Here is a 72,089-nt window from a genome sequence, read left to right on the forward strand (position 1 = left end):
CTTATTTTTTATTCTTTCAACTAGTTCACCTTTACTGCTTTCTAGTTCACTCATAACATTTGAATTCACATGGATTTGGACTGAAGCTCCATTCTTTGTGTTTCAACTCCATCCAGGACTATAGGTAACGTCATGACACACAACGCTGCTCAGACAGAATGTTTCTATTATGTCCTAAAATCCACACTCAATGCAATGTATTGTCATATGTACATTCTCAACCTCTCTGTCCATCAGCACCACCTCATTGACCACCAAATTACAATTAGATTACCGACAGTGGGGAAACAGGCTCTTTGGCCAAACAAGTCCACACCACACCTCATAGGGAACAGTATGACGAGAAGCTGTCAATATCAGATAATCACCAAGAAAATAACAGGGAACTCAAAAGAGATTGGTTAACATCAAACAGTGATGAGAACGTGGATCTCAATACTGCAGGAATTATTAAAGTGAATAATGCAGAGAGGTTTGAAGAACTTGATCATTCACATTTGGCAAATAAAAGGAGCCTCAGCAAACAGACTACTATACTGAATCAACACATTAAAACTTTACTGTGGATAAAGGGAAATAAGTACAAACTGGGAAGATGCAGGATGTCAGCTGATGAAGAGCTTATGCTCGAAACGTTGACTCTCCTGCTCCTCAGATGCTGCCTGACTGGCTGTGCTTTTCCAGCACCACACTTTTTGACAAAGGCAAATTCAGTAAAATAGATTGTCTCACATACAATTCTAGCAACAAGAAGAGAACCCCAGCTTTCAGCTTTAATAGAGAGAGGAAAAGCAGCTTCCAGCTTCATGATTCTCCAACAGCAACTGCTACTGAAGGCTAAAACTAAACAAAAATCCTGATTCTGTTTGGAGCTTGACCCCACCCATTCAGGCTGCTTCTATTGTTCCAACTTTTTAAAAATCCCCAAAGCCCCACAAGCTGTTTACTTGAATACCTTTGGAGCAGACTGCAAGCACCTGTCCCAACCTTTCTTCATAAAAAGAAACACGGCCAAATACACGTAAAGCCATTGTATTGTCACAATGATCATAGTTTATTTTATTAGGAACAGAATTTATTCTTTCAAAGATTCATTCATTTAATAATCAACTTCCGAAATCCAAGATGGTGGTGACCCAGCAAGTCTGAGTCTATAACGCTCCTCCCAAGACTTGGGCAAAGTGGGCCACCCACCTCCACCACACTCATCAACTCATTTAAAATAGTTTTTACTTAATTAGTTGCTCTGTACTAAATTTAAACAGTCTAGTCTCCTGCAAAAATGACTAAGGGGAAAGGTGCACGCAGCTCTCAGCACACAGGAACCCCTCCCCCGTCCTCCCCCGCTGCAGCAGAGGCATCCGCAGCCACCCCAGGGGACTCACCTACGGTGGCGATTCCTTCATTGAAGAGTCCCAGAGCAGAAGGAACTCACTCTCGGCCGCGCTACAAAAGCACAACTGAGACATTGAGGAAATCGAGCACCGAATCAGAGGGGCGGAGCTAAAGGCCACGACCTCCGAGACTACCGCAGAATCAGGTCGTCGAAAAAATATTCGTTTGCTGGGCCTTCCCGAACGGAAAGAGTAAAGTCAGCTTACAGCGTTCCTCGAGCAGTGGCTTCCACAGCTGTTAAATCTGGAGGCTGGATCAGGCCAGGTAAGGGTGGAATGGGCCTACCGGGTTGCAATGTGTGGGCCCAGCTCGAACCAGCATCCCCGCCCAGTCCTGTTCCGGCTGCAGAGCTACAAGGAGCCCGTAGCCCAACACTTTAACTCCCCCTCCCACTCCACCAAGGACATGCAGGTCCTTGGACTCCTCCATCGCCAGACCATGGCAACACGACGGTTGGAGGAAGAGCGCCTCATCTTCTGCCTGGGAACCCTCCAACCACAAGGGATGAACTCAGATTTCTCCAGTTTCCTCATTTCCCCTTCCCCTCACCTTGTCTCAGTCAAATCCCTCGAACTCAGCACCGCCTTCCTAACCTGCAATCTTCTTCCTGACCTCTCCGCCCCCACCCCACTCCGGCCTATCACCCTCACCTTAACCTCCTTCCACCTATTGCATTTCCAAAGCCCCTCCCCCAAGTCCCTCCTCCCTACCTTTTATCTTAGCCTGCTGGACACACCTTCCTCATTCCTGAAGAAGGGCTTATGCCCGAAACGTCGATTCTCCTCTTCCTTGGATGCTGCCTGACCTGCTGCGCTTTTCCAGCAACACATTTTCAGCTCTGATCTCCAGCATCTGCAGCCCTCACTTTCTCCTCTATTATTTATTTAAGACTTAATTGTATATCAATGTTTATGCTTGGGTTTTTTTATTTGTAAACTTGTAAAAACATGTTAAATTTTCAATAAAAATATCTATAAAAAGAAATTAACTTCCAAAATGGGCCGGGGGTCAGGCTGGCAAATGTCTTGCAATAGGTGGCATGGTGGCTCAGTGGTACCAGGGACTTGGGTTCGATTCCAGCCTTGGCCCACTGTCTGTGTGGAATTTGCACATTTTCCTTGTGTCTACGTGGGTTTCCTTTGGCCACTCTGATTTACTCCCACAACCCAAGGGTAGGGGAATGGTTCTGGGTGGGTTACTCTTTGGAGGGCCGGTGTGGACTTATTGGGCTGAATGGCCTGCTTCCACACTGTAGGGATTCTATGAATAGTTTTGCCAAGTAAATCTTTTTAAAAATCTGTATATAGAACGGAGAGAGCAGAGTACTTTGAGAATAGAGAATTAAGAATAGCAATTGCATAACAGAGAGAGCAGACAACCCATTTAGCTTTTAAGTAATTATTAGACTGGGGTATTTATCTCTTTTGGAGTCAAGTAATAGCCATTAGACTTTATTCATTGCGTACACGTGAAATGACACGGCAGTATTTTAAAATCTTCAACGGAATTTTCTTTTGAATTTAAGTATGAAGGTGGCATAAGAATGGGAGGAGCTTAATACCTCTCCCACCCTTTTAGGCATTGAGTTCGAGATTCCCCCACCCTTTAAGAGAAAATCATTTTTCTCAAATTCCCTTGTAACCTTAAAACCAGTTACTGACCTCCCCCGCCCCCACACCCCAACTAAGGGGTAAGGTCTACTTATCTATTCTGACCACCTTCATAACTTTGTTCACTTCAATCAGCTCACCCTTAGCCTACTTTGTTGAAAGGAAAACGACGCTAGCCTTATCCAGTAACAAGAATAAGGCAAGTGTGAATGTAAACAGACAATGAACTCAAAGATCACTTTGGCAGGCATTGGGAGAGGTCGGCGGAACACGTTTCTGATGAAAATCGAAACTGAATGTAAGTTTCGTTTCTGTGTGAGAGCCAACTCACTTCCCGACAGTGTATTTTTGGGAGGGACAGTAGCAGTTGGGGGATTGCACACAAGGCTGGCGCCAGAGATTCGCATTAGGACAGAATGGAGCAGCAGCCCATCTATAACCCGGTATGTAGCTGCAAACTGCCCCAGGGCCCGCAATGCCCATCCAGCACTCGCAAATACCATTTGGCCCAAAGCGCCAGCTCTTCGCCGCTGATTGTTTCCTCCGAGTAACCGCAATGTTGTGTTAAATTCAGGAGTAAGAAGAGAATGAATTCACGGAGGGGGGGGGGGGGCGAGTGAAAGTGTGTGATAGACTGTGAGATAAAGAGAATGAGAGCGGGAGGGACAGAGTGAAGGAGAGTGGATGAGAGTGAGGGACTGAGGGAGAGACAGTGAGGAGGTGGAAGGTAGGAGGGAGAAGCAAGAAACTGATGGAGGAAGTAATGAGAGGGGAGGGCGTGATGGGGAAAGAACGACAGGGACTGAGAGTAAAGCAGGGACTGAGAGAGAGTGAAGGGGAGAGAGTGGGATGGCGAGAATGAGGGTGTGAGGGAGAGAAGGGAGAATGAGGGAGAGTGTGAGGAAGAGGTGGAGGGAGAAAGAGAGGGTGAGTGAAGGACAGTGAGTGAGGGTGTGAGAGAGGGAAAGAAGGGAGGAAGTGAGTGAGGGGATGGGGAAATGCTGTTGACCTGGTGATAGCAGAAGTTCCTCAGTTTTGTTCTTAACTTTGTTAAACATTGGGTCTCATAATTCGAGGACAGGGCGGACCGTTTGTCTGGCAGTGATACATCAATAAGATAAACTGCAGTAACTCAGCCAAGCTCCTTTCAACCCCACCCTCATAAACTCAGAAGGACAGAGATAGCAGATGGATCACCAACACTACAGGAGAGGTACAGGAAGCAGTGAGGGGGCGGCCTGAGACAAAATTCTGCAGCCACAGTACCATGGCGTAAGATAGAGTCTTGAGTACTCTACTTGTTCTATTTCAGATTATCCCTTTCGTTGGGACTATCCTTGGTGGACTACAAGATGGAAAGATGATTATCGTTCAAGGGCAGGTGCCAGGACATGCCAAGAGGTAAGACAGGCAGAAGTGGGTACTTCAGATGTTGGAGATTAGAGTCAAGATTAGAGTGGTGCTGGAAAAGCATAGCAAGGCAGCCCGCATCCGAGGAGCGGGAAAATCGATGTTTCGGGCAGGATTCCTGATGAAGGGCTTTTGCCTGAAACATCGATTTTCCTGCTCCTTGGATGCTGCCTGACCTGCTGTGCTTTTCCAGCGCCACTCTAACCAAGAGGTAAGACAACCAGGTCTCACTGTTTGTCCTGTTCTGTCTTTGTTCCCATCCTCAACTGTCATCACTCCAGCACTGGTAACTGAACCTGCAGCTCCTAATGCCTTGGAGGAGTCCTCTCCCCAAACCTGTCTTTACTTAAGATGCTTTACCACTTCAACCAAGCTTTCGGTTCTAGATCTGTAACATCTACTTTAAGGTCTTGGGACAGGGGCTCTGACTGAGTAATCATCAATTCTGCAAAGCACTTGGAATGGTTCACCACACCTGATTCCATTCTTTTCCATCTGATCGTAAGCAGAGAGTCACTTGCAATGGCTTATCTTCCTGCTCCTGCATTGTTGCCCCTGATGTTCCCCAAGACTATCCCTAGTCCACTTCTATTTCTCATCTACATGCTACTCCTTTGAGACGTGATCTGAAAGTGCAGAATTTATCTTCAGATGCAACCTGACAACTTAGCTCTGCCATCATCTCTCTGCCAACCATCACCCCCAACTATATTTAAATTCACTTAATTTCCCAGAATTGTCCCAAAACAGAAGGAAGCTATTTGGTCCATGGTGGTTGCACCATTTTTCTGACATCCAGTTCTGGATGAACAGATATTCTCTCCAAATAAATATAGGGACAAGCAAAAGCCACTACTTTTGGTTTCTGCAGCACTCATATTCCAAGCCACTAAATCTACCCTTCAACCTGGCAATGGTCTGAGGTTGAACCAGGTTGAACACACATTAACATTGTTTGATTGAGATAAGCTACTGACCATCATTAAGACCATCAATTTCCCTGTAACAACACTTGATTCAATCTCTGCTTCAGCTCATCTGCTGTCGAAACCCTCATTCATGCTTTTGTTATTTCCAGAGTCAACTACTCCAATGCACTCCTGACTGGCATCCTGCATTTTGAACTCTGTAAACCTGAGGTCATGTTGTTTCCCATGTCCTAACTCATGTTAAATCCTGTCTATCCATCACTCTATTGTCACTGTCCTACATTGGGTCCTGTTGAAAACCAATGTCAATTTTAAAAATCTGATCAGGACTATTAAATCTCTTTATTGCCTGACTCTTCTCTATCTCTAACATCTCTTTGAGTTCCACAAACTTCCAAGATCTCTGCTCTCCTCGAAACCTGGCCTCTTCAGCATTCCCGTTTTTAGTCATTGCACCATTGATGGCTGTGCCTTCAACTTGCAAGCTCTGAGTCTGTGGAATTGCTTCTTTAAGGCTCACTGTCTCTCCATTTGTGTCTTCCTTGAAGATGCCTCTTAAAACCAACTTCTTTGATCAATCTTTTGTTCATCTTCATTCCGATCTCCTATAGTGGTTCGTACTGCTGCTGCAAGGCATCAGTGTGATGTTTTATTGCACTTGAGTTGCTCAACAAATGTGACTCATGATGAATGACACATGTATTTGTTGATGTGCATTAATCCAACACTAGAGCAATCAATACTTCTTGCAACTCTGAAAGAATCTGAAATTCACTTTTGCATAAAGCTTACCACCTTCCACAAAATGGCTTCAACATGTCCCTCTTCCTCCTGAACTGAGCACCTCCCGCATCTTCCCCAGCTTGATAGTACCCTCAGCGGAGTCACCCCATTTCTTTGACTTCTGCCCTCACCTCCCAGAACAACAATAAGGTTGCCCTTGTCCACAGTTTCCATTCCACCAGCTTTCACATTCAAAACACCATCCTCCACCATTACCACCACCTCAAAAAGATACCACCACCAAATACATCTTCCTCTCTCCTCAGTGTTCCAGAAAGACTATTCCTCTATGAAACCCTGAGTCTGCTCTATCACTCCAAATGCTTCCATGACATCTTCTCATGCAATCACAGATGTAACAATTGCCCTTTTACCGCCCATCTTCTCACTGTCCAACGTCCCAAATACAGCTTCTAGGTGAATGTCCAGTGTTTCAGTTGTACATCTTTCAATCCAGTCTACTGTATTTACTGCTCACAATGCAGTCTCCTCTACATTGGTGAAACCAAACACATACTGGCTAGCAGTTTAGTGAAATACTTTTACTCTGCCCATAAGAATGACCCCCAACCTTTCATTTCCTTGCCATTTCAGTGCACCATCTTGCTCTCATGCTAATGTTTCTGACCTAGGCCGGCAGCAATGTTCCAGTGAAGTTCTGTGCAAGGTGGAAGAACAGCCCCTCATTTTTCATTTAGGTACTTTACAGGACTTTAGAACTCAACATTAAGTTCAACAACTTGACAGTATGAGCAGTGTTTTCCACTTTGATCAGGAGCCTCCCCAACATACCTAAGCATCTGCATTATGTCTTGTTTTTATCTTGTCGGCTTTGCTTTCAGCATCGCGGATCCATTTTCTCCTTCTCACTCCTATCATTAACACCTTTTTTACATCTCAATTGCTCTTTTACCATTTCATTTGTCGCTCATGTGGGACCTTACTGAAAGTCTTTTGAAAATCCAAGGCTGCCCCTGACCAATTGGTTACATCCTTGAAAGATTCTAGCGTATTTATGACTTCCTTTTTCTAATTCTATGCTATCTAATCTTGTACTATTTTCCAAGTGCTCTGATTTTAAATCTTTGTTAATTGACTCCATTATTTTCTCCACAACTGATGTCAGGCAAGCTGGTCTATGATTCATGCTCTCTGTTCACCACCCTTTTTAAATAGTGGGGTTACATTAGCTACCTTCTAATCCATAGGAACTGTTTCAGAGCCTATAGGCTCTTGAAAGCTTCCACAAATGCGTCCATTATTTCTAGTGGTGGTCCTTTAAGTCTTTAAACCCACCACTTCCGCAACACCATTTCCCTAATAAAACATTAGACCCTTTGTTCCCTAATTCTTTGGGATGTTATTTGTGTTCCCCTGTTTGAAAACAGAATTAAACTATGTATTTAATTGATCTGCCATCTAGTTGTTCCCCATTTTAACATCATCTATTTTTGATTGGAAAGGCTCTACATTTGTCTTCACTAAACTTTTTCTCTTCATGTTAGTTGAAGCGCTTACAATCAGTTATGATGTTCCCTGCAAGCTTACTCTTGTACTATTTTCCCTCTCTTAATTAATCCCTTTGACCTTCTCCTAATCCTCAAATCTCCTGCTTTTTTTGGGAGGAATTTCTACAACCTTCCTTGGAACTAATGATATCCTTCCTTTCCCTTGTTCGCCATGGTTGGGCCACCTTTCCCGTTATATTTTTGTGCCCATCAGGAAAGAATAACTTCTTTGTGGATGCTGTCTGAACCGCTGTGATCGCCAGCATTGGTTGCTTTCAGGAAAGAACAATTGCTGCAGTTCCTCCATATGCTGTTTAGATGTTGGCCATTGCCAATTGGTACATACTATCGTTAAAATAGTATGTACCAATTTAGCATAACCAGCTCATGCCTCATATTTTTGTAGTTGCTTTATTTAGATTAAGGACCCTAGTCTCAGAATTAACTATGCCACTCTCTATCTTAACGAAGAATTCTATCTATGTCTCCGTCCTCCAAAGAGGAGAAACTGAGGACTGTAGATGCTGGAGATCAGAGTGGAAAGTGTGGGGTGCTGAAAAAGCACAGCAGGTCAGGCAGCATCCGAGGAGCAGAAAATCGATGTTTCAGGCAAGAGTCCTTCATCTGGAAAACCTACCAAAATGTCGATTCTCCTGCTCCTCGGTTGCTGCCTGACCTGCTATGCTTTTCCAGCACCACATTCTCAACTTTGTCCACCAAGGAACCTCATAGAGTTAGATTGCTAATTATACCCTTCCAAGATGAGCTTATATCGGGCAAAAGCACCAATCGTCGATTCTCCTGCTCCTCGGATGCTACCTGACCTGATGTGCTTTTCCAGCACCACACTCTTGACTCTAACCTCCAGCATTTGCAGCCCTCACTTTAGTCTAATTGCCACGAGTGGCTCAGCAGTACCATTACTGAATGCGTTGATTGAGTCTTAAAGGACGTAGCTGCTTAACTGGGTCTGTGGCAGGTGGTAAGGAAACTGGAGAGAGAGAAAAACAAACCTGACCAACCTGACCACATCCTCACCAAGCTGCCTGCTGCAGATGTCTCTGTACAGATCACTGCACACGAAGTCTCAACTTTACATTGAGAGTTCTTTCCATCATGTTACTCGGCACTACCACTGTGTTCCATGGGATAAGACTTCAAACAAATCTAGCAACTCAAGACTGGGTACCTGTGAAGCCCTTTGGGCAATCAACAGTAACAGAATGGTACTCTAACATAAATCTGCAACTTCATGGCCTGGCATATCCTCCGCTCTATCATTACCATCAAGCCAGGGGATCAACCCTGGATGAATGAAGAGAAAGAATGACATGGCAGAAGCAGTGCTAGGATGAGCTAACAGTGAGATGTCAACCTGGTGAAACTACAACCAGGACTAATAAGCAGCAATAGACAGTCAAGACTAGATAATTCTTAAACCAACAGATCAGACCTAAGCTCTGTAGTCCTGCTATATCCAGTTGTGAATGGTGGTGGACAATTAAATAACGATGGGGAGCCCAGCACATCAGTGCAAAAAATATTTCTGAAGCATTTGTAACAATATCCAGCCAGATGTGTTGAGTGGATGATCTATCTTGGCCTCCTTCTATGATGGAAATGTGTTGCTGGAAAAGCGCAGCACGTCAGGCAGCATCTAGGGAACAGGAGAATCGACGTTTCGGGCATTAGCCCTTCTAATGCCCGAAACGTCGATTCTCCTGTTCCCTAGATGCTGCTTGACCTGCTGCGCTTTTCCAGCAACACATTTCCATCTCTGATCTCCAGCATCTGCAGACCTCACTTTCTCCTCCTTCTATGATCCCCAGACATTATACAATTCAGTTCACTCCATATGATGTGAATAAATGCTTGGAGGCACTGGAAACTGAAAAGACTGTGAGCCTTGACAATAGTCTGGTAGTAGTACTGAAGACTGTGCTTCAGAATTTGCTGCTCCCCCAGCCGACAGCTACAAGACTGACATCTACCCTACAATGTGGAAAATTGCCCAGGTATGTCCTGTGCACAAAATGCAGGGCAAATCTAACCTGGCCAGTTACTGCCCCATGAGCTCACCCCATCCTCCCCAACCCCTATCTGCTTAGAAAGTTACTGCTCACTGATACGCAGATCGGACTTAACCAGAGGCCATTGACTTCAGTTCAAGCATGGACAGAAGAGCTGAACTTGGGAGGTGAGTTGTGAATGACTGCCCTTGACATTAAGGCAGCATTTGCCTGAGTATGACATTAAATAGACCTTGCAAGCTAGAGTCAGTGGCAATCGCGATGTGGAGGGGAGACCTCTCTGCTGGTTGGAGTCGTTTCTGGCACAAAAGATTCATTTGTTCTTTTTGGAAGTCAGTCATCTCAAGTTCAGGTCAGCTCTGCAGGATTTCCTCACATTACAGTCCTAGGCTCAACCATTTACAGCTGCTTAATCAATGACCTTCCCTTTATCATAAGGTCAGGAGTGGGATGTTCACTGATGATTGTGCAATATTCACAAATGAAGCAGTCCATGGAAAAATACAACAAGTCCTGGACAACACTGAGGCTTGAGCAGACAAATGGCAGGCAATGACTATTTCCTATGAGAGAATTTAACCATTGCTCCTTGACATTTAATGGCATTACTATTACTGAATTCCTCCCTTATCAACATCCTGAGGGGGTTACCATTGACCAGAAATTGAACTTGACTAGCCATATTAATTCAATGGTTACAAGAGGAAATCATAGGCTGGGAGTCCTGCCATAAACAATTCATTCCCTGACTCCCAAAGCCTGACTCTCAGCTACAAATACTGCCCATTTGACTGGGTCAATGCAGCTCCAAAAACACTCAAGATACTTGAAACCACCCAAGATAAGCAGCCCACTTGATTGACACCACATCCACAAACGTTCACTCCCTCTACCACCAACACACATTAGCAGCAGTGTGTACCATCTATAAGATGCATGCAGAAATTCACCAATTACAGGCATTCTAAGGCCTGAGATCACTATCATCTAGAAGGACAAGAGCAGCAGAAATATGGGAATACTCCCATCTGCAGAAAGTTTCCCTCCAAGTCACTCACCATCCTCACTTGGAAATGTGTCATCATTTCTTCACTGTCACTGGGTCAAATTCCTGAAACTCCCTCCCTCATGATGTCATGTGTCCACTTGAACCAAGTGGACTGCAGTGGTTCAAGAAGACAGCTCACCACAGGATTCTTGAGGTCAACTCGGAATGGGCAATGATTGTTGACCTAGGCCAGCGAAGCCTGCATCCCATGAATTAATTTTAAGAAAAATATTCATTCAAACCTCAACCATAAACCCTGCCTCCATGTGTAAATCACACCTTTGGCCTCTATTTGGCCCTATTTTTATCACCCCTTGACTATTAAAATGTTGGTTTATGACATTGGTATTTTCTCTTATCTTGGTTGTTAATCTTTTCCCATAACCCAGCATTGGTACTCTGATTTGTTTCATCACCTCCCTCTTAACCTTCTTATCACTCTTGGCTCAACTGTATTTTTTACATGACGTGTATTCTTTAGCTTATTCTCTATCACTTCCTTTGTCCAGCGAGATCTAGTAAGTTTACCTACCTCTCCCTTTTGGGGAACTCTTTGAAGAATATACCTCTTTGACTGCCTGGTGGTCACTCATTCCCAAACTGCCTGCCTGCCCCCAACCCTGTGGTGTGACCAGTACTCTAACTACACGAACCACATAGTTCTCTATCTCATGGGTACACCACAATGACGCCAGCCACTGTTCGGTCTCCAAAGCCTGTTACTGGAGCTCTGAAATCTTTAGAGAGGAAAGGCAAGAAAATGGATTTGATGATGATAAGATCGGCCATAATCCCGTTCAATAGCAGAGCAGACTTGATAAGCCGTATGCCTACGTCTCCTCCTTTTCTTTGATCCACTCGTCTGATGTGCATCCTGGCTGTCCGGCATTTATCTTCTGCCCATAGTTACCCTTGAGGAAGTGGTGGTGAGCTACATTCTTGAATCACGGCAGTCCATGTGCAGGTAGACCAACAATGTCATTAAGGATGGAGTTCCAGGATTTTGTCCCCAGTGACACTGAAGTAACAGTGATATATTTCCAAATGAGGGTGGTGAGTTTCTTGGAGGGGATCTTGTAGTTGGGGTGTTATATTTGCTGCCCTCGTCTTTCATGGGTTTGGAAGGTGCTGTCTTAGGATCTGTGATGAATTTCTGCAGTTTATCTTGTAGATAGCTACTGAGTGCTAGGGACGGAGGGGCTTTTGTGAACGTATGTCAAATGAGCTGATTTGTCCTTGATGGTGTGCAGCTTCTTGAATGTTGTTGAAGCTGCACTCATCTAGGCAAGTAGGGAGTATTCCATCACACACCTTGTAGATGGTAGGCAGACAATGGGAGTCTGATGCAGGATTTGCTGCAGGATTCGCAGTCCCTGACCTACTATTGTAGCCTCTGTTTTTATATGGTTAGTCTAGTTCAATTTCTGGTCAATAGTAACTTCCAGGATGTTGATTGCGGGAAATTTAGAGATGATAATGCTATTGAGTGTCACAGGGTGGTAGTTAGATTCTCCCTTATTGGAGATGGCCATTGCCTTTCACTTGTGTGACAGAACCAGGAGCATTATCTAAGAATTAGGGTCAGGCCATTCAGGAGAGATGTTCAAAAGCTGTTCCACATGCGAAGAGTAGTGGTCTGGCCTTGTCCATTTCACATGGTAGATGTGTCTAAGACTAGAGGGCGATAGTTTAAGGTTAAGAGTAAGTGGGTTAAAGAAGATCTGAGGAAAACCTTTTCACCTAGAGGATGGTAGAAATATGGAACGTACTGCCTGAGATGGTAGTGGAGGCATCTACTCTCACATCATTCAAGATAGAGGTTCATAAAATCATGAGGGGCATGGATAGGATAAATAGGCAAAGTCTTTTCCCTGGGGTCGGGGAGTCCAGAACTAGAGGGCATAGGTTTAGGGTGAGAGGGGAAAGATATAAAAGGGACCTAAAGGGTAACGTTTTCACGCAGAGGGTGGTGCGTGTATGGAATGAGCTGCCAGAGGATGTGGTGGAGGCTAGTACAATTACAACATTTAAGAGGCATTTGGATGGGTAAATGAATAGGAAGGGTTTAGAGGGATATGGGCCGGGTGCTGGCAGTTGGTACTAGATTGGGTTGGGATATATGGTCGGCATGGACGGGTTGGACCGAAGGGTCTGTTTCCATGCTTTACATCTATATGATTCTATGCATCTGGATGAACACTTAAAATACTAGGGCATAACAGGTAAATGGGCAATCCAGTATAGTTTACCATTTGTTGGACAGCATAGACACAGTGGGCTGAAGGGCCTTTTTCTACTTTAGAAGACTCTATGATCCTCCCCCTGCCCCCAGCCACCACCACCGCTACTATCCCATCCTTGTCTTTTGATAATAATCAGTTTCAGGGACACCTTATGTGTAATGTGCTGTAGCAGTGACTGTCACCATTCCCAGAACACTGGGAACCACATTGGGAGCAGCATGACTGCATCTGCATCTGTCTTTTTGCCTCGTAGGTTTGCAGTGGATTTCCAGTGTGGCAGCATTGTGAAGCCACGTTCTGATATTGCCTTTCACTTCAACATACGTTATGATGAGGGGACTGTGGTTTGCAACACATTGGAGCGTGAGCGTTGGGGAACAGAAGAGAGGAAGCCTCAGATGCCTATCTCCACTGGCTCTTACTTTGAACTGATCTTCCACGTGCGTAGTTACTGTTTTCAGGTACGAGAAAAGACTTACTGACTCCATGGAAAGACGGTCCAATTATCTTACTTTATTCTGTAAGTGGCTGCCTGGCCAATATGACTGAAACTCAATATTGAGGTGACCAGAGGGCCAGATCCCAATTTGGACTCCTTGAAGCTGCTTTGTGTTCCAACATTATAGAGAATGCAATGCAAAGTTGCCAACCCTGTAGGAATGGCCTGGTCTAATCTCCTGGACAAAGGCAGTGAGCAAACCAATTAGAAAAAAAAGATGACAAGCAATAAAGTAATTGTATTTTATAAAACTTTTCTTTTGTGATGCTTATTTACTAATTTTAAAGGTAATTGGATTTTAGTAGGAGGAGGGAAAGTGTAGTTTGCCAGTCAAGAGTCATCCAGTTTATTCTGTTTCCAACTGGAAGATCAGAGAGGGGTTTTTGAGGATGGACAAGTCAGGTGACCAGTAGGAGTGTGAGGGCAAGGGTGGAATGTTATGAGGGTCATGTGACAAAAATGCCCCATGAATGTGTCCCCCTGGAATTGGCCAACTGAAACCCAGGCAAAGCAAGTTTGGGAAGGCCGTGGATAAAGAGATTACACTGTTGCATCAGGCTGGATAAACAGTATCTGTCAGATAGAATCGATACTTATCCTGAAACCTGCAGGATTTCACTTCAGTCTTGAATCTTGGGAATTAAATCTTGTAAGGAAGCGGGAGAGGGTGGGATTAATAAGTCTCATGAAGAATTCAAGATAAACTTCTTTGCACTGTGGTGAGAAAATAGCACGTGTTGTCACAGTGGGTAGTTGAGGTGAATAACAAGAAATATATGAGGGAGAAAGGACAAGAAGGATATGCTGCTAAGGACATGTTGCTAGGGTGAGATGAAGTAAAGTAGATTGGAGTTCACGTAGAACAAACTTTTCATTCTGTTTACTTTCTGTTAACACTGAGTAACACCATGGAGGAGATGAGAGAGAGCCTGAAATTTAATAAGTAACGTGCATGTTTTCTCTCTTACAAAGGTATCTGTGAATGGTTCTCATTTCCTTGAGTATTCTCACAGGATTTCCTACAATAGAGTGGACACACTCTCGATTTCTGGAGATGTCCATGTGAATACCCTCACCTTCAGAAACCAAAATGTAAGTAGCTTGTTGGCATTTAACAAGTGCAAGAGAGGACAGGGAGGCAGAGGGTAGTTTAGTTGAAGCTGCATTTTGAGTTCTAGCACTAACTGAGCTACTGATTAAAACTTGTTTGAAAATCTTTGTAACTATTCCACAAGACTTGTATAATTTTGAAGGATGACTTTCATTTCCACGATGGTCTTCCAATCTCAATTTCCCTCACTCTACAAGTGGGGGTAATGACTGGGAAGGTGAAGGGTGAATTAGATTCTGAGGCCTACTTGAGCCTCAAAGCCTTAGACTCAATTTCTCTACCACTGCCCAAGACATGCCCACAATTAGCAGTGGATCCTTACATGTGACTGTTTGTTGACAGCTTTGCCCGAATAGGCTAAAGTATGGAATAATGTGGATTAAATTAGATACATCTTCTTATAAACTAAACTATGAGCAGTCATCAGTTGGACTGGATTTAAAAAGTTATTGGATGTTGCAGTGACAGCACTGTAGGCATTCATTTGATGGAGAAGTTGCAATGGGTTGATTGGTCTTCCTTAAGCATAATAACCTTGTCACCTGCATCAGTGCGGACGAGCCAAGTGGAAATTATTGATTGCCCAAGGGATCTGGGAAAGGAAAATGTCACCTTTCTTGGGCACCTTTCAGAAACCTGCTTCAAAATGACACCGAAGAAGACTTGATGGAACTGCGGATATGGGAGGAAGGTTCCCTTTCTTTCTAGTGGGGGAGTAATGAGGAGCAAAACAAGTGCAGTAAAATTCAAGAAGACTTTAAAAAGAAACAAAACATTTTCAATTGGAAAAAAGGGCAGGAGAAACTCGGCAGGTCTATCAGGATCTGTGGGAAGAGAAACAGTGTTCATATTTCAAACACAATATGACTCTTGTTTTGAACTGAATAGATCTTAAGACCATAAGAAATGGGAACAAGAGCCCAGTCCGCCATCCAATGGCTGATCTGACACTCCTCACATTCACTTTCCTGCCCTTTCCCCTAATGGAAAATTATTTTCTGTTTTCTGGTTCTGACCAAGAATGTTGACAAATGCAAGTTTAGCTTCCTATTTCTGATTTAACTGCCATGAAATTTCAGGATATGACACTTTCCTTCCATGTTCTTGCACTTTGGCCTGCACAAAGTTCTGATCATCAAACATCCCTTTGCTCACTGAACAATTGTGGCCATTAGTGACTGAGTGACTTTATTTTTAAAATTCTCATCGTGCGTTTCAATCCCTTTATAATCTTTTCCTTTGCTATCTTTGTAACCTGCTCAAGCTCTATGACTCTCTGAGATCTCTACATTTCTCCAACTCGAGTCTCTTGCACATTTACATTTCCTATGTCTGCCATTGGTAGTCATACACTCAGTCATCAAGTCCCAAAGCTCTGGAATTCCCACCCACTGACCACAAAATCGGTCATATCCTGCTCTCTGGGTCCTTGATCACACGTGTCCCCATTCATCCAGACCCCCATGCTTTCTGACCTACATTGGCTCCTGGTCTTGCAAGTTTAGAATTCCTATCTCTTACTTTTAAATCCTTCTATGGCTTCATCCCTCTATATCTTATCGAGTCCTGTAACCCTGCGCGATAACTGTACATCTCCATTTTTTTGCATCTTGCATATCCCAATTATAGTTTTTCCACATTTGATGCGTGAACTTTCAACTGTTTGCATCTGAAGCTTTGGAGCTCTATCCCAAACTTTCTTCGTATCTCTAGCTCATCCCTCTTCCTGTGCATAAAATGGGGGTTCTCACATGATGCAGACATTGCTAGCTAAGCCAGCATTTATTGCCCTTCTCCAACTGTCCGTGCCACACTCTGTAAAGCCCGCCTCTTTGACAATGTCCCTATCCTAATGGATTCTTCATGAAAGCAAAATATTATGAATGCTGGAAATCTGTATTGAAAAAGGAACAGGAAATGCTGGAGAAACTGAGCAGGTCTGACAGCATCGGTGGAGAGAGACACAGTGGTAATGTTTCAAAACAGTTTTGAACAAGAGTCATTCTCGAGTTAATGTTAACGCTCTTCACAGGTCCTGCTAGATCTGCTGAGAGTCTCCAGCATTTTCTGTTTTTATTTCTAGTATTTCATTCCTTGGCTTGTTATAAATGTTTTATAATGTCAAAGGCACACTATAAACGCAAGCATTTCATGCTGTCCTGTTGTTGGCATACTATTTTGACCATCCCTAAATCCTGTTTTCTGATCCTCAATGTATTTTCAGGTTCCTCCACCTTATGCTCCTCCTGCTTACACTCCAATTCAAGCTTTCAATGTAAGTCTGCTTGTTTTGCATCTGTTCATAGTTTTTGCCAAGCGATTGACGTGAGTTAACTCAGCATTGCAATAGTGTCAGGTTTGTCAATTGCCTTTGTGAATGCCTCTCTGGATCTGCCGTGCATAGAGAGTGATTTGCATGTGGAATGAACTTCCTGAGAAAGTGGTGGATGTGGGTACAATTACGTTTAAAAGACAGTTGGATGAGTACATGAATAGGAAAGATTTGGAGGGATATGGGCCAGGAGCAGGTAGGTGGGATTAGTTTAGTTTTGGATTATGTTCGGCATGGACTGGTCGGACCGAAAGATCTGTTTCCTTGCTGTAAGAGTCTATGATGCTATGACTATGAGACGTGTATTAGAATGTTGCGGTAAGTGAGGAATTGGGTTTATTCTTGGTGAATGTGCTTCAGTCGTCAGAATAACTTTACCCATTTGTATTTTCTTGTTATCTTTCCTTAAACGTTGCGATTAACTTAAATAAATTATAAATGAAAATTGTTCAAAGAAGGCTTTGTAAAAGAGAAATATGGGGATCATAGGGCAAAGAATGTAACTCTCTCATTCTGTTGGGGGCTTGGGAAACTCTCCCCCATCCTGTAGGGGGAGCTGTGTGTTCCTTTCCCATCTTGTATGTGGGAGCTGTGCGCATTCTGTCCATCCTTTAGGGGCTGAACTGTGTAAAATGCTCCCAGTCTGTAGGGGGCAAGCTGTAACTAGCCCTCCCATCCTTTAGGGAATGATCTATGTTTAGCCTGGCCCATCCTATAGGTTGGGGGTGGGGCATAAGCTATGGATAGCCCTCGGATCCTGTTGAGTGGACAGTAAGTACCCCTCCCAAACTGCCTTCCAGTCTGATTTTTTGTTTCTTCACCAGCTTTGTTGTGACTTTGAACTTGTGTGTAATGTTTGCTCTCTGATACGTTCCAATTCCAAAGGAAGATCACTTAATCTGAATCACTTAATCTGAATTATTAACATCTTTTCTTCAGCAGCACTGTACACTCCACAATCCCCACCGCTCCCCCCCAACTCTTGCATAAATGTTGCCCCCTCCACACTTCACTTCAGCTCTGATGAAGAGGTATGTAGACTCTAAACGTGAGCTTGCTCTCTCTCCATGGATGCTGTCTGACCCACTGAGATCTCTAGCATTTGTTGTTTCCAGGACAGGTCCCAGGATTTGTAGTAATTTGTTCTAACAATTAATACTGCATTAGAAGAGGGTGCTGATTGGTTGGTGAATAGATTCTGATGGTAGGGCATTGCCATAGAAAATGAACCAGGGAACAGTTAACTGCCACTTTTTTGTTTAAATTCAAACCAGAGTGATGAACTCTGATTGGTTGAATTGCTGCCATGTTGACAATGGTTGTTGCACAGACTTTGTTCAGATGAAAAAGGCTCAATGTGTTGAAATGTTCTCTCTGTTTATAGAACACCAGGTCATGTGTACACATCTAGCATGCGTAAGTGAGCCAAACTGCAAGCCTGACTATAACCCCTAAACTGGTTGTTAGTGTAATTGGTGGCACAGTCGGGTTATTTTGCAAGTACTGTACAATGCAAGGTCACATTTAATGTTGGATGTTGTGTTCTGAGTTTTGTAAGTGCTGGTTGGTTGAGTATGGAATGCGTTGCCAGCAGCAGTTGTGGAGGCAGGGTCACTGGGGACATTTAAGAGACTCCTCGACATACATATGGTCACAGATATTTGAGGGTGCATACATGAGGATCAGTGGTCGGCACAACATCGTGGGCTGAAGAGCCTGTTCTGTGCTGTACTGTTCTATGTTCTATTCTGCCTATTATGAACAGCCTAAGAGGTGATCACCTTGTAAGATTCAAGAATATGAAGAGTAAAGACAAAAAAACTGCAGATGGTAGAAATCTGAAACAAGCACAGGGGCGGCACAGTGGCTCAGTGGTTGGCACTGCTGCCTCACAGCACCAGGGAAAAGGGTTTAATTCCCACCTTGGGCCACTGTCTGTGAGGAGTTTGCACGTTCTCCCCGTGTCTGCGTCGGTTTTCTCTGGGTGCTCCGGTTTCCTCCCACAGTCCAAGGATGTGCAGATCAGGTGGATTGGCCAAGCTAAATTGCCCATAGTGTTAGGTGTATTAGTCAGGGTTAAATGTAGGGAATGGGTTTGGGTGGGTTACTCTTCGGAGGGTCAGTGTGGACTGGTTTGGCCAAATGGCCTGTTTCTGGAGAAACCCGGCAGTGTCTGTAGAGAGAGCAACAGAGTTAGCATTTCAAGTCTGGTATGACTTCTCCTCAGAATGAGCTGAGATAATGAAGGGGGCTTGGCAGAGCAGAAATAGAGCTTTAGTGCTACTTGGGGAATTGTTTAAGAGTTAAAAGGTCTGACTGAGGTGAGGAAAGGTTTATTTCCTCAGTGTTGTGAATTTGAAGAATTCTCAACCCCAAATAGTTGTGGATGCTGCTGTGTTGAATATATTTGAGATTGGGATAGTCAGTTTTTTTTTGATTCTGTGAGAATCAAGAGATTTGGGGAGCATGCAAGAAAATGGGATTGAAGCACCAAATTTAACCGTGATCATCTTGCATGTTTAGAGCATGTTTGATGAACTATTTGAAGTCCATAGCTTTAGGTATAGAATTGAGCAAGGCACTGGTCTCAGCCCAGTTTAAGTGGAGCAGAATATCTCTCTCTTCCATTAGGTTATCATTTAAAAAGAAAGAATGTGTAGGGTATGGGGAAACAAAGCAGAGAATGGGACTCCGTCGTGATGCTCATTTGAAGAGTCAACGCAAACATGATGAGCTGAATGGCCGATTTCCTCACCGTAACACTTCTGTGATTCTAAATAGAGGTATCAGTGCTCCTCAAATGGAGGCTTCTATGTTGCACACCTATCCTTGGCTCGAAACCATTTGACACATGACTGCGGTGACAACCCTGAGATGATTACCTTTCATGTTCTGCCTTTTCATTTGAAATATAACTCCCCAAATTGCAATATAGAACATCAATTCTACCTGTATTCTATCCTATTAATTCTATCTCTGTCTTTGGTTCCCATATGGACCACTGGATCTTTCTGTCCCCCTCTACAAGTCCATCTTTAGCCATAAGGAGATGTCCTTAATTCTGACGTCAAGCAGGCAACACAATCTTTGCAGTTCCCAGTCTATCCCCCGATTACATTGTCTCCCATCTATACCTCTTTAGTATTTGCTTCCCCACTAGAATGGCTTTCTTTACCACTGTTTCCTAGTCATTTTGCTCATCCACACTGTAGTCCCTCCTTTCACCTACACAGGCAATATAGTTCAGTGGCTAGGGCTCCTCTATAGCTATCTATCTGCTGAATCCCCACAATTGTGCAGCTGGCAGTCACACAGCCTTTTGTCTCTGAATATTGACCAATTTTAAAGTTCTTTTACTGTGGCCTCAACTTCACTTTCCTGTTTGCGCTCGATTACATTTGATTCCCTTATCAATTAAGAATCTATCAAACTCTGTCTTAAAAATATTCAATGGCCCAACCTCCATTACTCTCTGAAGAAGAGAATTCCACAAATGATCTTCTCAGAAATGAGAACCTTCTCATCTCAGCTTCGTAAACAGAAGACCCTGATTTTTAAATGGAGTCTCTTAGTCCAAGAGGAAACATCCTATTGTATCTCTCCCATCAAATCCCTTCAGAACTCCTCTCGTTCTTCCAAAGTCAATTCTTGTCTTTGTTCTGGTGCCACATTTTGTTTGATAATGCTTGCGTGTAACCTTGAGATATTTTCCTACATTAAAGGTACTACGTAAGTCTATATTGATGATGATAAGAACAAGAATTTCAGGAGCTCGATACTGCCACCTGCAGGGTCATGTTGATACTGCAGCCTTTCAGAAACAGTTTTAGTTCCTGGAGTAATCTTTAAAACTAATTTTTCAGATGAAGATTTGCTATGATTGAGAGATTGTGTTATTTCTTTGTCTCTCTCTTTTTTCCACAGCCTTTGTGGATGATATTGTGTTGTATTTTCCTCCTAGGTTCACTCCACATTTAGCTCCAAACCTGCCTTTCTTTTTGCTGCACCATGCAAGGAAGTTGTAAGTCTCACTGTTTAAAGTTTTGATTTGGAGATGCCGGTGTTGGACTGGGGTGTACAAAGTTAAAAATCACACAACACCAAGTTATAGTCCAACAGGTTTGTGTGATTTTTAACTCCGTTTAAAGTTTAATTCTACCTTAGCAGGTATTAAAGGTTGTACAAAAATGTGTTTTTTAGTGAGTGATGCAAGAGTCAGAACTAAACAAACCAAGGGAACATGTATGAGTTGTGACTGAGACTGAGTCGCTGTTCAATTGTTCAATGTCAAACCTTATCACATGCACATAGAATGTAAATAAAACAACAAGAATACAGTTGTTGAAGTTGGACGGTATTCAGCCCAGTTTGACTAAGTTTCCCATGACGAGAGAAACAATCCCTACAGATGATCTTTGGCCTCAGACTTTCTCTTAAGAGTGGCCCACTTAATTTGGACAGGTCAGTCCGTCCTATGTGGAATGACACCCCTACTCTCTTCCAAACTTATTCAATGCTCCGCCCCCAGCCCCCTTATCTTCACCTCCTCAGCTACAACACAAGTTCATGTCAAGAGCAAACGATAAAAGCAAAGAGGCAGTAGAAGCTTTTGACCATCCAGCCAAGCATTTGTAGGAGGCCTGTAGGAGGATGGAGATAGGAGCCATGTACAGGCTGCCCATGTCCAGCGGGACCTTTGTAAATCTATTGACTTTCCCCCCCACCCCATCATAGGCGTCTCCACTAATGGTTGCAGGCGGCAGGCGAAATCGCTTGAAGGTGAGTCACATGGCATCACATGGGGAATTTATGTGGCTTGTTGGTGTGATAGCTGCTAAGGATTTGGAAAGGGCAAAACTGAATTACAGCCAGATCTGGACTGGTGTATTTACCCATGTACTGTTACTATGGAAACAAGCTGAACAAATTAGAGAAGCGTCTCAAATTGACTTTTGACTCATTTTAATGAACTGGTGCAGACACGGTGGGCTTAATGACCTCCTTCCATACTGTAAAACTTCTATTATTCTGTGACTTGATTGTAGTGGCATTGGCTACAGAACAGGCTGATAAGCTTGAACTCAGTTAGTCAGCAACTTAGAATATTTATAGGAAAGAAATATTCAGCCCATTGTGTCTTTGCTGGTCGGTTCCAAGGCTAATCCCACTTTCCAGCACTGGGTCCATAACCCTATAGGTTACACAAAATGCCAAGTGTAAATCCAAACACTTTTTCTTAATTTTGATGAGAGTTTTTGCCTCTATCACACTTTCCGGCAGTGAAGTTCCAGACACTGAACACTCTCTTGGTGAATACAGCACTCCTCTAATCTATTTTCAAATCAACCTGTTTGAAGATGTTCTGACACACTTCTGGAACAGGTGAGACTTGAACCCAGGCCTCTGGCTCAGTAGTAGGACACTACCACTGCACCACAAGAGACCTTAAATCCAATAATCTAAATTAGCTTTGTTAACTCAATGCCTCTTGCCTACTGACGTTTCAGCACTGACGTCAGTGCTGAGTTTAACCTCAAAGCCTGGGTGTTCAACTGATATTTTCATCCTTTTTTTCTCACTCATCCTGGCTGGGACTGGCTGAATTGCTCAGTCCTGTGGAACCCTATTTAACTCTGACTTCTTGCTCTGGTGCATGACCTGTCTTTGATTTTTGTTTGAATCTGATCACTTTTGTCATGTTTCATTCATTCAGTCTTGGAACAAGAAGGGGCTTTTGTGCTGGACCGAAGTAAGGCCCGGAATCATTTTGTAGTGTTGGTGTTCGCTGTGTAAACCATCACATTTTAAGATGGACGGAGACATTGACTTTTTCATCAGGCAGCTGTGCTTATTACAAGCAATCTTTGTATCTACTTGTTGAATTGGGTGCAACTTCAATTTGCTCAAATGTTTGCAACACTGAACTCGATAATTAAAACTCGAAACCCAAATTATTATCTGATGCAATTATTTGCCACACCTCCGACACAGGTACTGATGCAAAAGTTATGTCTTATTGCATGTCTGATCAGATCCACATCACTGCAAAAACAAATGAATCCCATGAGAAATCTGAAAAAGTGCATAAGACATCGCCTCCCTTCACCAGTGACAGTTACTGTGATGCATTATTTACCATCTACAGGATGAATTACAACTCACTTTAATGCCACTGGACACAAATCCTGGAACTCCCTCCCGAACAGAATATTGGGCACACCCTGAGGACTGAAGGGGCAGCTCACTACAATCTTCTTGAAGGCAGTTAGGGATAAGTAATAAATCCTGGCCTAGGCAATGACACCAATATCACGTGAATTAATGCACAAGAACTGTGCCAGTGACAGATCTGATAGGTTGTGCTTGTTTAAAAAATGCATTCAGGGATTGAAGGTGTCACTGTCTGGACCAGCATTATGACCAATCCCTAGTTGTCCTGGAAAAAGTGGTAGTGAGCTGCTTTCTTGAACTGCTGCAGTCCACATGCTGAAGGTAGACCAACCATGCCGTTAGAGAGGGAGTTCCACAACTTTGACCCATTGACATTGAAGGAATGGTGATATAGTTCCGAATCAGGATGGTGAGTGGCTTGCAAGGGGTGGTGTTCCCATCTGCAAATTCATCCGTACGATCAGTGAAAAAAATCAAATCCTAACCTCATTTCTTGTTTTTCAGAAATCACCTACTCAAGTGACTGTAAATAATCCAGTGAGTATTTAGTTAAGTTTTTCTGGGCTTTCTTTTATGTAGGATTGATACTGAATTAAAGTCGGATCATCTATGAATTCCTGCTGAAGGTTAATAACATATTTAAGTAGAAAAAGAAAAGGAAAGAGAAAGAGGTGGAAGTTATTGTTAGGAATATTGTATAACTTTAATTTTTATTTTGTACATTTATCTGTTAGAGGAGACATGGTTTTAGTTTCATTTTAAACTTGCTTTTGTAGGCTTTGGACATGCACTTAGAGGTCTGTTTGCTTTTTCTTCTTGTATCTCAATCTCTCCCTTCCTCACTGCCTCTCTCTCCTTGCTCCTGTCATACCATCTCACGCTCTCCTGTGTCTCTGGACATACATTGCCTAACCCATGGGTGCATACTTGATCCTCCCACCTCACTCTCCACTACTCACATAATGAGTACTGATGAAGAGTCACCAGATTCAAAATGTTAACTCTGCTTTCTTCCTACAAGTGTTGTCAGACCAGCTGAGTTTCTCCAGCAATTACAGATCTCCAGCATCCGTAGTTCTTTAGTTTTATTTACTCCACTGCTGATCATCTGTCTTCTCATAGTCATAGAAACAGACCCTTCGTTCCAACTTGCCAACCAAATATCCCAACCTAATCCAGTCCCATTTGCTAGCACTTGGCCCATATTCCTCTAAACCCTTCTTATTCATATACCCATCCAGATGCCTTCTAAATGCTGTAATTGTACCAGCCTCCACCATTTCCACTGGCAGCTCATTCCATACCCGTACCACCCTCTGCATGAAAAGGTTGCCCCTTAGGTCCCCTTCATATCTTTCCCCTCTCACCCTAAACCTATGCCCTCTAGTTCTGGACTCCCCCACCCAAGGGAAAATACCCTGTCTATTTATCCTATCCATTCCCCTCAGGATTTTATAAACCTCTATCAGGTCACCCCTCAGCCTCCGACGCTCCAGGGAAAACATCTCCAGCCTATTCAGCCTCTCCCTTTGCTCAAATCCTCCAACCCTGGCAACATCCTTGTAAATCTTTTCTGAACCCTTTCAAGTGTCACAACATCTTTCCGATAGGAAGGAGACCAGAATTGCATGCAATATTCCAACAGTGGCCTAACCAATGTCCTTACAGCCGCAACATGACCTCCCAACTCCTATAATCAATACTCTGACCAAAAACGGAAAGCATACCAAACACCTTCTTCACTATCCTATCTACCTGCAATTCTACTTTCAAAGAAGTATGAATCTGCACTCCAAGGTCTCTTTGTCAGCAACACTCCCTATGACCTTACTATTAATGTGTAAGTCCTGCTCTGATTTGCTTTTCCAAAATACACCACCTCACATTTATCTAAATTAAACTCCATCTGCCACTCTTCAGCCCATTGGCCCATCTGATCAAGGTCCTATTGCACCTTCTTCGCTGTCCACTACACCTCCAATTTTGGTGTAATCTGCAAACTTGCTAACTATACCGTATATGTTCACATTTTTATAAATGATGAGAAGCAATGGACCCAGCGCCGATCCTTGTGGCACACCACTGGTCACAGGCCTCCAGTCTGAAAAGCAACCCTCTACCACACCCTGTCTTCTACCTTTGAGCCAGTTCTGAATCCAAATGGCTAGTTCTCCCAGTATTCCATGAGATTTAATCTTGCCAACTAGTCTCCCTTAAGGAACCTTTTCGAATGCCTTATTGAAGTTCACATAGATCACATCTACTGCTCTGCCCTCATCAATCCTCTTTGTTACTTCTTCAAAAAACTCAATGTAGTTTGTGAGATTTTATTTCCCACTAAGCCATGTTGACTATTCCTAATCAGTCCTTGCCTTTCCAAATACACGGAAATGCTGCCCTCAGGATTCCCTCCAACAACTTGCCCACCACTGATGTCAGGCTCACTGTTCTCTTGTTCCCTATCTTTTCCTTACCACTTTCTTAAACAGTGGCACCACTTTAGCCAACCTCCAGTCCTCCGGCACCTCACCTGTGACTATTGATGATACAAGTATCACAGCAAGGGACCCAGCAATCACTTCCCTATCTTCCCACAGAGTTCTAGATTATACCTGATCAGGTCCTGTGGATTCATCCACTTCTATCTGTTTCAAGACATCCAGCACCTCCTCCTCTGTAATATGGACATTTTCCAAGATGTCACCATCTATTTCCCTACATTCTACATCTACCATGTCCTTCTCCACAGTAACACTGATGCAAAATACTCATTTAGTATTTCCTCCATCTCCTGTAGCTCCATTTAGAGGCTGTCTTGCTAATCTTTTCTCCTCCCCCCCCATTTTTTCTCTCCCAATCTCTTCCCACTCCCATCTCTCTCTCCATCCTTCATTATCACCCTCCCCCCACCTACTCTTTTTCTCCCACAGCTTTCTGTACCAAATCTCAACCCCTTTCTCTCACCTCTACTTCATTCCATTCTTTTCTACCTCATCTGTCTGTTCTTCCCTTCTTGTCTGTATCCCCACAACCACCTCACTCTCCAATGCAACTGTCCCTCTCTTGGCCTTTGGCTCTTCCTTCCCTGCCCCCCACACCCTCACTCTCTGCCACTTGACCTGCTTTGTTGTAATCCACTTGCTGTCCATGACCTGTCCCCACTTCCTGTGGTGGTTAGACTCCCTTCTCCGCAAGGCGTCTGGCGACATTTTCAGGTGTCAAAGGATCCTGCACCAGCGCAAGTTAAAGAGAGTAGTTGTACAAATTTCGATTCAAACTTCCTGGAATCCAGTGTCTGGGAATGTCCAGGTCCCAATTTTGCCACTGTTGCTTTCAGAATACAGTTCCCCTGGCACACTCCGATGGTTGAGAAACAAAGCTAGATTCCTCTGGAGGTGAGAGACCTGGAATCACCTCCTCCTGATGGACTGCCATTTTTTTTTCAGCCGGTTCCATACCAGGCATACATAGGAGGTATCAAGCCGCAGCAGAAGATAAAGATTATTGGGACTGTGAACGTCAAACCTTACAGGTGTGGAAATTGAATAGAAGACTGTGTTTAAAGACATAGCGTTTAATGTTCTTTACAAATTGTTTGAAATTATTTGAACCCTATTGTTGGACAAGCCAGTCTGCGCAACACCTCAATTTCACAATTGTCAGTCTTGTGTTCATTTCCAACCGTGGTCTCATCCTGTTGAATCTTCATAAATATCACCACCCTTAGATTCTCGAGTGTTTGTGCTTTTCCTAATTCTGACCTCTTACACACCCTTACTTCTCTTTAATAGTGTTGTGGTGATGTCACTGCACTAGTAATCCAGGACCCCAGACTAATTTTCTGAGGATATGTACTTAAATTTTACCATAACAGGTGATGAAAATTGAATTCAATAAAAATCTGACATTAAAAAGCTGACCATGCAACTACTGTTGATTGTCATAGCGAATGGGGAAGGAAATCTGCTATTCTTATTTGGTCTGGCCTATATGTGACTCAAGACCCACAGCAATGGAATTAACTCTTACTTGCCCTCTGAATAATTTAGAATGGCCTAGCCAGTGATGTTTGCATTCCATGAATAATAATAATTCCAAAAATCAAAACAGGAGTTTCAAATCTTTTTCTGAATTGGATCCCATTTCAAGGGTGGAAAATTGTCATGATCCCTCAGACCTGAGACAGTTCATGGAGGAGGGATGATGGGGTCTGACCATTTTGTTACTCAAGTCAAGGTCTTGAGTTTGGCTTTGATTTGGGTTATTCAGGCCAGGCCAGTCATTTTGAATAATCTCACAGTTGGTCACACAATCATCGTTCCATGGCAGCCATTGCTGCTGTCGACCAACGTTTTGGCACATGACTCTCACTTTGGAATGCTCTGCTTTACATGGTTTTGTTCCTGAATGAAGTTCTTCAGTGATGACATTGCTAAGTGCCCATTATGTAAGACCAGTGGATTTGTTTGTAATTTTGACACAATTTGAATTCAACGTTATCCCTTGTTTGATATCTGATCCAATACTCCCCAGATACTTATAGAATTGTGTTTGTCTATTTTTATTACTTGAATGATTGCTCCATGTTTTTAACCTGTTTACGGGAATGTTTCTCATATAAGTGTGACTCTGCTGTTCAACCTTCAGGGAGTGAACATTTTCCTTGGTTTACCTATGGTAATTTTTGTTTCGAACAGAGGAGGCCCCAAGAACAAAGAAAATTTACAGCCCAGTAACAGACCCTTCGGCCCTCCAAGCCTGTGCCGTCCAAATCCACTGTCTGAACCTATCGCCCAATTCCTAAAGATCTTTATCCCTCTGCTCCCCACCTACTCATGCATCTGTCCAGACGCACCTTAAATGAATCTACCGTGCCTGCCTCTACTCCCTCTGTTGGTAACACGTTCCAGGCACCTACCACCCTCTGTGTAAAGTATAAAGATGTGTAAAGTTATGCAAGGCCCAGCAAAGAGTGCCTAAGCAGCGCCTGCTCCATTTAACATAAATTGCAATAAACTGGAGTCAGTGATGTTGAGTAATTTTCGAAAGGAGTGGGAAGAGTTGAACATAACATTTTTACACCTTGGATGTGGTTGATTTCTTGAAAGAGTGATGGAGGTAGAAAAAACACATCTTGTTTAAAGGGTGGGTGAATATTATTATCCCAGATTTCCTTTGCCTTACCATTGATGGCCGCTAAGTTCTGAAATTCTCTACCTAAAACTCAATGCCTTTCTATCCTGTATAAAACTCAAATCATCTCCAAGTTGATGTTGTGTCTGTTTTTTTTCAGGTTTACCATTAATCTGAAGGTGAGTTATTATGACAACATCGCCCTCCACATCAATCAAAGATTTGATGAAAATGCAGTAGTGAGGAACAGTTGCATCAACAAGAACTGGGGCACAGAGGAGAGGAACCTGCCATTTCTCCCATTTTTGCCTGGTCAAACATTTGAGGTATGCTTTCTGCACGTTGCGTGGTCCTGATCAGACTTGCTGTGGATGAAATAAAAGCAAAGTATTGGAGAAACTTAGCAGGTCTGGCAAGATCTATGGACAGAAAGAGAGTTAATTAGAATATTGCGTTTAGAATACTGTGTACAGTTCTGGTCGCCACATTACCAAAAGGATGTGGACGCTTTGGAGAGAGTGCAGAGAAGGTTTTTTTAGATTAGATTAGATTACTTACAGTGTGGAAACAGGCCCTTCAGCCCAACAAGTCCACACCGCCCCGCCGAAGCGCAACCCACCCATACATTTACCCCTTACCTAACACTACGGTCAATTTAGCATGGCCAATTCACCTTCCCTGCACATCTTTCTGACTGTGGGAGGAAACAGGAGCACCCGGAGGAAACCCACGCAGACACGGGGAGAACGTGCAAACTCCACACAGTCAGTCGCCTGAGGCTGGAATTGAACCCGGGTCTCTGGCGCTGTGAGGCAGCAGTGCTAGCCACTGTGCCACCGAGCCGCCCATGTAGCTGTTGCCTGGTGGAAGGTGCTAGCTATGAAGACAGGTTGAGTAGGGTAGGATTATTTTCATTAGAAAAAAGGAGATTAAGGGTGGACCTGATTGAGGTCTACAAAATCATGAAGGATGGACAGAGATAAGCTTTTTCCCAGGGTGAGGGATTCAATAATGAGAGGTCACACGTTCAAGGTGAGAGGTGAAAAGTTTAAGGGGGGATACATGCAGAAAATACTTTACACAGAGGGTGGTAGGTGCCTGGAACATGTTACCAACAGAGGTAGTAGAGGCAGGCACGGTAGATTCATTTAAGGTGTGTCTGGACAGATGCATGAGTAGGTGGGGAGCAGAGGGATATTGATCTTTAGGAATTGGACGATAGGTTTAGATAGTGGATTTGGATCGGCATAGGCGTAAAGGGCTGAAGGGCCTATTCCTAGGATGTAAATTTTCTTTTTTTTAATATTTCTAATGATTCTTCTTCAGAACTGTTCTGAAGCACTGTCATCCTGACCGTGGAACATTCATTCTCGTTCTGTCTGCACAGAAGCTGTCACACCTGCTGGGTTTCTCCAATGTTTTGTTTTGATTTCGGTTTCCAGTTTTTATTTTCTGTGAATAAGGCTGGTTTTGGAATACTAACTGTGTGTCTGTTAACTTTGAGCTCAACACTAGAACAATAATGAATAGTTTTCCATTGAGGGAAAACATTCCTAATCCCTCTCTCAGTGCATTCTATTTCCACATTGACCAAATGTGGTTTGGGATTTATACTGAAGTCAAGCACTCCACTTGACTGCAACTTGAACATCTTGAGGCTGGGCAGCTGAGATTCCTTCCCCATCCCAGCCATTTCCCATCCTAGTCACCCGGGTGTGGGTCTTGCATCACTTTAGGCCAGCACAGATTGTAGTGTAAATCCAGTGTAAAGCTGTATCTTAAATTAATCTGGGTGCGTTGCTGTGTTGCCTGGGCTTACAGGAGTTTTTTGAAGAGCTGACAGAAAGGGTTAATGAGGGCTCACTATGCTATACATGAATGTCCAAAACGCATTTGACTTTCAACAGATTTTTGAGGAAAGTTCTGGATCACTATATGAAAGGGACACCGGTAACATGGATTCAAAATTGGCTAGGAGATAGAAATTAAGAATAATGGTCAATGGATATTTTTCAGGCTGAAGGAATGTTTGAAGTGTAGTTCCCCAGGGGTCAATATTGGGACCCTTACTTTTCCTGATTTATATTAATGATCTGGATCTTGGTGTGCAGTGGACAATTTCTAAGATTTCTGATGACACTAGACTTGGAAGAACTGTGAGGAGGATAGTGTGGATTTCAAAAGGATGTTTACAAGTAAGAGGGGATGGATAGGTGGTAGATTAGTTTTGATTCAGAGATATGTGAGGTAATGCACTTTGGTCAGAAGAACACTGAAAGACAATATAAAATAGGGAGTATAATTTTAAAGTGAGCTGGGTGTGTATGTGTACAGATCATTGAAGGTGACAGAACAAATAGAGAAAAAAGTTAACAAAATACACAGCATCCTTGGCTTTATTAATACAGTGCAAGAGCAAGGGGTTGAAGCTGAACTTGTACAAATGACTAGTTAGATCTCAGCTGGAATATTGTGTACGGATGTGGGCACAATATTATAGGAAAGATGTGAATGTATTAGAGAGAATGCACAAGTGATTTGCTATGAATGGTTTCAAGTATAAGAAACTTCAGCTTTGAGGATGGACTGAAGAGGCTGGGACTGTTCCCTGGAAGGAAGAAAACTGAGAGAAGATCTGATTGAGGTTTTCAAAATCATGAATAGGCTGGATTTGATTTGATTTATTATTGTCACATGCACCTAGGTACAGTGTGCAGTACAGGCATAGAATACCAAATAAAGTGCATTAGGATAATAGAACAGGGCGATGAATACAATGTTACAGCTGCAGAGAAGGTGCACAAAGAGTGAGATCAACATTTAAAATATGAGAGGTCCATTCAGAAGTCTAATAACAGCGGGGAAGAAGCTGTTCTTGAATGTGTTTGTATGTGTGTTTAAGATTTTGAATGTCCTGCCCTATAGAAGAGGTTGGAAAAGATTATAACGAGGGTAGGAGGAGTCTTTGAGTCCTGAGGCAGCGAGAACTATAGTTTTTGTCGATGGATGGGCAGGTTGGCTGACGTGATGGACTGGGCTGTGTTCACAACTCTCTGTAGTTTGATACAGTCCTGGCAGAGCAGTTGCCATATCACTCTGTGATGCATCCAGATAGAATGCTTTCCCTGCTGCGTCTGTAAAAATTGGTAAGAATCTTCACAGGATTTCCTCAGCCTCCTGAGGAAGTAGAGGTGTTGTTGTGCTTTCTTGACTGTTGCATCAACGTGGATGGACCAGGACAGGTTGTTGGTGATCATCACTCCGAAGAACCTGAGACACTCTCGGCCATCTCTGCCTCAGCTCCATTGCTGTAGACAGGGGTAAGCCCTCCACCTTGTGACTTGAAGTCAATGACCAGTTCCTTCATTACGCTGATGTTGAGGGAGAGTTTGTTATCTTTACACTACACCTCTATCCTTTTTCTGTATTCTGTCTTGTCATTGTTTGAGATCTGGCCTACAGTAGTAGGTAGTTTCGTCGGTAAACGTGGGGTTAAGATGAAATTTGGTGACACAGTCATGAGTGTGTAGGGAGTATAGTAAGGGGCTGAGTATGCAGCCTTGCAGAGTGCTGGTGTTGAGGATTATTGTGGAGGTGTTGTTTCCTATTCTCACTGATTGTGGTGTGTGGGTCAGGAGTCACGGATCCAGTTGCAGATGGCAGAACAGAGACCTAAGTCCCAGAGTTTGGAGATTAATTTGGGTGGAATTATATCGTTGAAACTGGAGCTGTAGTCAAAATGTAGGACCCTGACATGGGTATCCTTGTTATCCAGATGTTCCAGGGATGAGTATAGGGATGGCAAGATGGAAAGAGTAGGTGGGGTGAAACAAGGGTGATGTCAGAATTGAAATGGGAGATGACTGGAAGGTTAGGCTGGCCCCAAACAGTCCTCCCAATTACCACCGCCCTCACCTCCATCCAGGGTCCCAAACAGTCCATTTAGGTACCAACCTTCCTCACCTCCATCCAAAGCCCCAAACAGTTCTTCCAGGTGTAACAAAACCTGCATTGCCTCCACCATAGTTTATTGCTCCCAATGTGGTTTTCCCTACTTCGGTGAGACCAAACATAAACTAAGTGAACATTTGGGCCTGAAAGGGCTAGCCTGACCTCCTGGTCAATGCCCATTTCAATTCTTCCCACTCCCTCTCTGACATATCCATCCTTGGCCTTCTCCATTCCCACAGTGAATCAGATCACAAATTGGAGGAATACCTTATCTTCTCCTGGGCAGCCTGGAGCCCGGAGGACTCAACATTGAGTTCTCCAATTTCAAATAACCTTCCCACCCATTCCCTGACTCCCTTTCCAGCCCTACCAACCCTTCCTTCCAACAGGATTCATGCCTCCCATCAACCAACCACTACCCACTACCTGTGCTCACCTATCACTATCTCACCATTTCACCTGTCTCCCTACCATAACTCTCTGACCCACCGCCTTTATCTGCAATTCGCCCTACTCCAACCTCCATTCCTGAAGAAGGGTTATACCCAAAATGTTGACTTCTCCACCTCCTGATGCTGCATGGCTTGCTGTGTTTTTCCAGCCTCCTGCTTGTCTACTCAGTAGGTTTGAACATGAGTATTCCTAACCCCAACTCACACTTCCTGTTGAAAATGGCCTCCCACTGGGAGTCGGGATATGGTGATTTTGCTGTTAAATCCTACCGTCAAAGTAGATGCACTCAGAATTGTAGGATCAGGTGGCACACATGGACAGTTTTGCACTTGGTCCACGGCCCAGCTATGGATAGGCTTTCTTTGGCTTTCAGTTGGACTTGGATGGCTGTTTTTGAGCAAGTATGGCTCTTGTCTGTACATTTTGATGGTTCAGGTGGATATTAAAAATCCTATAGCACAACTCTAATAGTGTGAGAGTTTTTCCAATGTTCTGGTGAACCAGGCACCACCAGTCAACAAATTGATATTGTTCTTGTTGCTAATTTTGGATGCTGCATTGAAAATGTGATGCTTTGAGTGACAACTCTTCTGTGAACATTCTTAGAGTCACAAAAAGTCTTTAGCATCACATTTTAAATGCAAGTATCCAAAATTACCAACAAGTGGTGCCTGGTAATCCAATGTAAACACCTATCCTTTGTTGCTCAGGACTTTGTATCTAATCAATCATAGAAGAGTATTTTAAATTTGGCAACTATTGATACATTTTTAATTATATCTTGTTAGATGCAGATTATGATTCAACCAATCTGCTACAAGATCTTAGTCAATGGAAGACACCTCTTCAACTTCAACCATCGTGTGCAGCCTCTGAATCATATCGATCAATTGGAGGTCACTGGTGATGTCAGTCTTTCCCTTGTGGAATACTAATATTTTGAAGTAAACATTCTGCTGAATTTTATCCTTGGTAGAATACTTTCCCCTTCACAAGTACAAATTCTTTTAGGTTTGTCTTTTCTAGAAGAATAATCCTTTAATCTCAATCGTTAATCTAAATCCCCCTTCCACAGGGCCTAATCTGTGGTGATTTTGTTTGAGTGTAGTGAAGAAAGTCAACACCTCACTTGCATGATTAATAGCAGTGATTCATGTGGATCTCGTCTACTGTTTGAGTTTTCCCCCTCCCCTTATTCCATACCCATCACAGCGATTTATAAAATCATACAATGACACAGAAAAGAAGAAGGCCTTTCAGTCTATTCGGTCAATACCATTTCTTAGAAAGAGCCATCCATATAGACCTACTCTCCTCTGAAAACACACAACAGTTTATAAAGGAGATATTGACCATATCATGAATTTGCTGTAGCATCTTGTGGAAATCCATGTGACATACCAAGATGGTGGCCAGCAGATAACATTGAGGAGAACCCAAACGTTTGTTCAAAACACAAACATCTGTGAAATAAAATGCTCCATAGTCTTTTCACGTGGAGCACAGGTGTAGGAGAAGGCCATTCCACCTCCTGTTAGATCATGCCTGACCTGTAGCTTAACTTTATTTACAGACTTGTTTCTAGTTCCAGGTTTCCACAACCCTTTGTTCTTCTTAACATTTAACCTCCCCCACCCTACCTCCATTTAAACAACATGGCTTGAATTTTAAGCTTTTGCCCTTTTGTTCTGGACTCCCGTTTAACCTTCTCACCAGCGACTACAGTTTCTCTCCATCTCAGACGGCAATCGTGTTTAAATGTTGTTGTAAACTCTATAAAGACTGAATTATATCTTTTGACAGAACGTCTGTCTGTATAATACTCTAATGATGGAAGTCTTTAAAAATGTATACTGATGAAAACAACTTTTGCATGTTATTTGCTTGCTCCCATGTCAATGTTGTTGTCAATGTAACGGGTACGGAACTTGGCTATTGGTTTTTGCTCAGCAATTCTACTTTGTTGTGTACCTCGAAGACCACATCAGAGGACGCTTACCCAAAGATCAGAGGCTAAATGTGCTTGACTGCTGAACCGTTCCCCGACTGGGAGGGAACATTCCTGTCTGGCGATGGTTGTCGGTGTCTGTTTGTTCGTTATCATCGCATCTGCATGTTCTCGCCATTATATCATACCATAGACAACATTGGCCGAGTCACGAGTATATGCCGTGAAGACTTATGAAGACGGCCTCAACAGTGATCAAGCGTTCATGTCGCGTTATACCTAACCCCACCTATATCTGCAAAATCTTCCTTACTGTCCTGTTTTGACACTATCACCATGACGAATTGTTATGATCTCTCGACCTTAATTAGTTTATACAGTTTGGATTACTTACTACTTTGGTTAGTCCCTCAACTCTTATATCTATCATATTATTCCAGGCATTTGGTTTGCCTCCAGCACCACTTTATTTTTAATTCTTTGTAATTATCTCTCTCTGCCCCATTTAATCAGTTTATAGGCCGTCCTTTTGCTTGTTATTCAGCTAGGTCTGTGTGCTTCTCTCTCACTTCACTTGACAAAGGAGCTATGTTCTGAAAGCTTGTGATTTCAAATAAATCTGTTGGACTATAACCTGGTGTCATGTGAGTTCTGACTTTGTCCACCCAAATCCAACACATCGTAAGCCAAGAAACTCATTCCCCAGCTGGTCCACGGCTTTCCTCCAGTGCCTCTCTCCTGCTTTGATTTGATTTGATTTATTACTGTCATGCGTACCCAAGAACAGTGATAGGTGTTGGCCTTATGTGTTTTACTGGCAGATTGCACTAAACAAGTGCACCTGGGTAACAGAACAGAGTACAGGCTACAATGTTACAGCTACCAAGAAGGTGCAGAGAGAGATCAATATGAACATTGAACAGGTCCATTTAAAATTCTGGTAACAATGGGGAAGAAGCTATTTGTGTGTAGACAGAAGAGGGTATAAATTGGGGTGGGAGGTGTTTTTGATTATGTTGGTTAGTTTCCTAATGCAGCTGGCAGTACAGATGGAGTCAATGGATGGGAGGCTGGTTTGCATGATGGACTGGTCTGTGCTCTCAACTCTCTGTGGGTTCTTTGGAGCTTGGGAAGAGCAGTCATCATACCATGTCGTGATGCATCCAGATAGGATACTTTCGATAGTGCACCTATAAGTATTTGTAAGAATCTTGATGAACTTGCTGAATTTCTTTAGCCTCTTGAGGAACTAGAGACGTTGCTGCACCTTCTTGACAGTAGTATCAATGTGGGTGGACCAGGTGGGATTGTTAGGAACTTGACATTCTCGACCTCGGCATTACTGATGCAGACAGACGCGTGCCCTCCACCTCACTCCCTGAGGTCAATAACCAGCTCCTTCGTTTTGCTGACATTGATGAAGAGATTGTTGTCCTTACATCATGCCATTATGCACTCCTCCTGGACTTGTTGTTGGTGCAGAGATGCAAACAATGGTTAAATCTAATGGCATCAGATCAAATATAGGCTCTGAAACCTTCTGCTGATTACCCCCAATGATCTCCGTCAGCCAATGGATCAGAAGCCCTGCATGTTGAACACTATTTGAGAAAAATAGCACAGACAAAAGAGAAAAATAGCATACTGAGTGGCAAGAGAACAGAATATACACTGAGTGGGGGATCTCAAGATCCATCACTAAGGAATCACAACTTAGTAGCACTGTGGAATCAAAGAATTGTTATAACACCAAAGAAAGCCTTTATATACCAACAGATAAATTAGGAGCAGGAGTAATTATTCAGCCCCTTGAATCTGTTTCACCATTCAATAAGGTCATGGCTGATTTGTTTGTATTTTGAATTCTACATTCCCATCTACCCTGATAACCCTTGATTCTCCTGCCTAACAAGGATCCATCAACAAATGCAAATATTCAATAATTTTTTTTCAGCCAGACAGTGTTGAGAATCCACAACTCACTGCCTGGATGAGTATGTGGCTGGACAGGCCGGCCAAAATAATTGATTTATGATGACCTTCAATAAAGTGGCCAGATATTACAGCATGCTGGGAAATGTGATGTGACTAAAGTGACAATGTCAATCCCCATGCTGCAGAATGCAGACAGGCTGCAGCTACCCACATCGGTTTGCAAACAGACAGCTGCAAAGCCTGCAATACACACCTGAAGTTGGACTTGCATGGGACAATGGAACATCGCCTTTGGGACAATTGGGAGCATTGATTCATTTCCCAGACTTGGAGGTGCCTAGCACCCTCGTTTGGAGAAGGCTATATGCTCCCAGCACCTAACATTATGGACGCCTAAGGGCCACCTTGCCATCAACGTGCCAACCCCTATCAGTATAATCGAACCTGATCAATCCATTGGCAGATTCTCAAGAGCCCCCTGAAAGGGTGTGTGATGATGCTGCTCTTTTAACAAAGTTCTGGTGTCCTTGGTTTCTTTTTTCAAAGTGGTCATAAGGACACAGACTCGGGGAGGTCTAGGTTTGAAGGGTTTTAGGGCCAATTTGATTATAGCTAACAGATACTGCCTCAGGCAAAAGGCTTTCAGAAAACACTTGTACAATGAAAGGGGAGTTGCCAGTTCTTCCAGCTCAGCTTCTCTCTGGTTTGGCTTGGCTTTTGTAAGCAGTCAGTTGTGAAGCTGCTGAACCGAAAGAAGCAGGTCCATCCTGATCCTCCCTCTCTCTGATATCTCTCCTGTAAGACACTGTGTTTGATTTGACCTTTTTTGGCAAGGAGCATTTTATGGGGATTGTTGCAAGTGTTTGGATTAGCATAATTAAGTTGGGACAATCTGCTGGGTTTTCAAATAGGTTAAATTTTTCTGCACTCTCTTCTCTTTTGTTTGTGCTTCATTCGGTAATCCTGCAAATACATTGTTTTGTTTACAACTAAATGGTTGGGCCAGCTGTATCACTTCTGGAATATCCACCTTAAAGCAACCAGCAAATTTAGGGTCCGGACTAATTCCATGAAATGTTTTGAAGGATAAGAATCGCTGCAAAATCCCTTTCAGGGGGGTCACTCAAGAATAACCACTGAAAGACACTCCTGAGACTCTCAGGGCCACCCTGCTATCAAGCTGCCAAACTCTATCAGGATAATTGAACCTGATCAATCCATTGGCAGATTCTCAAGACCCTTCTGAGGGTCTTATGGAGCCCAGCCAAGTTCTAGTGTGGTGTATATGATTATGCAAAATTAAGTTAAAGCATAAGTTTGTAGTGTTTATTGTTAGCTTATAGCATACTTTATTGTTCTAATATTAATTGTGTCAAGTAAATGAGTATTATTGAGCATCGTTACTAAGAGTTGCCTCACAGTTCTTTTGTTGAATATAAGAATTTAAACAGAGTGTGGCAAGCGCAATAGGTGGGAGGGGTAGAAACCCTCATAACATTTAAGAAGCATTCAGATGTACACTTGTGATGCTAAGGCATGTAAGACTTTGGACCTAGTGAGATTAGAATTGTTTGGTGATTTTTTTTTGATGTACAAAGGGCCTATTTCTGTGCTGTAGATTTCAAGACTCTCGTCTCACTGCCTTCTGAGGACAAGGGGTCCAAAACTGTACATGCCTTTGAAAGAAGCTGTTTCTCCTTATCTCTGTCCTTGTAGAGTGACTGCTAAGTTGTAAATGGTGTGCCCAATGAAAGAAACTTTGTTTTTGCATTCAGCTTGTCAAGACATTTCAGGATCTTATACAATTCAAGAAATTCATATGATTTTTTTATTCATCCTACCAAAATGTCCAACATTTTCCTCTGTCTGAGAGATTTTTGTCTACTCACTCAAGCTAACAATGCCCACTCACCCCCTATCAATGGGTGGCATGGTGACTCAGTGGTTAGCACAGCTGTCTCACAGGTCAAGGGATTCCAGTTTGATTCAGAACAATGAACCTGCATTCTTGTTCAGCAACATTCCCCAGGACCTTACCATTAAGTATATAAACCTGTCCCGATTTCCCTTACCAAAATACAGCACCTCACATTTATCTAGATTAAACTTCATCTGCCACTGTCGGTGAGTTCTATCGAATTTCTGGACAATGGCAACCCCCAAGATGTTGATAGCAGGGGTTCAATGATGGTAACATCATTGAATGCTGTTTGTAATAAGATCATTCCAATACTTTGTATTTTCTTTGTATAAGAAACTTTCATGTTATTTTGCTAAAACTACATTGGCAGCCTCTTGTGAATATATAACAAAAACAGGAAGTGCTAGAGGAATGCATCAGGTCTGCTAGCATCTGTAGAGAGAAAAACAAAGTTACCACTTAAAATCCAGTGACCTTTCATCATTACACTGAACTATGCTTGACCATTGTGTTAAATAAAAGGGAAAGTTGAATTTATGGTTTGTCAAGCTGGGTTTCATTCTGGGAACTGACGTGTCCATTATTATGATCAATGCTGGGGTCATAACAATATGAACTGCAAGGAGAAAATACAGGAAGGATCGGAAATAATTCAACTAGAGACTAAGTAAATCTCTGTCATATACAATACAGCTCAACAGTCACTCCCCCAGAGTAAAGTTGTTAATGCGCCACCAAATCATGTTTACATTTGAATTTTTCCTACGTATGAAAGTGTACAAGCTGGTGTGCCAGAAGGCTGATAGCAGAGAGAACCTGTTCCCACAACAGAACAGTCTGTTTCTGGTGTGACTACATCAATTAACTTCTAGTTTTTAAAGGGAACTGTATCCTTTCCCATAGTTTCCAAATTTTTATGGATTCTCAGTTATGAAGGTGCCCTTTTGTCTCTTCAGGGTAGATGATCAATTGAGGCCTCATTTCCATACATGCTGACTGTTATAATCATCTTGGCCATGGTTCTGAAGAGGGGAGATTCACCAGAGTTCATACATCCTCCGATTTTCTTACAGATCACTTGAGACTCTGTTTTTAGTTTTCCCCTTTTTTATTTGAGCATTTGCAGGGGAGAATGCACAACTAGTCAGGCTGAGATACAATCTTCCAGATTCAAATACAATAAGTGCTTTGTACTTTATTCTTATTATAACTGATAACTTTGATCTCTAGTCTGCTCTGGTAGAATCCAACTGACATCCTTCAGACAGTAACTTGTTATACTACCTTATCACAATTCATTTTACCTGCATCTTTCCATATAAGATACTAGCTACATTCTTGCAGTGTCACTTAACCACTTTATACCAGCTAGGCAGTGATAATGTATTGGGTCTAACCCAGTTTGAGAGTCATACAGCATGGAAACACCCCATGCCAACCAAGCTGCCCAAACTAAACTAGGCCCACTTGCCTGCATTTAGTCCCAATCCCTGTAAACCTTTCCTATTCATGTACCTATCCAAATGTCTTTTAAATGTTCTAACTGTACCTACATCTACCATTTTCATTCCACTTTACAACCACCCTCTGTGTGAAAAGGTTCTTTTAAATCTTTCTCCTCTCACCTTAAATATATGACCCCTATTTTGAACTCCCTCACCCTAGGGGAAAACTAACTTTGCTCTTCACTTTATCTATGTCCCTCATGGTTTTATAAACTTCTATAAGGTCACCCCTCAACCTCCTATGCTCCAGTCAAAAGAAATTCCCAGCCAATCCAACCTCTCCTTATAAATCAAATCCTCCAGTCCTGGCAACATCCTGGTAAATATTTCGTGAAGCTTCTCAAATTTAATAATATTCTAGCAATTTTGATTTTTCCTATAGCAGGGCAACCAAAACTGTACACAGTACTCCAGAAGTGGCCTCACCAATGCTCTGTACAATCTCAACATGACATCCCAACTCTTATACTCAATGCTCTGAACAATGAAGGCAAGCACCTTATAATGCCTTATAAAATCTGTCTACCTGTGACACAACTTTCAAAGAACTATGTACCCCTAGGTCTCTGTTTAACATCACTACCCAGGACCCTACCATTAACTGAAAGGTCACACTAGGCGAAAGTAAGTACTGCAGATGCTGGACATTAGAGTCAAGAGAGTGGTGCTGGAAAAGCACAGCGGGTCAGGCAGCATCCGAGGAGCAGAAAAATCAACGTTTTGGGCAAAAGCCCTTCATCAGGAATGAGGCTCGGAGCCTTGCTGGTGGAGAGATAAATGGGAGGGGGAGGGGGAGGGGGCTGGGGCTGGGGTGGGCGGGGGGGGGGGGGGAGGTATTTGAGAATGCAACAGGTGGATGGAGGTGGGGGCAAAGGTGATAGGTCAGAGGGGAGGGTGCAGCGGATAGGTGAGAAGGAAGATGAACAAATGGGACAGATCATGAGGGCGGTGCTGAATTAGAAGGGCTTTCTGCTGCTATACTTGTAACTATTACATTCATATTTGTACGTGAATTCATCATTAACAAAACTCCCTCCCCATTATCAGTGAGAATTGTGCCAGTGTTCCAAGTCCGGTTTCTATTATCTTATCTACAATTATTTTCTTATCTTTACTACGTATTATTGTTATCAGACAAAATCTGGTTGTTAAATATACAAGGTATAAAAGGAAATTATTTATTTGTTCCACATATTCAAGTCCATAGCCACTACCTCATTATAATCTCATACTAAGGTTGGACTTACTGTAGACTGCTGTCAAAGAATCATGTATGTCTTCTGTTATTAATATAGGCATTGTTGTGTGCCAACTTAAACATTTTTCAGTTTTTTCTGTAAAACTTGCAAATGATAATAAGTGACTATTCTATCCCATCTTTGCCAGAACAGAAGTCTGCACTGACAAAAAAAACCCCATCAACCATCCACACAGTGGGCGGCACGGTGGCACAGTGGTTAGCACTGCTGCCTCACAGCGTCAGAGACCCGGGTTCAATTCCCGCCTCAGATGACTGACTGTGTGGAGTTTGCACATTCTCCCGGTGTCGGCGTGGGTTTCCTCCGGGTGCTCCGGTTTCCTCCCACAGTCCAAAGATGTGCAGGTTAGGTGAACTGGCCACGCTAAATTGCCCGTAGTGTTAGGTAAGGGGTAAATGTAGGGGTATGGGTGGGTTGCGCTTTGGCGGGTCGGTGTGGACATATTGGGCCGAAGGGCCTGTTTCCACTGTAATGTAATATCATGACATTTCAAGTGCTCCTGTAAGTACTTTTTGAAGGTTGTAAGGTTTCCTACCTGGCAGTGAATTCCAGATTCTCACTATCCTCTGGCTGAAACAACTCTATTTCAAATTCCCCCAGAATGAGATCTGGAGGACAGCAGCGAGGCAGCTGATGAGTCCAGAGTGGGACTCTGGAATCTGGTATCGGCTGCCACATCGACAGAGGCTTGTGGTAGCTCAACATTGAGGTGATTTCCTAGTATCCAGCAGCCCTGGAATCCTTTGGGCAGCTTTTGTGATGTCTTCCCATGATCAGCAATGAGATAGGTCCTTGGAGCAGTTTTTGTGGAGTCTTGTGGCGTGGACGACCTGCTTCAGTGGCGGCTCCTGGCCCAGTATTCCAGCAGCCCTACGTGATGGTCTTGCAGCAGTACTGGCTTTTTCTTTACCCAAGAGCTGGGCATTGAACTAAGGTAGATTTTATTTTAAGAAAACAAGTTTTTAAAAAAATTATATATGTCTTCTGTTACTAATGTAGGCATCATGGTGTGGCAACTTAAACACTTTTCACTATTATTTTTGTAAAACGTGCAAATGATAATAAGTGGTTATTCTATCCAATTTTTGTCAAGATTGTGTACCAAGAATCAAACCATTCCTGTATTAAATAAACGTTCAATGTCTCTGCTTCAACTACTTTTTCTGGAACAGAGTTCCAAAGACTCATGACCTTTTGAGAGAAAACATTTCACCTCATCTCTATTTTGAATTGTCAATGAAAACATTTTAAACTAGAAGAGATCCTTTCCACGTCTACCATATCAACTCCTCCGGGGCTTATATATTTGAATCAAGTATTCTCTTACTCTTCTAAAATCCAGCCTGCCTAGGTTTTTCTACTAAGACAACCCCCTAATTCCAGCCATTAGTCTGGTAAGCCTTCTTTGAAATGCCACCAATGCACTTATATCCTTCCTTGAATAAATTGACTATGCAGACTTACAAATGTGGTCTCACCAGTACTCTATATAAATTAAGCATAATGTCCCTAATTTTGTGTTCAACTCTCCTTGCAATTAACAATAGCATTCCATTAGTTATCCTAATTACTTGCTGTACCAGCACATCAACCTTTTGTGATTCATGTATGAGGACACTTCTTTTCCATCTCAGAACGTTCAATCTCTCACCATTTTCTTTCATTTATCCTGCAAAATGGTAAATTTCCACATATTTCATATTTGCCAGATCTTTGGCCACTCACGTAACCAAACTCTATCTTTTGATAGCCTTCTTCTGTCCTCTTTACAACTTACTTTCCTATCTATCACTATGTCATGATCAATCTTACGTTGTGTCCTTTCATCTAAGTCACTGAGAATAAGTTGTAGCCAGTTGAGGTCACACTCCCGTGGCACACCTTGCCAAGCTGAAAAAGACCCATTCATACCCACCATCTGCTTCCGGTTAGCCAGCCAATCTTCCAACCATGTCAATATGTTACCTCTTACACCATGGATGTTTATTTTCCACAATAATCTTTGATGTTAAACATTATCAAACGTCTTCTGGAAATTTAAGTACAGTACATTTACTAATTCATCTTTACAACATGGTGAGTTCCACGTGAGTTTTCTTTTGGTAAATCATACTAACTCTGCCAAATTACCTTGAATTTAAGTGCCCTGTGATAATTTTCAGAACAAATTATTACATTTTCCTTATGCCAGATGTTAAGCTGGCTTGTTGTTTCCCGTTTTCTGTCTCCATCGCTTTATAAAGAGAAGGGATTTATTTGCTATTTTCTAATCAAATGGAACCTTGCCCGAATCTATAGCTGTGGAAAATTAAAAACAATGCATCTGTAATGTTAAGAGATTGAATGGGAAGACTATATCCTGGCCACAGAGAAAAAGGTCAATCTCTGCACAGATACATGGTACACCATTGGCGTGGCCCATAACTTTGGCCAGCTATGGTCCCAGCGAGGATTCCTGACCTCTTCAGGCATCCGTATTCACAACACACTTTATGTCCAAAATCTCCTTAAGGCCATCCTCCTCCTGAAGCAATTGGCCATAATCAAACATGCTGCCCACGTCACAGACACTACAGATGTCAGCCATAGCAATGACAGAGCTGACCAAGCCGCCAAGGATGTGGCAAGGGCTTGCAATTCAATTGTCTCCACTATTAACCGGCAGGCACCCAACCGAAAACCTGCCTCAAAAACAAAAGATATTTCAGACATTGTCACGGTGTGGTGTTTACAGGGAGACACCCCGATTCAGAAAAGCAGATATGGAAGACGCATGGGATCACTCCAGCCGGTCAAGCACGTATACCTGATACCTTATTAACAATGCTCGTTGATTGCCTTCATACTGATACACACTTTGGCAAGGGGGGAGTTGAGTAGAATCATGTTGCGGACCTGGTGGCACCCCTGACTAGCCAAGGCAGTTCAAAAGTATGTCAGATTATGTTTGATATGTCAGCAAAATAATGCAGTCTAGGGTGCAGTATGTAACAGGAAAACCTCACTTGCTAGTGGGTCCATTTGCATGTATTCAGTTTGATTTTATTGAACTTCCGTGTGTACATTATAATAAGTATTGCCTTGTTGTTATTGATGTCTTCAGTAGACGGATTGAGGCTTCTCCCACTACCTCAATGGTGGTATGATTACTCCTAACAGAGATCATACTGAGGGTTTGGGGTGCTCCGACAGGTTAGTTCAGACAATGGCGCCCACTTGGTAGGGAAAGTTAACACAGAGCTGTGTGAAGTGTTACATATCCAGCAGCACCTCCATTGCGTCTACTACCCCCAGGTGTCAGGCATAGTGGAAAGGGCAAACGGGACCCTTAAAACCAAACTGACTAAGCTCGCATGTGAAATGGGCCTGAACTGGTTGAAGGTCTTGCGCCTTTGGCCCTGTATCATGAGGATTACCCCACACTCGACCACTGGGCTGTCGGCAGCCGAGATAATCTACGGCAGACCCAATAGGACCCCTTGGGATGCAGATACAAACCCAACCACCCGCGTAGACCTAAATATTATGGGAGAGGAAATGCAGGCATGCTTTTGGCAGCTAATCTCGTCTCTAAAGTTCCTTCACTCACAGGTCAGGAACGCCTTTTGATCACCGCCTCAAGCAGTCAACCGGGATTCGAACGACCCAAATAAACTTCCCAACCTGCAGACAGGAGAGCACGTGCTGATCAAAAACTTGGACCGCCCCTAGCTCGTTCCTCGGAAAGGACCGTACCAGGTGCTCCTACAAACACTGACTGCAGTTTGGTGTTTGGTCCTCACAAATGCCTTATGCGCCCAGAAACAATTTACCTGCAGGCATTGCCAGGTCAACCATGGAATGCTCACCTGCACCCGTGATGAGCAAAGGTGCTTACATGTTACTGCAAGACGGCCGTTCATTTGCGGGCACTGCAACGGTACCCACGTCAGCTCGGCGTTTTGGTCATGCCCTTTTTCTGATTACCAGCTGATTGGATTAAGAGGAAGCTCCAGCCAGGCCAGGAGCTGGCTGTACATGACAGCCACAAAGCAATTAAGTGCTACTGGGCCATCAGAAGATTGTGCCAGTGAAGAGATATAGGACAGATTGCAGCACTGACTATCCCGCTCAGTGTGATCCTGAATGGCATTCAGGAGGTTCTGCTCCTGTCACAAACCCACAGCCACTTCCACCTGGAAGGAAGGACAAGGCCAGCAGATACATGGAAACACCACCACCTGCAGGTTCTCCTCCAAGTCACTCACAATCCTGAACTGGAAATACATCACTGTTCTTTCACCGTCACTGGGTCAAAATCCTAGAATTCTCTCCCCAGTGGCATTATGGGCCAATTTAAAGCATGTGGACTGCAATGGTTCAAGGCAGCAGCTCGTCACCAGCAGCTCATCACCAGCTTTCAAGAGCAACTAAGGACAGGCAAAAAGTTCTGGCCAGCCAGCTACACTCATATCCCAACAATGAATAAAATAATTGTTTGATGTGGGCGGCACGGTGGCACAGTGGTTAGCACTGCTGCCTCACAGCGCCAGAGACCCGGGTTCAATTCCCGCCTCAGGCGACTGACTGTGTGGAGTTTGCACATTCTCCCCGTGTCTGCGTGGGTTTCCTCCGGTTTCCTCCCACAGTCCAAAGATGTGCAGGTCAGGTGAATTGGCCATGCTAAATTGTCCGTAGTGTTAGGTAAGGGATAAATGTAGGGGTATGGGTGGTTTGCGCTTCAGCGGGTCGGTGTGGACTTGTTGGGCCGAAGGGCCTGTTTCCACACTGTAAAGTAATCTAATCTAAATCTCTAACAAGGTGATTAAAATCAAAAACTAAAACAATAGCCCAGAAATTCCATACAGATTAATGTAGTTTAACTTCTTATTTAATTGATTTTAAGATTGAATCTGGTCAGATTAAAAAAAATATTCACTGGTTTGGTGCTGCAGATTTCTGGACAGGGGTCTCCTATGATGAACCTATCCAGGAATCCTTGATCATCGTAGAAATCATGCACCTTTTTTTAAAGTAGAGTGCTGTATTCTGAAGTTTAAAACTTCCAGCAGAGACGTGAAAGACTAAGTGAGAGGGTACGTTGGAAACAGTTGAAGGGTGACAGGTGGATGAGGTGGAGCATACTGGTAGTTGAGGGAATTAGGGTGCCAAGTGAAAGTAAGACATAAATGCACGGTAAGATGATGAGTGCTTACAGTAAGTTGGAGAGTTGTCATCACAGGTGAGGTCAGAATGTTGTGTTAAGGGTAGGTCTGGTGCTGCCAGGTCTGGTGGGCTCAGGTCAGGAGTGCGGCTTGTAAGGAAACCTAAGGTGGTGTCATTGGTAAGGACTAATGCTGAGTCAAACTTTCATTTTTTTCATCCTCTACCCTTTCTTGGAGAGCAATTGAGCTTAAGTGAGATGGAACTGTCAGAATTCTTAAACTTTAACGCTCTTTTCAAAGAGTTCTGGACACAGGAAAATTGTCCATTGGAATTTTCAATTTCCTTTCGCATCACTGATGCACAACTTCAGTTTACTCTGTTGAAACAACTACCTGGCCTATAAAGTATCTAGGTTAATGTCTTTCAACAATGCTTCCTGATTTACTCAAAATATCAAATTCCATCTCAGTTAAACAAGTGATCAACATCAGTAGGAACAAATACAGTTCAATCTTGGATGTGAATAACAGCATTATGAACAGCAGAATCCAGCCCTGCAGTCACAGGTGAAGTTGATGGTGTCTCAGCAGATCAGATGACTGAGTGAATCCTTTCCCACAGAGGGAGCAGGTGAAACGCTTCTGCCCACCGTGAGTGCGTTGGTGCTTCAATAGGTACCTTTTACTTTTAAATCTCTTCTCACATTCACAACACTGAAAAGGTCTCTGATCAGAATGGACAAGTTCATGTTCAATGAGATGGGATGACTGAGCAAATCCCTTCCCACACATAGAGCAGGTGAATGGCCTCTCCCCAGTGTGTGTTTGTTGATGTCGCAATAGATGGGATGAATCAATGAATCCCTTCCCACACACTGAGCAAGTGAATGGCCTCTCCCAAGTGTGAACTCGCTGGTGTGTCAGCAGATCCTTTTTGCTTTTAAAACTTTTTTCACAGTCAGAGCACTGAAATGGTCTCTTATCAGAGTGTGTGAGTTTATGTTCAGTGAGATGGGGTGATTGAGTGAATCCCTTCCCACACACAGAGCAGACAAATGGTCTCTCTCCAGTATGAGCACGTTGGTGCGTCAATAGGGCAGATGATTGAATAAATCCCTTCCCACATATACAGCAGGTAAATGGCCTCTCTCCGGTGTGAATACACCGATGAGTTTCCAGCTCATAAGGATAACTGAATTCCTTCTCACAGTCTCCACATTTACAGGGTTTATCCCCAGTATGAATGCGCTCATGTCTTGACAGACTAGATGACTGGCTGAAGCCTCGTCCACACACAGGACACATGTATGGTTTCTCTCCATAGTGAACAGTGTTCTTTGCTTCAATATTCAAAGGCCAATGATGTTCATGTGCTGATGAATCAAGAGACTTTGTCAGATCTTGATGTGACATTTGGTTTATGCTTTACCTCAACACATTCTCCTTCTAAAAGCCTGTAAAATTGGGGAAAAAGGAAGCATAAAAGAGAATTCCCAAAACACAAAGCAACTTTTGAAACTAAACTTAATGAATTTGCCCATTTGTGGGTCAGGTACTAGGACATTGGCCATTGAAAGTGATGGATTATCTTTACCACAAGGACTGCAAAAGGTCCCAGAAGGCCTATCACTTTTTCAAACGATCATAGGGGACTGGCAATAGATACTGGTCTGACTACTGATATGCATATTCTACCAATTCATTATGAACCTATATTTGAGAATGGATTAAGAACTTCCAGAAAAATATTTACTGCTAAAATTGTTCTTCATATTGGAGGGGGTATATCTAGCAACCCCCTGAATATCAGCTAAAGTCTACTTTCCATGAGAGTCTGACATTAGCAGTTGTTAACCATTTTTTAAAGTTCAAGATGATTTGAGGTTAATCCCAGCAGCTCTTCCGTCATCTCTAACCAACGGAAAAAAACATGCAAGTGGAAGCATGCAAAAGGACATCTTCTGCATTCAACGCCTACCCTGATTCAAACCGGTTTATGTTTTTTTTTAAATATTACCGATGTTGGAAATTAAAAAGCGAGAATGCTGCAACCATGCATGAGGTCGGGTAGCAATTGTGGAAAAGCAGAAGTGAATTGTTTCTAGTCGCCGACCTACCGTGAGAATGTAATAAAAGACACATGGTGGCCCGTTCTGAGTAATGGCAGTCACCACTCCCACAATTCATAAGGCCTCAGAAACTACTCTATCCAACACGCGTCTTCACCGGGCGTTGAGAATGCGCGTACACCGTAGGGCTAACCGCAAGGCATTCTGGGCAGTTCCTTTGTTGTGAGTCAGACACAGTTGAAACGGGAGGAAAACCGAGGAGGCGGCGGCTTGCATCAAGAAGGCAAAGCATCATCTATTTAATGATGCTCCCGTGCATCCTACAGCCCGGTTCACGACGCACATTCACCGCTGGGCCTGCTTTGATTCGAGGCCCCTGAACCAGTGAGACTCGAGGTCCCTGAAGCTCCGCTCGCTCCCGTGCAATCTGGTGTCGCACTACGCGTGCGCCGTGCTGGCGGGCGTTAACTGGGTTGGTGTTTGTGGGGGGGAGGGGGAGACGGCGTCTGCGCAGTTTGTCTCCGGTTATTGATAAGGCGTATTCCGGTTCGCCATGCATTCTGGGTATGTCCAACTGCCATTTCATGAATACGGTGTAGAAGTGCCGGTGTAGGACTGGAGTGGACAAAGTTAAAAAATAACACAACACCAGGTTGTAGTTCATTAATTTTATTTGGACATACACGCTTTCGGAGTGGTGCTGCTTCGTCAGGTAGCTAGTGGAGCAAGATTGGACTATAATCTGGTATTGTGTGATTTTTAATTTTATGAACAGTGCAGAGGAAAGTTCGTGTATGATAATAATTAAAAAGTTTGATTAAATTGGACGTTTTTCACACACAATCTACAATTGTCACCCAAGTTGTTGTTTCATTTCGAAGTTAAATATTTTGGTTTATAAACGGAACTAGATTTCTTCAATTATGTTTCCCAGCTCAGATTCAATGGTGTCACCTTTCTTTTCACTCTCAGCCTCTCAGCTGAATCTGGTAGTATAATGTAGGTGAATGGTAATTGATTGCCCTGGGAGTCAACAGAAAGATAGTTCAAAGCTTCTGAGAGGCAAGGATGAAGCATGTTCTGTGATTGGTCATGGTACTTGAAGGGTGGAAGTGGAGTCCCAGTATCATAAGAGACCTTTAGGAAAGAAAGGGAGAAAAATCTAAACTTGCAACCTATCTTTAAGTCAAACCACAAGAAGGTGAGGAAAGAACATTGTCAGTTTGAGAGATTTGTAGATAGAAGAGGGGGAAAATTCACGAGAAACCAAAACTGTCTGTTCAGAATTTCTAGTCTGCACTTAGAGTTTAACCTTTGTACAAGTTTTCAGGCTCATATTCCTCTGAAATATGGAACATTAAGACTTAATTTTTTGGGGGGTGAGGAGGTGGTGTTAAATATGTTGAAAGGACAAACTAGAGAGAGACTAGTTCCTCTGGTGAGGACAAGGAATGTAACATTGAACTCAGTGCTGCTCTACAGTGTTGTCAGGAGGCACTTCTTCACATAAAAGGAGGTGTAAATGTGAAACACTGTCATTTCAGAAGCTGATGAGAATACGGGTTAATCAGAAATTTCAAAGCTGTGTATTTCAGATTTTTGTAAATCAAGATTACTGAGGATTACAGGACAAAAGTGGTTAGATGCATTCAAGATTCAGATCGACTATAAATATCTAGGCTGAATGGCTTCCTCCTGTTTTATGTTCCTACTTACTGTGATGAATTTTGTGAGTTCTATGAGGATGTAACTAGTAGAGTTGACAAGGGGGAGCCAATTTATGTGGTATATTTGGACTTTCAAAAATGTTTGACAAAGTCCCCTATCAGCAATTATTATGCAAAATTAAAATGCATAGGATTGGAGGACGTGCATTGAGACAGATAGAAAACTGGTTGGCAGAGAGGAAACGAAAAGTAGGAATTAATGGGTCCTTTTCAAATTGGCAGGCAGTAATTAGTGGGGTGCCACTGGGGATTGGTGTGGGGACTCCAGCTATTCAAAATTATATTAGTGATTTGGATGAGAGAACAAAATGTAACATCTCAAAGTTTGCAGATGATACCAAGTTGAGTGAAAGGGTGAACTGTGATGAGGACGCAGAGATCCTTCAGCATGATCTGTACAGGTTGGGTGAGTTAGCAAATCAATGGCAGATGCAGTGTAATTTAGATAATTTGCTTTGGAAGCAAAAAGCAAGAAGGCAGATTACTATCTAAATAGCTGTAAATTGGGAGTGGGGAATATGCAGCAGGACCTGGCTATCCTTGTACACCAGTCACTGAAGGTAAGCATGTAGGTGCAGCAGGCGGGAAAGAAGGCAAATGGTATGTTGGCCTTCATTGCGAGTGGTTTCATGTACAGGAGCAGGGATATGTTGTTGCGGTTATACAGGACCTTGGTGAAGTCACACCAAGAATATTATATGCAATTTTGGTCTCCTTTTCTGAGGAAGGATGCTCTTGCTCTAGAGTGAGTGCAGTGAAGGAACTGATGTATGAGGTCAGGTTGACTAGGTTAGCATTGTTTACACTAGAGTTCAGACGAGTGAGTGGGTATGTCACAGAAACTTATAAAATTCTACCAGGATTTGACAGGGCAGATGCAGGGAGGATTTTCCAATGATGGATGTGTCCACAACCAGGGGTCAGTTTGAGGATTTGGGGTAGACCATTTAGGATGGAGATGAGAAGACATTTTTTCACCCAGAGTGGTGAGCCTGTGGAATTCATTACAACAGGAAGTAGTTGATGCCAAAACATTGAATGTATCCAAGAGGCAACTAGATACAGTGCTTGGGTGAATGGGATCAAAGTTTGTGGGGAGAAAGCAGGATTAGGTTATTGAGTTGGATGATTACCCATGTTTGTGATGAATGGCAGAGTTGGCTTGAAGGGCCAAATGACTTCTTCCTGCTCCTATCTTTTATATTTCTATGTTTTATGTTTCAATAGGGAATGAGAAAAACAGACTGGAAACTCAAATCAAACACCATGTCAAGATCTAACAAATTACTTAATCCATCTGTCTCTGAATGTCAGCAGTCATTGAGTATAGAAGGATGACTGCTTGTGGGAAAAGATTTCAAATATCAGTTTAACATGGAAATCACAGAGATACACAGCTCCATGTGAAAGTGTTTTAATGGACTGACTATAAAGAGTTTTAACCAGTTACACAGCCTAAAAAAAATTACCAATTCATTTTGAAGAGAAACTGTTTGTGTACTCATTGTGCAGACAAGGCTTCAATTGATCATCCAACCTGGAACGACAGAAAGACACCAGCACCATGTAGAAACCATGGTAATGTGGGGACTGTGAGAAGCAATTCAACTATCCATCCCAGTTGGAAATTCATAAACGCAGTCATACTGGTGAGAGGCCATGCTCCTGTTCTGTGTGTAGGAAGGTATTTAGTAAGTCGTCTGGCCTTGTGATACATCTATGTATTCACACCATGGAGAAGCCTTTTACCTGCTCAATGTGTGTAAAGACTTTCACTGAGTTATCCAAGCTTCAAGCACATCAACTTGTTCACACTGAGGAGAGACCTTTCAAATGTCCTAAATGTGAGAATAAGTACAAAAGGAAACAAGATCTGCTGACACACCAGCGCACTTACACTGGGGAAAGGCCATTCACTTGCATGGGAAGACTTTCTCTTGGTCATACAATCTGTTGAGCCACCAACTTGTTCACAGTGAAGACAGACCTTTTAAATGTTCCATCTGTGAGAGGAGCTTTGAAACCACAAAGGATCTGCAGGCACATCAATTTGTTCACACCAATCAGAGACTTTTTTAAAAGTGTTGACTGTGAGAAACATTTTAAAAGCACAAAGGACCTGTTGACACACCAACGCACTCACACTGGTGAGAGGCCATTCACCTGCTGTGTGTGTGGGAAGAGATTCACCCATTAATCTGACCAGTTCAGACACCAGCAAGTTCACATCTGACTGCAAGCATTCAATTCTGGCTGTCAATTGCAGCTAGTCCTGAACCATCTTCATTCTAATACTTGGGTTTGGTTTCTGCTGACAAATTCCAATCCAAACAGAAGAGTTATTGCTCTGGATAAACAACCGAGGTTCTAACTTGCAGCTCCAATTGAGGGGCAAATGATGTCTGATGCCTTGAATTGTTTCATGTTGAAATCAGTTCAGATTATTACTGAAGAAGAAAAACCTAAAGGACAATCTCGCAGGATTTGCTGTAACCAGAAAACAAAAAAGCATCATAGATTAAGAATTAACTTTCATGCAAATTAAACAGAAAATATACAAGGTTAAGTCTCATAGAGGTTTCAGGCAGTTCATTGAGTGTATATGGCATTAGTTTCAGCTGCAAAGTCCTTCAAATTCATGAAATTTCTCCATTAGAATTCTAGTTCATTTTCAAGAGTCTGATCCCAAGGATTTAGCATAACGCAACACCCAACCAGCTCAAGATTCATAGGCACAGACTTGACCAACTTGCTTGATTCTGCTGATGTTGTTCTTGATGCCATGGATCAATGGTAACATCAAAGAGCAGAAATAGCTGCAGAAACTGCTCAGGAGACATTGGCAAATACAATCTCCATCTTCAATCTGCCTGTAGTGCACCAGTGGGATCTGAGCGTGATGGTTCTGTATCTTATTTTCTGCATTTCAATTTTAGCGTTCCTAGAAATCTGTAGGTTCAGTTTCCAGTTCAGTTCTGGTTAGAGCCTGTTTTAAATAATACATGCTTTTGAACCACAGATTCCATCACACCTTGGAACAGTTATCAAAAGATAACTGGAACAATGTAACAGAATAAACCAGCATTTGTCTACAGTTGGGAGCTAAGAAGGAAGAGAGACTAGTGCAGAATTGGCTCATCCTTTTGAAACTTAAGGAAAAAAAAATTGTTCATCCCATGTAGATCCAGCCAAAACTTCAATAATAAAACAAGCAGTATAAAGTAGACATAAACAAATCTGAACAATGAGAAAGATTAGAAAAGGATAAATTGGAAAGAGATTTTAAAAATCAGTGATTTAAAAAGAAAGAGATTCATTAGTAAGTAGGTTTTCAGATGACGCAAAAATTGTTGGTGATGTTGATAGTGAGCAGGATGGTCTCAGACGACAGTCAATGTTGATCAACTGGTAAATTAGCACAGGCACAGGCAGCCTGTCATCATTGGCAGCGGTGATCAGTCAAGGGTGTGAATATGTTGCTGTATGTCACCTTGTTACATCTATCTCATACTTGCATCATATGCCAATAGCCCATGTGACAAACATATGTTGTCTGCACTTTTGACATTTTGACCAGATTATGTATTAAAATCACTTTACCCAAGTGCTTTTGCTGGTGAGTTAGACAACTCGATTTTGTTAACAAAATATTCCTTAGTAAAACTCAATACGAGCATTCCCAAAATTTCCACAATATGTATTCTCTATCTAGCACTATCTGACTGAAAAGGGATATTACCTACGATGATCCATGTTTGAGGTGGGCCATTGCAGTTTCCTTCCACTCCAATGCAGGGCTGGCTTTATTCTATGAAGCTGGGTCTCACAGGTCAGGGCAGATCTTCTCTTGGATCTTTTTGGGTTTCTGGGTGGTCTTCTGCCACACGTTTTTCCATGATTAATCGCCGAGTCTTCACTTTGTGACTGAGAGAGGTGGTGTCCAGGTTTGTGTTCTTATCCCATCATCCCGATCTTGAGAATGTTCTGTGGCCTTTGCCAAATGGATGGTGGCTCCTTTTTAATTTTGTTTAATCAGTTATCTGTCAGGCCTGATTTCTCCAGCTTAGATCAATTTAGAATGTCTGATTTTGGGCCCATGGTCATTTGACTAAATACTGCACATGCTTCAGCTAAGCAGCCATGTTTCAAAGTCTAAGGGATGTGGTTCTCAGACAAGTCAAGGAAGAATATCAGTCCAGGGAATTGGCCACTTGAGCAGGTTAGGGCCAGAGTTCCATATTGTGAGCATCTACACTATAGGTCCATGTATCCAAAGCGAGCTTGCTGAACCTTGATGTCCAAGGCAGCAGTCAACTAGTGCATACAGAAAGCTAGATGGTCACATGCCAGAGGTACCATGGTGCAAATTAGCATCAGTGCAGTCCTCCAACTTTTGAGATAGCTTTCCCAGTGATTCCAGAAAACCTGCCTGCTTTCTGTTTCTATTTATGCTTTACAATGGAGATCTGAATTGATGACAACATAAGATCATCTTTTGCCTCAGGATGAATAGGTGCCTGGTGACTGGCATTCCTCTAATTGCCAGCTACCTGGGATGTTGTTCTGCACCTGATTGTGATATGGCAGTGATCTTCTCTCCAGCTGGTGCTCCGAATTCTAATCTGGCTAAAATACCCACCAAGGTGTCAGTATTTGAGAATGTGGAGGGGGCAGCCGTACAAATGCATTCTCTGAGGCTTTCTGAGGAGGGAGTGTCTTGCAGGGTCAGCCTGTTAGCTGAGGATACTTTGCAGTATCTACTGACATCTGCTGGGACAACAGGGTAAAAGGGCCTTGAAAATGGGGGAGACATTTATGAACATTAAGAGAATATTCACAGTGGCGATGATGGGAGAGATTCTTACTTGTTGTTGAGACATGGAGGTTTCAGCATCTCAACCCGAGTGGGCTCACTCATCAGAATGTTCTCCTCACAGGGGTGAGCAATTGTATGTTGAGCACCCCCACCATCCATCTTGGCTCTCTCCACCCAATGTACATTTCTTAAATCAATGTGGGCCATTTTATCTTGGAACAGGACAAAGGGAGAGATTAAATGAGATGGAAGTGAATAGCTCAGTTGTTAATGCTGCTGCATGGTGGAGTGGGGTAGGAGCAGTGGTGAGATGTACTGGGTGAGTAGGCAGCTCATGCAGGGTTAAGAGTGACTGAGGGAAGACCTATATAATAGTGAGAATCGGAAGATATTGGCTTGGTGGTATTATTGCTGGGCTATTAATCCAGAGACCCAGGTAAATGTTTTGGGGACCAAGTTTGAATCCCATCACAGAAGATGGTGAAGTTTGAATTTCAATAAAAATCTGAAATTAAGAATCCAATGATGACCATGAAACCACTGTTGATTGGCAGAAAAATCTGGTTCACTAATGTCCTTTAGGGAAGGAAATTGCCACCCTTACCTGGTCTGGACTACATGTGATTCCAGATCCACAGACTCTTAGCTGCCCCCTGGTCAATTAGGATTGGATAATAAGTCTTTGAAAATTATGTGTACAGGAAATATAGACTGCAAATTTGCATACAAATGAAGCATGCACAACCCTCTAGTGTAGAGGGTTCCAAAGATTTATAATCCTATTAAGGAATTTCTCCTCATCTGAGTCTGAAATCATTAGCACTTTACCCTGAGACAGTGCTCCTGTTCTGGATTTCCCTGCCTTGGGGAAATAACCTCTCAGTTTCTTCTCTGTTGAAATCTTGTGTGTTTCAATGAACTGTACCACCTCCAAATATCTTTATATCATCAGCAAATTTGAGTGTAATACAGTCTCATTCTTCATATACATTATTAAAATGTATCTCAATATTTGAGTAACCAGGAAAGATCCCTAAAGCACTCCAGTAGTTGCACTTTGCCAACTTGAACAGAGCCCATTTCTGCTTACTCTGTTTCATATTGGTTGACTAATCCTATGTCAATGTTACTATATCACCACCAACACCAGCAGCTTTTTTCCTGTGCAATAACCTTTTATATGGCACCTTAATAAATGTCTTTTGGATATCTCAGTGCATTACGTTTACTGGTTGTATTTTATGCACCCTGCAATAATTACATCAGTGCTGTATTCAATTCTGGGTTTAACACCTTAGCATCAACATCACAGCCTTTGATAGTATGAAGACGAGATTATCCAGAATGGTAACTCAAATTACAACCTTCAGTTCTATGTAAAAGTTGGAGTTGAAAAGCAAAGCAAAATAAAGTTAAATTAACTTATCATGAAGAACTTTCACATTAATTATGGAAAAAGTGTTTTCAATGGCAGAAGCATTAGTAATCAGCTGACACAGATTCAAGATAATTACCAAAAGATGTTTTTAAAAATCAATTGTGTTGTGATGTTCTGGGATGCATTGCCTGAATGCAGGTGGAAGCTGCATTGTTGAGTATCATGACAGCAAGAAATAATTTAGAAATTTAGAGTCATGGAGTATGCAAACCGACCACATTACAGAAGAGGAAGTTCGGGAGATCTTACAGAATATAAAGGTGAATACATCTGTGGGAGCTGATCTAACGTATTCCAAAACATTGTAGCAAGACCTCACACTTATCGATATTAAACTCCATTTGCCATTTTTCAGCCCACTTCCCCAGCTTATCAAGGTCCTACTGCAATTTCTGATAACCTTCCTCATTGTCCACGATACCTCCTATTTTCATGTCATCTACAAATTTACTACTCATGCATTGTACATTCTCACCCAAATCATTGATACAGATAACAAGCAGCACCAATCCCTGAGGCACTTCTCTAGTCACAGGCCTTCATTTCCACAAGCATCCTTCCACTATTCCTCTCTGCTCTCTACCATCAAGCACATTGTGCATCCAGCTTACCAGCTCCCCCAGATTCTGTGTGATCGAATCTTCCAGAGCAGCCTACCATGCGGAACCTCATTAAAGGCTTTACTGAAATCCACATAGACTACATCTTCTTCCCTGTCCTCATCAACATTCCTGGTCACTTCATCAAAGAACTCTAATGAATCTGTGAGGCATGATCTTCTACACAGAAAGCCATGCTGATTATTCCTAATCAAACCCTGTCTTTCCAAATGCATGTATATCATATCTCTCAGAATCTTCTCAAGTAACTTATCCACCACAGATGTTACTGGTCTATAGTTCTCAGGTTTTTCTTTACAGCCCTTCTTGAATAAGGGCACATTTGCTACCCTCCACTCTTCTGGGATTCACCCATTGCTAAAATAATGATGCAAAAATATCAGCCAGGGTCCCTGCAATTTCTTCTCTGGTCTCTTGCAGTGTTCTTGGATATATGTGGGTGGCACGGTGGCACAGTGGTTAGCACTGCTGCCTCACAGCGCCAGAGACCAGGGTTCAATTCCCGACTCAGGCGACTGACTGTGTGGAGTTTGCACGTTCTCCCCGTGTCTACGTGGGTTTCCTCCGGGTGCTCCGGTTTCCTCCCACAGTCCAAAAATGTGCAGGTTAGGTGAATTGGCCATGCTAAATTGCCCGTAGTGTTAGGTAAGGGGTAAATGTAGGGGTATGGGTGGGTTGTGCTTCGGCGGGTCGGTGTGGACTTGTTGGGCCGAAGGGTCTGTTTTCACACTGTAATGTAATCTAATCTAATCTATATCTGGTCAGGACCAGGAGATTTATCCACCTTCATATATTCTAATACATCCAACACTGATGTGGACTGTCCCCAAGATATGACTACTAACTTCCCCAAATTTCCAAGTCTTCAAAAATGCCATTCCCTAATTTGTCAGTGATGTTATAGTCAAATTATGCTGCCGAAATGCATGTTACCCCAGAATTACCTGTATTTTCATATGGAGGTAGTTACCACTCAATGATACAATCATTCATAAAATTGGCAAGGACAAAGTATCCTCAAGATGGATACAGTTAAAGAGAGCTGGATAAATTTTGAGTCCATATATGATGTTACTTTCCAGTTATTGAGTGAGGTGAGCTGTGGATAGGGGACTGCAGGATAATGAAAAGCACAAATTATGGAACCTGAATTTGGAATATACTGAATTTTAGAGCAAATTATGTAAATAGATTAACTGAAAAAAATGTCAACAATATTCTGATTGCTTCAGTCAGGTGGCAGCAGTAATTAAAACTAAAGCACACAGAAAGATGCAAGTGTTAGAACAGAAATGAATCAACAAACAGCCAGCAAGTCTGGCACTCTCTCTCTCCTCTCTCCCTCTTGCAGCTTTTAAGGGCCCTCACCACATGATCACCAACAAGCAGTAAGAACAGGATCCTCAACCCCACGAATAGATTAAGGTTGAATGTAAACAAATGTGACACGTGTTATGCACCAGGCCAGGCCCCCTCAAATCATTTCAAGAAGCTAGGCCAGATCCTAACTTGTCTAGCTGTTTTGAGCAGGTGTAAAGCGAATATTTCAGGAGTGACCCAGCTTGTCAAAACCCCTTGGTTTTAAACAAAACAGAATTTAATTACAGAGTACTGTATGAAAGAGAACAGAATACAGAAAAAACGTAACCTATCCAAAAACCCAATAGATTATCACAACTTAATGATGCTGTTTCAAATTCCTGCAACAATCCCCATAAACAGCCCTTGGCAAACAAAAGGTAAAATCAAACACAGGGTCTTACAGGAGAGATGTCAGAGAGAGGTAGGATCAACATGGACCTTCTTCTTTGGGTCCAGCAGCTTCAAAACTGACTGCTTGCTCTGAACATCTATACTGCTAAACCCAAACCAAACCAGAGAAAAATTAGGAGAACTGGCCACTCTCCTTCCATTGTACAAGTTTGCTTTTTAAAACTCAAAAGCTTCTTCAAGTAGATAAACACAGACAAAATGGAGCCTCTGTCTTTACATCCCCTCTGAAAGAAAAGAAACCCAAGGACCACCTAACCTTGTTAAAGGAACAACACTGTCACATGCGATTGTGCCGTGACTGTAATTAAGAATATTACTACTATTAGTATAACTATGAAAACGTTAATGCTCTGTGAGGTCTTCTCAACCTTGATCCCATTGGAGGCAGACAGGCAAGTGGTGAAATGAGAACATAATGTTTACATGACTTGCTGATTCCATCATGATCTTGAACATACATCACTGATAGGATCTATTTACGGGTTGGTCTCCAAAGGCAATTATGATAATTAGTTTGATGATACATCCTTATTGTCATATTGTTCATGTTAATGATGATTATTTTCATTGTAGATTTAAGTTTCTGGTGTAGGTTATATACTGTTATTTTACAGTCTCACACAGTTATCGCTGATTTGTGTCTGCATGTGCAATTGTAACATATGCAATTGTATTATCAACAGGGGTGGATTGTATAGGATGGGTTAGAATTGTTGATGACATTCCACACCTGTGTGACCTTGAAGAAGTCCTGTGATAGGTGACTCAAATTTCTTTATGTGCCGAAGACAGCACATATCAACTTCTTTTTCTGTACTTGTGGCTCATTGCACTGTACGAGTGAGAGAGCTTTGTTCTGAATCATTGGTCTTCCCCTTGGACCGGGACCGTGCACAGTGTCAAGAATGAACTAAGCCTTCAGACCAGCTGTTGTTTGAGGAGTCCCTGATGGGCATAAGGGCATGAGACTTATTGTTGTTTACCTTTCCTTTTCATTTTTTAAATTTACTTATTAAGTGTTCATATTTAAGTACATTTCTGTTGTTGAGCCTTCTCTTAACTACATTTCATCAAACCCATTTGGATATATTTTGTGATCTAAGACAACGTATTGTGCTGTGATCCAGATCTTAACTGTTTACTGCATAAAAATATCTTTCATCATGTCATGTTCTTTTTTTGAATTCCACCTTAAATCTGTGCCCTCCAATTTTTTGAGGATGTAACTATGAAGATGGACGAGGGAGATCCAGTAGATGTAGTGTACCTGGACTTTCAGAAAGCTTTTGATAAAGTCCCACATAGGAGGTTAGTAAGCAAAGTTAGGGCACATGGTATTGGGGGCAAAATACTAACTTGGATTGAAAGTTGGTTAGCTGATAGGAAATGAAGAGTAGTGATAAACGGCTCCATTTCGGAATGGCACGCAGTGACCAGTGGGGTACCGCAGGGATGAGTACTTGGACGGCAGCTTTTTACAATATATGTTAATGATATAGAAGATGGTATTAGTAATAACATTAGCAAATTTGCTGATGATACTAAGCTGGGTGGCAGGGTGAAATGTGATGAGGATGTTAGGAGATTACAGGGTGACCTGGACAAGTTAGGTGAGTGGTCAGATGCATGGCAGATGCAGTTTAATGTGGATAAATGTATGGTTATCCACTTTGGTGGCAAGAACAGGAAGGCAGATTACTACCTAAATGGAATTAATTTAGGTAAAGGGGCAGTACAGAGAGATCTGGGTGTTCTTGTACAGTAGTGAATGAAGGTAAGCATGCAGGTACAGCAGGTAGTGAAGAAGGCTAATAGCATGCTGGCCTTCATAACAAGAGGAATTGAGTATAGAAGCAAAGAGGTTCTTCTGCAGCTGTAAAGGGCCCTGGTGAGACCACACCTGGAGTACTGTGTGCAGTTCTAGTCTCCAAATTTGAGGAAAGACATTCTGGCTATTGAGGGAGCGCAGCGTAGGTTCACGAGGTCAATTCCTGGAATGGCAGGATTACCTTACACTGAAAGACTGGAGCGACTGGGCTTGTATACCCTTGAGTTTAGAAGACTGAGAGGGGATCTGATTGAGACATATAAGATTATTAAAGAATTGGACACTCTGGAGGCAGGAAACATGTTTCCGCTGATGGGTGAGTGCCGAATCAGAGGACACAGCTTAAAAATACGGGGTAGACCATTTCGGACAGATATGAGGAGAAACCTCTTCACCCAGAGAGTGGTGGCTGTGTGGAATGCTCTGCCCCAGAGGGCAATGGAGGCCCAGTCTCTGGATTCATTTAAGAAAGAGTTGGATAGAGCACTCAAGGATTGTGGTATCAAGGGTTATGGAGATAAGGCAGGAACAGGATACTGATTAAGGATGATCAGCCATGATCATATTGAATGGTGGTGCAGGCTCGAAGGACAGAATGGCCTACTCCTGCACCTATTGTCTATTACTGGGAATATTTTTCCTTCTGCACTCTGTATAGATTTTCTACATGATTTTGCATATCTTGATCAAATCTTCACCAAACTTACTTTTGAATTGAATTGAACTAATTGTCACATGTACCGAAGCACAGTGAAAAGCTTTGTCTTGCGAGCAATACAGGCAAATCAGAGTTAAGTAGCATAGATAAGTAAATAATGGGTAAACAGCGGCAAAAACGAAAATGCAGGTACAGGCGAATGTTAAGAATTTGTGAGTCCATTCATTATTCTAACAACTGTAGGAGAGAAACTGTTACGAAACTGGCTGGTGCATGTGTTCAGGCTTCTGTACCTTCTCCCTGATTGTAGACATTGTAGAAAAACTTTGCCAGAATGGGATGCATCTTTGAGAATGGGCCTGGTAGATGGATTCTATAGATGGGAGGTTGGCCTTTGTGATTGTCTGGGCTGAGTTCATCACTCTCTGTATGGTACAGTTGCTATACCAGGTAGTAATACATCCAGACAGAATGCATGGTGCACTTATAAAAGTTGGCAAGGGTATTCGCCGTCATGCCAAATTTCCTCAGCTGCCTGAGGAAGAATAGACATTGTTGGGCCTTTGTAACCAGTGCGTCCTCATGAAGAGAGTCCAAGAAAGCTTGTTGTGGATGACCACTCCCTGGAGCTTGACACTCTCCACTCGTTCCACCTCTATGCTGTTAATGTGTAGAGGGGCATGAGTAACATCCCGCCGAAAGTCAATAATGGTTTCCTTGGTTTTGCTAGCATTGAGAGCTAGGTTGTTCTCAGTGCACCATTTTTCCAGGTCTTCCACCTCCTGTCTGTAGTCTGTTTCATCACCATCTGAGATTCGACCGATAATGGTGGTATCATCAGCGAACTTATAAATGGCGTTCGTCTGGTATTTGGCAATGCTGTCATGGGTATACACTGAGTACAGTAGGTGGCTGAGTATGTACCCCTGGGGGGCTCCAGTGTTGAGTGTTAGTGAGGATGAAATATTATCCCAAATCTTCACTGATTGTGGTCTGTGGGTCAGGAAACTTAGGATCCAGTTGCAGAGAGTGGGGCTTAGTCTGAGATCACTTTTAGTAATCAGTTTCGAGGGGATAACAGTGTTGAAGGTTGAATTGTAGTCAATGAGTAGGATTCTTACGCAGCTGTTCTTGGTGTCAAGATGTTCTCGGGAGGAGTGAAGGGCAAGTGATATGGCATCTGACATGGATCTGTTGGTCTGATAGGCAAACTGGAGTGTGCCAAGAGTGGTGGGGAGGCTGGAGTTGATTAATGCCATTTCTCCAAGGAGAACAACCCAGGCTTTTTTTAAATTGTGGATTGAAATGAGAAAATAACAGTTTTAAAACCAAGGATTGGTACATGGTTTGAAAGTAAAAAACTTGATACTAATTGTGAATACTATTTCCATAGCTGTGGGTGACACCAATGGTGACATGCAAACTGAAGCTGAATGGTTGTGTACAAATGTAGCCTTGGTTGGTAACAAGTAATAGAATGATTTATTGACTCATGACCAATTAGCACAGATAAAGGTCTTCTAACTGGCAACAACTATGTGATGGATTAGATTAGATTAGATTACAGTGTGGAAACAGGCCCTTCGGCCCAACAAGTCCACACCGACCCACTGAAGTGCAACCCACCCATACATTTACCCCTTACCTAACACTACGGGCAATTTAGCATGGCCAATTCACCTGACCTGCACATCTTTGGACTGTGGGAGGAAACCGGAGCACCCGGAGGAAACCCACGCAGACACGGGGAGAACGTGCAAACTCCACACAGTTAGTCGCCTGAGGCGGGAATTGAACCCGGATCTCTGGCACTGTGAGGCAGCAGTGCTAACCACTGTGCCACCGTGCCGCCCACGTGGGTTCTTAAGTAGTTGAACAGTTTGGGACTGTAAACAAGGTGGAGTCAGACCTTTGGACCCCCACCAGTTTAGGAGTTTAGCAGTAATCCACCTGAAGCCTGATGAAAAAAAAACAATTTTATCTTTCATTCAGCACTTACTGTAAGGTGTGACTTTTAGTTGATAAATCACAGAGTTTTCATAAGTGAATCAGCTCCTTTGTACTTTTTTACAAATCAATGGAAACATCTGGAAAATAACAACTGAAAAGCAACTTTTGACCAGCAGAAGAATCATAGGAATCATCTCAGCAATCCTTGTGAAATGGAAGCAGTGAACTGCTTTCCCTTTGTTCATTCCTGTACTTTTAATGTCTGTATCTGTATGTATGCAAAGGGGAGTTTATAAGGGAGTTAGAGTTTTAACTAGTAGAGTTATATGCTGATAGTTCATAATTGTTTACCTGTAGCTAGAATCTAATTGCTTATAATAAATTGTAATTTTTGTTAAGTACAAAAAAACTGGTGTATGCTTTGTCACCTGGGTGTGGATATCAGGTGAATTGAAGAGTCTGCATTTATAAAAAAAATCTTTTAAAGAAACTTTCATGATAACTCTGGGAATAGCAGGTCTTGATTTCCAGTGTCCCAGTGAGGTGTGACAAGATTAAATAATAAGTTTCAGGACAGCTTTGGATAAATAAAGAAAGACTATGAAGAAAGATCAAGGGATTGCAACTCATTGATAATACACTGAAGAATCTGCACAGGCACGAAGATGTGAATGGTACCTTCCAACTGTGGACTAGTTTTTGCCAAAATTCTGCGACCAACACCAGGGACTCATTCCCCTCCCTTCTCTCATCCACATCTTACAGGAACCATTCCCTCCTGGATAGACTCATCCACTCCTCGAACAACTCACCACACCTTCCTTTCAGAAGAAGCAGTATTTCATTCAATCTAAGCTCTGTATGGAAAAATGTCCCCAAACTTCCACTTGTATGCTACTCCAACGCACCACTATGTTCCCATGCCAACATTTCTGTCCCAGGCTTGCTGTTGTGCTCTGGTGAAGCTCAATATCAGGGGAAGGAATAACACTTCATCTTCTATTTAGATAGGACTCAACACTGAGTTTAACAATTTCAAAGCATGAACACCTTCCTCCATATTTGCTACCCTTCTCCACACCTCTAGGTCCTGCTCTGTATGGGTTGTTCTGAGCTATCCTATTTTCACTAATCACACTTCCCATTAGCATTTATTTAGCATTTATTTCTTGCCTGACTTATCATCAGCACTCCTTGTTTCTGTTTCTAATTTCCGTCCCTCAATGTGTACCTTCTTTATCTATTCGAAAAACTCCATTCCGTCCCCCAACCTCACACGAATACTACTATTTTCCAGCTGCTTTTCAGTGGTGACGAAGGGCCACTGGACTCGAAATGTTAACTGTTTTTCTTTCCACAGATGCCGCCAGACCTGCTGAACTTCTCGAGCACTATTTGCTTCAGATCTACAACATCCGCAGTTGTGTCATTAAACGACCGCCTGAAGGCAATGGCAACTGTCCCTACCCAGAATGCTCAGCGAGACAGAAGGCGCTCTGGTTCCCGCAGAAGGGCGGTTCTGCGCAGGCGCACGGCTTGCCCGCCCCCGCGATGACCGCACGCCGAGCGACGCATGCGCAGTGCGACACCAGGCGGCTGAACGTGCGACCGACGAAAGCATCGAGAAGATCTGAATCGCGGCCCCGAATCAGAGTCACTGGGTCCCCAGGACCCGAGGGAAGGGGTGCACCATTAAATAGATGGTCTTGCGCCTCCCCGATTCGAGCCGCCGTCTCACGCTTTCTTCTCTCATTTTCACTGAGTCTGACGCATAACAAAGGGACCGTCCAGAAGACCTCACGCATGTGCATGGAGAGCCGGTGTACAATGGATAGAGCGGTTTCCGAGCCGCGAGGAATTGTGGGAACTGCAGCCGCTATTAACGAAGCCTTTTATGTGGAATTGTGGATTAGACTGGAATAGAGATCGGCCAGAAAACTGTCGGTTTAACTTTGAGTACATGTGAGTATAGTCATACCAAATAATTTCAGCCGTAAAATTGTAAAAGGTGATATATTCAAAGTTGGTGCGAAGATTTGTAGCTCGGGTGCTCGTTGTTGTGGTTCTGTTCGCCGATCTGGGAATTTGTGTTGCAGACGTTTCGTCCCCTGTCTAGGTGACATCCTCATTGTTTGGGAGCCTCCTGTGAAACGCTTCTGTGATCTTTCCTCCGGCGTTTATAGTGGTTTGTCTCTACCGCTTCCGGCTGTCAGTTCCAGCTGCCCGCTGCATTGGCCGGTATATTGGGTCCAGGTCGATGTGTTTATTGATAGAATCTGTGGATGAGTGCCATGCCTCTAGGAATTCCCTGGCTGTTCTCTGTTTGGCTTGTCCTATAATAGTAGTGTTGTCCCAGTCAAACTCATGTTGCTTGTCATCTGCGTGTGTGGCTACTAAGGATAGCTGGTCATATCGTTTCATGGCTAGTTGGTGTTCATGGATGCGGACCGTTAACTGTGTTCCTGTTTTTCCTATGTAGTGTTTTGTGCAAGTCCTTGCATGGGATTTTGTACACTACATTGGTTTTGCTCATGCTGGGTATCGGATCCTTCGTCCTGGTGAGTTGTTGTCTGACAGTGGCTGTTGGTTTGTGTGCTGTTATGAGTCCTAGTGGTCGCAGTAGTCTGGCTGTCAGTTCAGAAATGTTTTTGATGTATGGTAGTGTGGCTAGTCCTTTGGGTTGTGGCATGTCCTCATTCCGTTGTCTTTCCCTTAGACATCTGTTGGGGGTATCCGTTTTTGGCAAATACATTGTAGAGGTGTTCTTCTTCCTCTTTTTGCAGTTCTGGTGTGCTGCAGTATGTTGTGGCCCTTTTGAACAGTGTCTTGATGCAACTTCTTTTGTGTGTGTTGGGGTGATTGCTTTCATAGTTTAGGACTTGGTCTGTGTGTGTGGCTTTCCTGTATACCTTTGTGGTGAATTCTCCGTTCGGTGTTCTCTGTACCATCACGTCTAGGAATGGGAGTTGGTTGTCCTTTTCTTCCTCTCTAGTGAATCGGATTCCTGTGAGTGTGGCGTTGATGATCCGGTGTGTGTTCTCTATTTCTGTGTTTTTAATGATTACAAAGGTATCATCTACATATCTGACCCAGAGTTTGGGTTGAATTTGCGGTAAGACTGTTCTAACCTTTGCATTATTGCTTCTGCTATGAGTCCAGAGATGGGTGAGCCCATGGGTGTGCCGTTGATTTGTTCATATATTTGGTTGTTGAATGTGAAGTGTGTTGTGAGGCACAAGTCCAGTAGTTTGAGTATGCCGTCTTTGTTGATAGGTTCCCCGTCCTGTTGTCTGTTCTGTATGTCCAGCAGGTTGGCTATTGTTTCTCTGGCTATGGTTTTGTCGATAGAGGTGAACAGTGCCGTTACATCGAATGAGACCATAGTTTCTTCCTTGTCTATGGGTATATTTCTGATGATGTCCAAGAATTCCTGTGTTGACTGTATAGAGTGTCTGGGTCCACTGATCAGCTGTTTCAGTTTCTGCTGTAGTTATTTAGCCAGTTTGTGTGATGGTGTCCCTGGTAGTGATACTATGGGTCTGAGTGGGATGTTTGGTTTGTGCAGAAGCAATAATGCAAAGGTAATGCATTGACTCATCGCAGAAGCAGTAATGCTAAGGTTAGAACAAACAGTCTTACCGCAAATTCAACCCAAACTCTGGGTCAGATATGTAGATGATACCTTTGTAATCATAAAAACACAGAAATAGAGAACACACACCGGATCATCAACGCCACACTCACAGGAATCCGATTCACTAGAGAAGAAGAAAAGGACAACCAACTCCCATTCCTAAACGTGATGGTACAGAGAACACCGAATGGAGATTTCACCACAAAGGTATACAGGAACGCCACACACACAGACCAAGTCCTAAACTATGAAAGCAACCACCCCAACACACACAAAAGAAGTTGCATCAAGACACTGTTCAAAAGGGCCACTACACACTGCAGCACACCAGAACTGCAAAACGAGGAAGAAGAACACCTATACAAAGTATTCGCCAAAAACAGATACCCCCGCAATTTCATCAACAGATGCCTAAGGGAGAGACAACGGAATGAGGACATGCCACAACCCAAAGGACTAGCCACACTACCATACATCAAAAACATTTCTGAACTGACAGCCAGACTACTGCGACCACTAGGACTCATAACAGCACACAAACCAACAGCCACTGTCAGACAACAACTCACCAGGACGAAGGATCCGATACCCAGCATGAGCAAAACCAATGTAGTGTATAAAATTCCATGCAAGGACTGCACAAAACACTACATAGGATAAACAGGAAGACAGCTAACGGTCCGCATTCATGAACACCAACTAGCCACGAAACGACTAGACCAGCTATCCTTAGTAGCCACACACTCAGATGACAAGCAACATGAGTTCGACTGGGACAACACTACTATTATAGGACAAGCCAAACAGAGAACAGCCAGGGAATTCCTAGAGGCATGGTACTCATCCACAGATTCTATCAACAAACACATCGACCTGGACCCAATATACTGGCCACTGCAGCAGACAGCTGGAACTGACAACCGGAAGCGGCAGGTACAAATCACTATAAATGCCGGAGGAAACATCACAGAAGCGTTTCACAGGAGGCTGCCAAGCACTGAGGATGTCACCTAGACAGGGGACGAAACGTCTGCAACACAAATTCCCAGCTCGGCGAACAGAACCACAACAAGGTGATACATTATAGGATGCTAAACCAACTGCTCCTTAATTTGAAAAAAAATTGTATAGATACAAGTATGATTGAAGAAGCTTTTAAACCATTTGACTATGTTTGTACAGATTTTAAAAGATTAGTTTTATCGAATGTAGGTTTTTATGACAACGCTGTGGCTTTCAGTCACGTTTTTTCTATTACTAGCATCACAGATCACCATTTAGTTTATTTTCAATTGCACAATCTGTCTTTTTGAATTTTTGTTCCTTTTCATTTCTTTTTGTTGTTTTGTATTAATTTTACAGAATACCAGAAGGGATACACCTGGAGTCAGGAAACCTAAGTCTATCATCATATCAAATCCTGAAAGAGCCCCTTGGAATTGTCAGAACAGGAATATCATCAGCTTTTAAATGTGGATAAATATTTGTCCATTCTACCTATGGGGAAAAAATATTAAGTGAGAGTATTTAAGTGGAGTACTGTGGAATGAGCTTGAAATTGGAAAAATATGTCACATGACTCATACACATGGTTCATTCTGTGCACAAGGCTGATTCTCCAACTAGGAGAAACACAAGGGCAGTCACACTATGGAGAAACCGTGGAAATGTGAGGACTGTGGGAAGCAATTTAATTACCCCTCAAAGCTAGAAACTCATCGGCGCAGTCACACTGGGGAAAGACCATTCACCTGTTCCGTATGTGGGAAAGGATTCACTCTGTTGTCTAACCTCCAGACACATCAAAGGGTTCACACTGGGGAGAAACCATTCACCTGCACTGACTGTGGACAGCGTTTCACTACATTATCCAACTTGCTTAAACACCAACGTATTCATACAGATCAAAGACCTTTTAAATGTTCCGACTGTGAAAAGAGCTTTAAGAGCAGAAATGAATTGTTGACACACCAACGCACTCATACTGGTGAGAGACCATTCTCCTGCTCTCTGTGTGGAAAGGGATTCACTCAATTATCACACCTTCTCAGACACCAGCGAGTTCACACTGGGGAGAGGCCATTCAGCTGCTCAGCCTGTGGGAAAGGATTCGCCAATTCATCTGAGCTTCTTAGACACCAGCCAGTTCACACTCGGGAGAGACCGTTCACCTGCTCCATTTGTGGGAAAGGATTCACTCGATCATTCACCCTGCTGAAACACCAGCGAGTTCACAAGTGACACAAGGGAATGGATTTTGCTGATCTCACTGTTATTCATCATTGCCTGGAGTGTTATTGTACAAAGCTGAATGTGGTGCAGGAACAAAGAGATCTAGAGGGGCAAATTGCATCCTTTTTAACATATGGAGGACAGAAATGTGCAAAGCACTTGAATTGCAGGATGGCCACGGTTCTAACATAATTTCATTACCTTCAACTACTGACAAATATATAATGAGACAGAATTAATTATCTTGTAACAAATTATCTATAAACAAAAATGATCATAACATGATAAAATATCACATTCATTTTGAAGGTGAGAAATGTGAGTCTGATACTCAGCAATTCCAAGAGTATGTAGACAGAGTTGGCAATAGTGCAGTGGCAAAATAGGTTAAAGGATACAATGGTATGAAGCACTGAGAGGTGTTTATGGAAATATTTCCACACCAGACAAAGATATATTGCACTGAGAAGGAAATGCTCTTTGAGAGACAGGCACCACTAAACTAAAGAAGTTAAATATGGAATCAAAATAGAAAATGGTGGGGAAATTCAGCAGGTCTGTGGAGAGTGAAACAAGTGTAAATGTTCAAGTACTGCTCCTCCGAACTGAAGGGAGGGGCAGAAAGTGATGGGCTTTAAACTATAGAAAAGGTTGGAGATGAGCAAGTGGAACAGTGGTGAGAAGGTGAAGGGAAATTATTGATAACAAGTGGAAAAATGAGGATTAATGATTGTAAAGAAAAGAGAAGTTCAGAGTAGATGCTACTAGGAGAATATAGGTCAGCTATGCTGAAAGCAAAACCAAGAAAAGCAGATACTGGATTAGGATGGCTGGTTTGCAGGCAGAGAAACAAAATGGGGGAGAGAGTTCATGGTCTGAAATTGTTGAACTCGTAGTTGAGTCCTGAAGACTGTAATTAGCTTAAATGCAAAATGAGGTGCTGTTCCTCCAACTTGCATTGGGCTTTGCCAGAATACAGGACTTGGACAATCATGAGAATAAGATGGTGTATTAAAAAAGCAAGTGACTTGGTGGTCAGTGTAATGGTTGCTGACTGACCAGAGATGCCCTTGCAAAGTGGTTACCCAGTCTATTCCTGGTCTTGCCAATGTAGAGGAGACTGCATTGTGAGTAGCGAATGCATTACACTAGATTTGAAGAAGTCCAAGTAAATCACTGCTTTACTTGAAAGGAGTGTGTGGGACTTTAGATAATGAGAAGAGAGGTGGGAAAAGGGCAAGTGTTACACCATCAATTATATGAGAAGATGCCATTGGAGGGAGATGAGGTTTTGAAGGGAGACCAGGATGTCAAAGAGGGAATGCTACTTCTGGAATGTTCACAGGGGTGGATTGTAGCATTATGCTGGAGGTGGTCAAAATAGTAGAGAATGATTCCTTGCATATGATGTGTTGGGAAGTGAGGACAAGCATATTGTTCCAGGAAGGATGAGTCAGAGCTTAGGTGATGAGTCAAGCATGGTTAAGGCCACCAGCCAGCCCAGTGGATGCAAACTTCATCAGAACAGAAAGAGAAACTTTGGTGTGGGCATGGATATTCACGTGAATTTAAATGGTCCAGCTGAGATCAGGTTTCCCAAAAGTGCACTTAATGACCCACTTCCCATACTGATGAAAAGAAAAACTTCTGGAATTGGGGTGGGACTTTCATCTTAAAGGTTCTTGGAGTCTTACTAATTCATGAACATGTAGCCCTTTATGTCTATACGTCATGAGGCCCCAGTGCTGATCCCTGTGGCACTCTTAATAGTTACAGCCTGTCAACCCAAACAATTATTCCTATTCTCTGCTTTCTGTTGTTTAAACAATCTTCTACTCATGTTAATGTGCCATGAACTTTTAATTTTGTGAAGTAACCTTTGAAATGGCGCTTTATTGAATGCCATCAGGAAATCCCATTTATTCATTTTATTATTACTTTTTAACTAACAAATTAGTAAACATGACTTTCTTTCAACATTGAGCTAGCCATGTGTAACAATGAATTGTAGTTATCTCAAATGGTCTTCACCATAATGGCACAGATCGCAATCATAAAAACTGTTTCAGTGATGACAGCACAGTCAATAAACAGAGGCTAGCTTCAATGCTTCATTAATGTGCTGATGCTACATGTTGGGAACATTATAACAAGATTGCATCCATTTATTACTGTATCAGTGTGAATAGTTTTGATTCAAAGACGAGGAGTAGATGAAGTGGGAAGTAAGAACAGAAATAGCATCATTCACAGACTTGAAATGAGTTTTGAGGTATCTTGAAGTCCAAACTGGAATTTTGTCCAAGTTCTGATTAAAGTGAAATTGAAACATGAATGATCAATGGTTTAATCCTATAGTATTGATGTGTACAGTATGGCAGCTGGTAATGGCAGCCACACTGGTCACCAGCAAAGTAATTTGTCCACTTGATGGGAGGAAAATATTCTTTCTGGTCTTTGTCAGAAACTGTGTCTTCAGGTTGAAATCTTAAACCAAGTCTCTGTCTGCTCTCTCAGGTGACCAAAAGATTCTGTGATATGATTTGAAGGACATCAAGAGTTGTTTATGTTGTTCTTATCAAGGTAATTATAACATAATTGTAACAAGATCTATACTTAAATGGCTGAAGGAAGCATGTGGAGAAATGGACATTGAAAATGCTAAAAAGAAATAGTGGTTGCCTTGAAATTTTATGTTACTGTTTTCATATCATGAACATGCTCAATGCTTGATGATACATTTTTTTTAAAAAAAGGTTGATCTTAATATCTGTCTGTCTTTTAAGAATGAAGCATGGGTGGAGCCCAATTTCTGATGGGAGTGGAACAGGCTTGTCTGTCCTTTATAGGATTTGATGGCATGAGCAGTGTGCTACCTGGACACATGCTTGACTGACAATATGAACACTGATCTTTCAAGTTATATTAATGTAATTTTGTTTCTGCTTTACCACATGTTGGGATTCTTCCTTTCGTGATAGACAATAAATTGATTGATGAGATTGATCATAGATATTAGTACCTGA

At 42.7% G+C, this 72,089-nt stretch overlaps 3 protein-coding genes across 6 annotated transcripts in view; 2 read left to right on the forward strand and 1 right to left on the reverse strand.

The window, feature by feature from the left end:
* Positions 1-3,319: 3,319 nt before the first annotated feature.
* Positions 3,320-35,187, forward strand: LOC122542909 (galectin-9B-like). 4 transcript variants are annotated; one of them, XM_043681050.2, is made up of 11 exons: positions 3,322-3,448; positions 4,318-4,406; positions 13,210-13,417; positions 14,428-14,547; positions 16,791-16,841; positions 20,860-20,919; positions 21,633-21,677; positions 23,574-23,606; positions 26,516-26,601; positions 28,363-28,528; positions 33,395-35,187. In XM_043681050.2, the coding sequence occupies exons 1-11, from the start codon at positions 3,422-3,424 to the stop codon at positions 33,539-33,541; spliced, it is 1,032 nt and encodes a 343-aa protein (XP_043536985.2). In that variant the 5' UTR covers positions 3,322-3,421; the 3' UTR covers positions 33,542-35,187. The 4 variants fall into 4 exon arrangements, with proteins under 4 accessions (XP_043536988.2, XP_043536985.2, XP_043536989.2 ...); XM_043681053.2 differs by lacking the exon at positions 16,791-16,841 and having other exon boundaries at positions 3,320-3,448; XM_043681052.2 differs by lacking the exon at positions 21,633-21,677 and having other exon boundaries at positions 3,324-3,448.
* Positions 35,188-41,889: 6,702 nt separating this feature from the next.
* Positions 41,890-48,815, reverse strand: LOC122542910 (uncharacterized). Its single transcript, XM_043681055.2, has 2 exons — positions 48,436-48,815; positions 41,890-47,772 (listed from the first exon to the last, which is right to left on the reverse strand). The coding sequence occupies exon 2, from the start codon at positions 47,729-47,731 to the stop codon at positions 46,880-46,882; it is 852 nt and encodes a 283-aa protein (XP_043536990.2). The 5' UTR covers positions 47,732-47,772; positions 48,436-48,815; the 3' UTR covers positions 41,890-46,879.
* A 16,001-nt stretch (positions 48,816-64,816) lies between these two features.
* Positions 64,817-72,089, forward strand: part of LOC148136004 (uncharacterized) — a 9,135-nt gene continuing 1,862 nt past the window's right edge. The window contains exons 1-2 of the mRNA XM_087983870.1: positions 64,817-65,159; positions 68,194-72,089. The exon at positions 68,194-72,089 is cut by the window's right edge and continues 1,862 nt beyond it. Coding sequence (XP_087839996.1) covers positions 68,482-69,072 — 591 coding nt within the window. The 5' untranslated portion in view covers positions 64,817-65,159; positions 68,194-68,481 and the 3' untranslated portion in view covers positions 69,073-72,089. The remainder of the gene's footprint in view (positions 65,160-68,193) is intronic.

The sequence above is a fragment of the Chiloscyllium plagiosum genome, unplaced genomic scaffold, assembly GCF_037043375.1.
Source record: "Chiloscyllium plagiosum isolate Xiang-an unplaced genomic scaffold, Cpla_swu_hap1 HiC_scaffold_47, whole genome shotgun sequence".
Classification (NCBI taxonomy): Eukaryota; Metazoa; Chordata; class Chondrichthyes; order Orectolobiformes; family Hemiscylliidae; genus Chiloscyllium; species Chiloscyllium plagiosum.

Coding starts and splice junctions, on each gene's coding strand:
- LOC122542909 (XM_043681050.2), top strand. CDS start 3,422: ATGGAGCAGCAGCCCATCTATAACCCG. Junction 13,418..14,427: donor TGCGTAGTTACTGTTTTCAG/GTACGAGAAAAG, acceptor TCTCTTACAAAG/GTATCTGTGAATGGTTCTCA. Junction 20,920..21,632: donor CTGCACCATGCAAGGAAGTT/GTAAGTCTCACT, acceptor ACCCCATCATAG/GCGTCTCCACTAATGGTTGC.
- LOC122542910 (XM_043681055.2), bottom strand. CDS start 47,731: ATGTCACATCAAGATCTGACAAAGTCTCTTGATTCATCAGCACATGAA.